A 64,892-nucleotide genomic window follows, 5' to 3' on the forward strand; every position below is an offset into this window, starting at 1 on the left:
TATATGTTTCACTCTAAATTTTGTATATTGTGCGAATTATATTGATTTTTTTAAAAAAAAAAGTTATATTAAATTAATACATAATAAATTACGATTTGAATTTATTATAATTAAACTAAAATTATATAAAACTAACTGAAAACGTTAAACCATGATTAATTTCCATTGGTGATTTTGAAATTGGAAGAGATTAAATTGCTAGTATTTTAGAGGGACCAATTCGTCTAATTTCAAAATTGAATGAGACCGTAGAGGATTTTTACCGGAAGAAACTAATGAATGTCACTGCAAATATGCTCTGAAAATAATCTAAACAGTAATCCTGGACTCCCTTCTTTGTTTCATCTCTCTATCATGAGTGGCCTGGTGATTTTCGCGATTTAGCCGAACGGAGGGAATTTAAGCCAAGAATTTTTATGGTTGTTGATGGGCAGCTAGTGACGAAGATAACGAGGATGATGGCGGTGAAGAATGCAACTCGGAAAGTGCTTGTAGGATGGGCAAAAGTATCTCAAAGATATTTATCCTCAGCCGCCAACTGCAAACACAACCACCGCTCTGAATCACAAATACTATTGTCTCCGCCTCTTGTCTCTCTCGACCTCCCGGAAATTTGGGGTTCCGATTCCACCAACCATGATCCCCATCAGCCTCCAAGCTCCATAACTGTGAGACTTTGCTATTTGCTTTCTGTTTTCCCGGAACTATACATTATTCTTTATGTAAGTTAAGGCTATGGTTAGTGATAATTCACCGTGGTCGATGTGCAGCGCTCGAAAGTAATTGATGGGAAGTCTATTGCTGAGGAAATCAGGTCAAGGGTAGGCGTTGATGTAAAAAGGATGAAGGAGTCCATCGGAAAGGTTCCTGGTTTGGCTGTGATTTTGATCGGACAGAGAAGGGACTCACTGACTTATGTTCGTAACAAGATAAAAGCCTGTGAAGAAGCTGGAATCAAATCTGTGTTGGCTGAACTTCCTGATTGTTGTGCTGAAGAGGATGTTATGACTGCATTGTTGAAGTTTAACGAGGATCCGTCGATTCATGGTATTCTTGTGCAGCTTCCTCTGCCCGAGGTAATTCTGCTTTTCCTAGCTAATGGTAAAGAATGCTAGTACTATAGCATTAGATGTCTAGCCTAATCGCACCCACATAAATTTCTCTGAGTTAGAGATAAAGTACCTTGAGATAATCTATTTTCCAATCAAATGATATCATTTCATCATTAAAATGTAGTGAAAGCTCTTAATATTTCAAACTATAAGAGCAAGTTCTCTAGTAGTTTAAAAAGATGCAATCTGATTCTACTTTGTTTGTAATAGTATGATGGTTTAGTTTTGTTTCAACCATCTATCAGTCACCAGACAATATGAACCTTTTTCCAGCTAGTCATCTTGATTGAGTATTTTTGGAAGTTTTGTGTGTTGTAAATGTGTTTTATTTCGTTCCTTTCAGTCCTTTGTATGTTTTGTAGTTATTACTTTAAGGTTCTGCACCATGGGACTAATCCCAACATGATGAGCAATATCTTTCAGTCGATCACATATTGGGATTTTATTTTGATTGTCATGATATTGATCAAATTAAGGGGGTTTTCTCTTGGCCTGTCCTTGGACACTTCAGTAGCTCCATAGACGGTTTTGACACATGATGTCATCCTACATCTCTTGTCACAGAGCCATCAATGACATTCTGTTTGGTCATCACACATCCATTTTAATTGACTGCTTGAGTGGACCTGCAAGCATAAATAATGCTATAGCTTAATCTTGTTGATGGGGATGTCCTCCTAATGCAGACCAAAGTTTCCCCCTGCCCCTTCGGTATGTGCCTTCTAGTCTACTACTGGTTACTGGTACTGCTCATAGAGATATCTTCTCTTGTAGTATATACGCGTCTTCACTTCTCCTGGAGGATACAATCTAGGTTTGGGCAAATTTTTCCCCATATTTTCTAATCTGCAACATGGCGAGCGTATAAAGAATTATCCAATCCTCCTCTCAATGATCTCACTTATTCTGTTGTAATTCCATCTTGAATTTTACAAGAGAACCCTCTATTTGTGTTCTGCAAATGACTTGTAAAAAATTCCTGGTACAGCATTTGGATGAGGAGAAGATTTTGAATGTGGTGAGTTTGGAAAAAGATGTGGACGGCTTCCATCCCCTAAATATGGGAAATCTTTCCATGAGAGGAAGAGAACCACTGTTTGTTCCCTGCACACCTAAAGGTTGCCTTGAGTTATTGATCCGATCTGGCGTGGAAATAGTGGGAAAGAAGGCAGTAGTGATTGGGAGAAGCAACATTGTAGGATTGCCTATATCGTTGCTACTGCAGGTAAAGATCTACTTTTTGCATACATTTGCATTTTTAAATTATGTTGCATAAATATATGAAGAGGAAAAAAGAAGTTGATATGCATATATTCACATTTTTAAAGTATGAGAGGTAAAAAGAAGTTGACAAGATGTATTGAGCAGTGAATGGCTAAGTAAGCATCTTTCCCACATCGCTTTTCTTATTTGAATGATCAGAGATCGATCTATGTTTTTTATTTAATTAGATATGTGGTATCCACTACAAGGGATAAATAAAAATAATTTTGACCGATCAAAAAGATAAAAATAAATCTCTAAGTTCTATGTCCGCACGTTTTGCCAGTTTCTGTGTTGATGATATGTATAAATCTTCATACTCTAAAACTTTTATGAGAATATTTATATTTTACTTCTTTCAAAGAGGTACTTCCCTATAATTCTAATGGGTTTAAGAACTGGTTCCGTCTAACAGTATCCACGAGATATTTGACTAAATAGGCATATTTCATTTACATTGTTGGACAGAGGCACCATGCAACCGTCACTATAGTACATGCTTGCACAAGGAATCCCGAGCAGATCACATGCAAAGCTGACATAGTAGTCACAGCTGCCGGGGTACCAAATCTGGTTCGTAGCAGTTGGCTGAAACCAGGTGCAGTTGTTATCGATGTTGGGACATGCCCAATTGAGGTAAAATTGCTACTGTTTCATTGATTTGCTTTACTTTAATCCATTTTCACTACAGAAACTGAATGGCAAAACTTTGGGGAAAGTAGTTATGATAAGGAAACCAGCGCAAAAGAGAGAAAACTATCATTGCATTTCGCCCGACTCACAATTCTCTTCCCTTGTCGAGCTTACATTCATTCTATATTCCAACGGTTATGATATCATAAAAATGTGGTATTAAATTGATTGATGGATGAGCACCGCAGGACCCCAGCGCCGAGTATGGATACCGTCTCGTAGGAGACGTTTGCTTCGAAGAAGCATTGAGGATAGCATCCGCAGTTACTCCGGTACCTGGAGGAGTTGGACCTATGACAATTGCCATGCTCCTCTGCAACACTCTTGATTCCGCCAAACGGCTGTACGGCTTTACCTGAACCGTTAGATCCATGCCAAAAAGTTTTGCATTGCGTACCTACACTTTTCTTGTTAACCAGTGGCTCTCTCTGTCCCAATGGTTTTGAATGGATCTCAATTTATTGAATATCTACGAAGCATATATCAATTAAAAGTTAAAACCATAACCTTATGCAACAAAAGATGCTTTAACATCTTCTCTAATTTCATCTCTTTGTAAACTTTGCTTCATCCTTTTAATCACGACTTTATTGTTTAGTTTCGAGGTAAATTATGCGTTTAATATATAAACTATTAGTTTTGGTTCGTTTTAATAACTTTATATAATTATTAATTAGGAGTATAAGTAACTATTAGAGTTGTGTCATATGTGAATATATTTATATAAGTATTGAACTCATTTGGACTGAAGGGAAATAAATTATGCTTATTTATTTTATTTTTATTGGGCATAATATCCTCTAATTTGATATTGCATGTTAAAACAATAAAATGTAAGTAAATATCGTGTCATTGATTATCTAAGTTTAACATAATACAAGACATATTATAAGATTGTATCATTTTGATAAAAAAATACATAAATAAGATTTTATATTTATAATAGTGAGTAAAAGTAACGTGTTATTTGATAAATATTAAGAAAAAATTAGTGGTGAATATTTAAGTTTTGAAATATTAAATATTAAAAAAATAGGTACTGAATTTAAATTATAAACGTTAGTTGATATTTCTCTGAAGATAAAATACTTGATATAGTTAAATTATTTAATAAAATATATATTTTAAATGATAATATATTTAAAAGAAATAAAATATAAAATATATCCCAATAAGTGATAAATAACTTTTTATCTATGCATTTTTTTCAAATAAAGGTTTCTATCTATATTTGGGAGGATATTTTCAACACTTTTTATTTATTTTAAACATCTTATCCTTTAAAATGATCTTATCAAAAAATATATTTGTATATAATTTTTAGTTTATTTATTTTTATATTATATAATTATTAATTTATTATAGTAATGGTTTTATCTTTTTATACTTTACATACTTTTTTTTAAAAAAATTAAAAATTCTTAGACTAGGGATGTATTTTGTAATTAATATATATTTTTAGATAATATGTAATGATTACAAGATAATATCTATTTAAATTTTTTAACTTATTAATAAAATAACATGACGTACAATTACTCAAATCTATTCACTAAAAAGATTATATTTCTTTTTTATCACTAAATTCAATAACTAATATAATTTATATATAAACTTGTTGTTACTTATCCTCTAATTATTATTAGTATATAAAATTTAAAACCCACGAAAGATAAATAAATATTTGTTTATAATTTTTTAGATAAATTTAAAATAAATATAAGTTAATATATAAATAAATAAATATTTTTATTATTAATTTGGGATAAATACAAGATAATATCTATTGAAAGACAACCTTTAATCATATGATATTGAAAGTTCATACTCTTATATTTTTACGTTCAAATCTAAAATTTTAAAAATTAATAATAATTTTTTTTACCACCGAAATGATTCGATTCGTGCATATAGGCTTTTCGTCGTTTAAAATTGATTCCTACCTGTGATCTTTGGAGCTTTATATAATTCTCGTCGGATCGTTATTTTTAGATTATAGTAATGACTATGAGAGTCTTCTCTTTATCTTCGAACGTAAAGGTGACCTTGGTTTTTCCTACGGAAAGATTTTTTTGCTGAAATTTGTGTTTAATATCCTTGTGGGCAGCTTGTGACATGTTTCAGTATAAATCCAAGAATCCATCATAAGATCGGAATCTGATATTTTAGAAATATAATTATAATGAACTCAATTTGTTGCTGACATATTTTTATATGGTTCACAAACTACATTTTCTGGTGTTTTCAAATAATTGATTTTTTGCTTCATAAATGCCGTGTTCTTAGAGCCAATGGTTGTTGAGAATTGTAATATGTGGGACAGTTCTTCCTCTTGATATTCATGTCAGCTCAGTACTTACTCTTCTGCACTCTTTCATATTTGCAGGGTGAAGTAAAATGAATGTTTCCACTTTTGGTAATTGAATGGATAGGTTCATGGCCTGGTTTTTATGAGATATATTGATTACAAGATATTTCCACTATGGGGGTTGCTTGTTCTAGGAAAAGAGACCAACCGGGCGATGTGGATGATTTCCACAGAGGGGTTTCTGGAAGATATTGCAAGAATGGAAGTTCCAAGTGGCTAGCAACAACTTTTACTAGGCCTGTTCTAGAAATTCAAAGGGAAAAAAGGAAATGTCCATCACTTTTGGAATATGCACTTACAGAATACGGGAGGTACTGATTGCTTGTACCTTTTTTTCCGGAATCCTTACTTCCCACACCCAAACTGATCTTCCGAGTTTGGTTCATGAGCAGGACAGATAATTATGGTTCATTTTCTATGCTTCCAAGAGATCTAAGTCAGCAGATCTTTAATGAACTGGTAAATTCCCAAAGTTTGACTGATGTTTCTCTTGAAGCTTTTCGAGATTGTGCTCTTCAGGTAACAAGTTATAAATTGGGCAATCTGGATTTCAAAATCTTGTCAAATATTTACTCAACTGTTGATCAGTCTAGTTGAATCATGATATCTTTTCTTCTTGGCAAAAGGACCTTCACCTGGGAGACTACCCCAGGGTTAATGAAAATTGGATGGACGCCATCTCTACACAAGGATCATCCTTACTTTCGGTGGACCTCTCTGGTTCTGACATCACTGATTCTGGATTGATATATCTCAAAGATTGCATGAACATTCAAGGTTTAAATATAAATTACTGTGACCAGATTTCTGACCGTGGGCTAAAAAACACCAGGTAACTTTTTAATGCTCTAGTATTCTGATATACTAAAATGCCAAAATTCCATAATAGGTAAAATTATTAAATAGCAAGTAGTTGATTGCAACCTGTGATGCAATATGACCAGGCAAGTCTGGATTCTGACCTAAGGTTTTGACAAATTGAATTTTATCTTTCTTAGCCGCTTTTCTGTTTATATTCTGCCTCCCTTCCTGGTTACACTTCTACTATTTTCTTCTCAGTTCAGTTCTTTCTCTTTTCTTCCTTCCAACTTCCTTGTTAAATTAATGTTCAGTAATTTTGCTTATCTTAGTAATTTCCAGCACGTGACAAAATCTTTTAGGTCTCTCAAACTTGAAGAGTCTCACATTTCGGAGAAACAGTGCAATCACTGCACAAGGAATGATTGCCTTATCTGGCCTAGTAAACTTGTTGAAGCTGGATCTGGAAAAGTGTCCTAGGATTCATGGGGGGCTTATTCACATAAAAGGTAACTTTCTACTTGTATGATTGTATGGTATTTTATTTTTTGTTCTTAACATATAAGGTGATGAGTTCATGATGGGTTTGGCCTTTCCCTTGACTAGTTAGCCTATCATCGGATGCAGTTCCTTGGGATGTTATATTTTCATGTTAGTTATGCATGTTATGTCAGTATTATTTTACATTTGGCTGATGGGCCCTGTTAATCAATCTGCAGGCATGACAAAGTTGGAATCCCTTAGTATTAAATGGTGTAATTGCATAACAGATGCTGATATGAAGCCTCTTTCAGGTGAATTTTACATTGCCTTTGTTACTATTTGGTAGTTTTGTTTTTCAAATTATTTATATTCTTCAGTTAAGCCTGTTCTCATTGTCTATCTCCCATAGATGTAATTGTGTAAGCTCTCTGTTTTTACCTTCCTTACGAAGAAACTTGTCTAGTCTTGACCTACAGTTGGCTTATATTCATATACATGCTGCGTGTACCTCTTCACGGTCATCCCTGTTAAACAGAAATTTTATGTTCTCTACCTCCAGTTGGCTATGTTTATTTCCGCGGCCACTTCATCGCATGTAGGTTAAGGACACTTAAAATTGACTATATTCAACCCCACTCCCCCCAAGTTTGCTAATGCTTTAATTTTGTGGATGATATGAATTATTTAATTCATTTCTGTTTCTTAGCTAACTTCTTTTTATCATGTTTTAGGGCTTGCAAACTTGAAGAGCCTACTGATTTCCTGCAGTAAGGTCACAGATTTTGGCATCACTTATTTAAAAGGTACTTCGCCCTATTTCATTTGCTGTGATGCTTTATGCTATGTTTTTTATGACATTAACTGATATCATTAGCGACTCCCAAGAAGGTGAGATGTTGCTGGTTGAGCCCCAAAACTGATTTGAGAGCAGGAGAATAGAGTGGGAAGTTGGAGCCGTTCCCTGCTGATATCTGAACCCATACAGCAGCTACCAACCCAACCCATGGTGGCTTGCTCCCCGCATTCAGCTTCAGTTTTTTCATTCGTGCTGTGTGCTTAGTGGAACTTGTTTTGCTTCTTTGTTGATGTAGCAGGCAGGGACAATTTGCATATACAAACACAGAAGAGGCCTGTTTATCGTATTTATTGGTGCTGCCATCTTTTGTTTTTACTAAATACTAGTACTAGTACTTTTCAAAAGCTTTTTAATTTCCATATGGATATAAAATATACACATGGATTTGGACAGGTCATCATATAAAATAGCTCAATTGTATCTATTAAGATCTTTTTGATTCTTACTAATGATTCTTACTAACGTAAATTGATATTGATTGGTTAGGTGGAATGCATAAATGGTATGGTGAGAAAGATTCATGTGATTAAATTTGTATTCATTTGGCATGTTTCAACCATTATTGGTGATATAAGAATTTTTTATTCATTCGGTACGTTTCAACAGCTATTGGTGATAACAGAGCATTTAAAGCTCCTATAGACGAGCAACAATGAAACTATTGTGAATGATTCTGCATTGTCATTTATTAACATATGAGAAACGAAGGATTTTCCCCATTTAATCATTCAAAGAACTGCTATAGGTAGACACAACAAGTGTAGCCTAGTTGACCCAGATGCGACCATGTTTCGTACCCTACGAGTCTGAGAATAATTACCTTCCGACAGTAATTATTTTAATGTCATTCGGATTCGAGAGAACTCTCTCGAATCAATAGATATCACCTGAGAATGTTGCTTCGAATTACAAATATGTTGATCCAAAAACTGCTTATCAAGTCCTCGTGATAGCAGTTGTGGGGAATTCTTGTCATCAATAATCAAAACAAATTAGATTCAGGCCTTTAACCGAGTTGGCAAATATGGCTATGCAGCAGTCACGCAATTCTCCCAAGCCCCATATTTTGAGCTAAAGCTGCCACCACCACTCAGTTTTGCATGATCGGAAATAACCTCTCGCGCACAAACATCCCAAGTCCTTGCTATCTCACCGAGTGACATAGGCTGCGAAAGGCTACGGAGTGATAAACTAAGCCTAGACTTCGCTTTCACCGAAAGGTCTTCGTCCTCCTCACTGCAAAACAGAATATGACAGAAAAATATCAAATAGAGACATCTAGACTCGAAACATCTTGCCTTTCAGCCGGAACATAAAAACCCATGCCAAATACTAATAGCTGCTTACAAAATTTTCCTTAGGATAATGAAAAACCTAAAATCTATCTCATTCAAACGTTAAAAAAAGATTATCTGAAACAAATATCATCACTTGGCAGTTTTTATTTTTTGAATTGTACTCGAATAAAATAAATACAAGCAACAGTTGAAACAAAACCATGGTGCATAATAATTTCCCAAAAATGAATCGAGCAGTTTCTCAACAGAATACAAACCTATTTAAAGAAGGGGAAGAAGAGAAAGATTGGGATTCAAAGGAAAATGTTTCTCACCTGACTTCAACTGGAAACTTGTCTAATAGGATCGGGGAACAATTTGGATAATTTGTGGGGACCAGCAAATGCAAGGGCTGAATTGGTGACTGCGTAGCAACAAACAGATATAATGCCAAGAAAATCATAATACTTCAGGTTAAGACATCAGTTTCTTTCCATGAGCTAAAAGCTTACCATTTGTGCTGACATGTACTGTGATTTCAAATTTGAACTGAGAGCCACAGCACTGAAAGAGCACTTGACAATGGTTCCTTCACCCATTTCAATGGTTGCAGCTGTAGCACCTGGATCGACATCTTCATCACTGATATCAACCACTGTGTCTATAAGTCTCTGGTTTATTTCCCTTATTTCTTCCAAAAGGGCATGATTAGCCTGCAATAGCTTCCATGTCATCTTTTATATCTAATCATATTAAGTAAATTGTGGCTATCTCAGACAACACTAAGATATCTATAAAATTTATCTTGCCAGCAAAGATAGCCTCTATTGTCGCTAAGAAGTTGAAACGTGAAAAACCAAAATGTCTGAGTTCTCATTGACACCAAGAGATTAAACATCAGAAATTATAATAGCAGTCGGAAAATTTTATCTGCCTGCATTCAGTGCCCCGCTGAACAATACAACAATAGAATTCGAAAAAGAAATAAAAAAGAATAAATTTCCAATCACATCAGACACTATATAAAGCTATAAGGTCAAAATGGACCGTGAAATTTAACCAATGACTTCCAAGTGTCTATAACTAATATTTTCATTACAGGTTTTCTTGACTACATGCTGAAGCTTCTTATCGATGCTTGATAGTCTATGCTTACCAAGGACTATATGCATTCCAAGAAGAAAGAATACCTAAGAACCATATGATTCAGAACAATAATGATGCAAGTGCTGAAAGGGTCCACAAATTTTTCTTCACCAATGTTCATGCCACCTTTAATATTTACCTTAGTCACAAGCTTAAATGTATGTAACTAAGTAGAGACAAGTATGACTTATGCCAAATATTTTTCATAAATGCAAATTGATTTTGCCAAATATTTTTGCTAAAACTTTTATTAAAGCCATTTTATAGCTTCCATGGGAAATCTCCATAAACTTCATCTATGTTCAACTTGAACAAACTCATTCCTTAGATAACAAAATATAGACGAAGTTAGAGGTTTAGGTGTTTAAAAACAAACAAGACCATACATAATCCAAAAGGTTCCAAAATGGATTGATGAACATTAAATTTGGCATTAGAAGCAGTGTGATAAATAGAAATTCAACCATTTACATGAAGTTCTGGAAGAGGCTTCCTAAAAAAACATACTACCTCCATCCCATTAAAAAATGTCCCTTATTGACTTTTTAAAAGTCAAAATTTTTAAACTTTGACCATGATTATTTTAAATATTTTTAAAAAATAAATTTTATTAAATATATTTCAAAATTAATTGATTAAAGGTTTCTAAAATATATTTTTTAAATATTTTTATCAATAATAAATTTTAAATAATAATGAGTCAAAGTTGAAAAAATTTGACCAAAAAAGTCAAAAAAAAGGTATTTTTGAAAACCTGCACCATGAGCAAAGAGTAATACCTCAATTCTTGGCCGCTTGACACTAGATGTTGCAGTTGACTCCAAGTCAGATGCCTCTGAACCAGTTAATTTGAAACTATCATTCAAACTACCTGCAGATGATACAACATTTAGGGGCATGGCACTAGTGTGACGTCTAATTTTCTTTGTCCCGCTCATTCCATCTTGACTGATGAAACTTCTTGCTTGCAGACGACACTTTGTCATAGCAACCAGATCCTCACCCACTGCAGCTCTTGACCCATTACCTGGGGCTGAGCCCACTATCCTGTCAGTCATGCTGACAACTGAGATAATGTCACTTACAGATGCCCGCAATGCTATAGATGAAATGGATTTCACCTGTAATTAAAGCACATTAAAAATCAAATTAATCCAATATCTTTTTGAGAGAAGAGAAGGTCAAAGAACTTCTACTGCTTTAACCACAAAAGGGAAAGAAGTGTCAAGATAGAGCTTCAATAACTGCTTTCGTTAAACGATCAAGTGGTTGCTCGGTAATGTTCGACTTGCTGGAAACAGTTTTCAAAGCATTACGATGAGTTCCATCACCACCAGCGAACTCAGCAAGCAGAGGGGAGGCTGATATCCGTGGAGTGCCAATTGCAAGGGATTGGGAGCCTGCTTGAACACCAGTTCCTTGTTGATTTCCGATAGTAGCAACATTTGGGAGAGAAGTGCCCTGAACAGGTTTTTCAGATTCCCCAGGCATAGGTGATGGAGCCAAAGGTGTTGAAGGTGAAGGAACAACAAAAGGTGAATTTGCAGATTGCAAGGGAGTTCCAGCTTTTAACAGGTTTTGCTGATCAACCTGTGGGGAAGAATGCTGAGGCATCTGAGGAGATGCAGCCTGAAGTAGCTGAGGTGAAGAAACAGGAAATTGCGCTCCTGGTTTCAACTGTTGATGGTTATAAGATTGACGCTGGCTTGCCAGAAGATGTTGGAATACCCCTGGCTTAGCACCCATCCCCTCCCTCATATCATTCACATCATTCATCTGATGCAGCTGGGGCACATGGTGTGTCTGCAATTGAGTGGACAGCTGTTGCTTTGCTTGCTGCTGTGGCTGCTGTTGTTGCAGTACCTGCTGCTTCTGTTGAATATACTGGTGTTGTAGTTGGCGATGTTGAAACTGTTGCTTGTACTTTTGTGACTGCATCATTTGATGTTCTTGATGTTGTTTCATATGCTGGTGCTGAAGCATGTTGGAATTTGACTGAAGAGGATTAATGTTTTGCGACAGGCCACTTACCCCACTTTGTGATGTCGAGCTATTAAAATTTGCCTGCTGGGAGGTACTCACAGGATTCTGTTGTAAGGGTCCTGGAGCAACCGGCTGCATTGAGCCAAGGGCATTACCTTGTCCTGAATCCATATTGGAACCTGGTTGTAATGAATTTAACTTGGTCTGCTGTGCTGTCGAAACCCCAGTCGACAAAGAATTATTCTGAATGCTTGTCATGTTGTTAGGCTGCATTGCCGGCACAGAACCTTGTAAATTTATTGACTGCAACTGAGGGTTCATTTGATTATCATGAGACTGTGTGTGATTAGTTTGTGTTTGTGCCTGTTGCATGGAATGCATTTGAGGTGGAGGAAGCTGTCCTTGCTGCATCATGGAGACAGGTTTCCTTGGCCTAATGGAACTTACAAAATTTATTATATGCTTCTCATAAGAACTCAAATTCTCCTTCAAACGGGGTGTTATATTAGCTTTGGAAACAGATAAGAAAGCTAAAATGCGCTCAAACATTGTCCTGCATTGTTTCAACGTTTCAAGCTGCTCTGACTTTGGCTGCTGTGGATTAGAATCATGCTGGAAATAGAACAAAGAATTGTCTTAAGCAACCCAAGTAAATTTTAAAACCACTAGTCCACCAGATAAGCAAAAGTGAGACCACTAAACACTGTCTAAAGGAAGAGGATTCAAGAATACACACTTTTTTTTTGGGGGGGGGGAGGGGCTGTCAAAAGCTTTAACGTAGAGTAGTGAAGTCATCTCTAATTTGGTTAATACATACAGAAGCAGATTATGGTCCTAAAGGGTTCCACCACTTTTGAGATGGTAAGGAATGAATATATAAGATTATGCGCAGGGGGGAACTACCTGCTGCAACTTAGTAGTAATTTTCTGGTACATCTCATTTAATTCGGGCAGGTATGTCTCCTTCAAGGTCTGGATCTGTAATGTAAACTCACAGAATGGTTAACCAACAATTAAATCACTCAATTTATCCACATTATATGATTCATACAAAAAGTAAAAAGATTTTTCCATTTTCTGACTAGCAGGCACTGATTTTAGTTAAAATAACATAAGAAACAAAGAGTAAGTAAAGACAATTAATTTGAGGTCAAAGATGCTGTATATCATTGGTTTTTATTCTCATTCTCAACAATTTAATAGATCTTTCATAGAGCACTGAAGAAATTGGTTTTATTTTCTTATTAGCAATAAGAAACTAATAAAATGCTTAAATTTCTTTAACAAAACTTATTTTAAGTTGCTAATTCTTTTTTTTTTCCTTTGATAAAAGACACATATCAATATACTGTAATATTCATTTTTATAACCACTTTCCGGCCAACTTGTAAGTATAATATTACATAGAATGAGTCGAGAACTTTTACCTTCTTATATACCTCTTCTTGCCAATCACTGCCGTTTGTGGAATCTAAAGATGCTAAAAAAATAAACCATGCACATATAAGAAAAACAAAAATCTTAGGAGGATGAAAAAGAACATTGAAAGAGATAATTAAAAGAAGAAAGAAATATTTGAGCAAAAAACAACCAACTCTCATAGCAAATTAAGGTACACAAGCATAGAAGGGGAGGTTGCAATCCATAATCAAATTCCAATGTCATAAAATTACATCAGACCCACAATGAAGTACAGCTGAAAGGCATTTTGACCCACAATAAGGTACAAGTGAAAGGCATTTGAAGAAACCATTAAACATTTTGGACGAACAAATGAAAGGCTTTTATTGCTAGTTCCCGCAATTAACCTGCATATCCAAGTTTATTGGGTTACTCATTTAAAAACAAACATCCTACAATCCAATTTCAGTGCCTTTTTCCTTTGGGGTACTCCAAGGCATCCGTCTACTACTCTACAAAAGCAGCCAATTTGTAATTTCTGTCTATCCAACATGACACAAACACGACTTGCAGTTCAAAAACCATTCTACTTTCAAGGCTAATTTTTTGAGTTTCTCGAGTTAAAAGATAAAAGAACAAAAAAATCTCAGTTGGAATAGGTGTAAATAATTGGTAAGCTTACGTAACATGTGAAGGAAGACCTAAAAGAAAGCTATGCTGCCGCTAGCCTATTATTCATTGAAAGAGAAATATGTTAAGCTAATAAGAGTGAGTCAATCTAAATCATTAAAGAACCTTATTGCACAAATTAGACTGAGGAATGCAAGGTTTATATAAAATTTAATCAAATCTACATCACAAATCTCATGTCTCCACAAAAGCTGTGAGACTAGATCCAAGCATCACAAACAATTGAGGCCGCCTTGACACCCTTTTGACCATCAAATGCATGGATGAACCAACTTGCTTTTATAGGCATTCATTGTGCATCCTTCCAGAAAATACAGACACTGGCTGGTACGTGGACCCTCTAGTTTGATGCAAAAACTCATTGAATAAAAGAAACCAGTTATTGTTCAATAGAAAGACAGAGACAGAGAGAGAGAGAACTAATTATTTGTTGAACAGGTGAAAGATTAAAACCCAGCAGGTTCCTGTGGTTTGACAAAACCATAGCAGTATAACTGCAGGAAAGCATTAAGTGTAATATAATAGCGCAATCACTGCATTCAAGACCTTAACAGTGAGTCAGTGACATGGATGACAAAAAATGTTTCTCGTGTCATACAAAACCAGGCAGTGCCAATGATCAGCTTAAGGCAAGGCTGCCAATAATTTTGATAGCATGTATTTTTGTTAGCCTAGGACTAATCATCTAAACAAAAAGTGCTTTGACAAGTTAGCATATCACAAGTTCAAAAGAATTTTCTCTTAATCTCATAAGTTGGAATGGAAATACTTTCTGGGTAAAAATGAAATGCAAAACAATATCATCACAGGAAAAAGCTGCACAGATCAGTTAAATAACAAAAGTTCAGAAAGCAACCAAACAAAAAACAAGAGCAGGCAATGGCACAGATTCAAAAAAACATACTTGATGATGTCTCCGGAACAGCTCTCTGTGATTGATACAACTGCTTTTGCTGTTCTGTCAAATTTTGCGATTGAAGCAAGGAGTTTGATACTTGACCTGATGCTTGAAGCCTTTGCTGTATATTTGGTTGTAATTGATTGGGTTGCTGTTGCAGACCCAATTGTTGCTGCAAACTAGACTGTGATTGCATCTGCAACATCAATTGCTGCTGCTGCTGCTGCTGTGACTGCTGGGATGTCTGCCCTTGGGTTGGTAACAAATTAGGTGCACTCTGCTCCGTTTGTTGGAGTGGAACCTTAGGCTGGGATAGCATGTGTAAAGATTGCTGGTTAGTTTGCATGCTTAAGTTACCCGACTGAGCTCCAATCAATTGTGGCTGATGTTGCTGTAATCCAGAACTATTGCTCTGAGGACCCAACTGTTGCTGATGAATATTTGACAGGTTTTTCTGAGCCATTAACTGCTGCTGTTGCTGCAGGTTTGGAAGATTATTAGCCTGTCCTAGAAACCTCTGCTGTTGCATTTCCACAATGCTGTTTTGTTGTCTAATTAACTGATTTTGCTGCATATTTGCAGCATTTGTCTGTTGTCCCATTATGTGTTGCTGCTGTTGTGTATGTGTAGGCTGATGTTGTTGCTGAGGCATCATTGACTGCTGTGCCATTGGTGGTGGTCGATGAATACCAGCAGTGGCAGCCTGTTGCTGCTGCAGAAGCATGGTCTGAGTAGGCTGTTGTAGAGAAGATTGCTGATTGTGTTGAACACCAGGAACAGGAGTTGCTTGCATGGAAGATTGCTGTATAACGGAAGATGTTTGCATGCCAGATTGCTGGGAAGATTGCAACTGAGTACGTGGTAACAGATTCTGCTGATGCTGCATGTGAGACTGCATAAGTGATGGCTGAATATTTCCCTGTTGAATCTGTTGTTTCATAAGTTGATTTTGTAACTGCTGATGGTATGGATGCTGCTGCTGTTGTTGCGGTTGTGGAAGCACCTGTTGTGTTACTTGCATTTGTCGCTGCTGATTAGCAAAAACATTGGAGGACATCCCTTGCCCCAGTGAGTTCTGTGAAATTCCAGGCATGTTCTGTATGTTGGAATTCTGCCCAACAACATTAGGTACAGGATTTTGGGATACGGTAGGCATTCCAGATGGTAAACCAGCAGAACTTTGAACTCCTGCAGGTGCCATGCTATTCGGAACACTCTGGGATAACAGTTGTGCTTGAGATTGGCTACTTTGTAGTGAGATGGGAACTGATTGCCCCTGACTGTGTACTTGGTTCTGCATGCCCTGAGAACCTATCCAAGATATTTATACTCTTAAGAAGTTGGAGAATAACCCACAAAAACTGAATTCAAAATCATTTAGAACAAAATGAACAACAAAAATACCGAAACACTAATGTATTAAAAAATGCAAGGCAATTGAATCATACAAGGAGAAGTTTATAAAATATACGGGGAAGAAGAAAACAATGAAAAAACTATTCCTAATACATGCAGAGGTGTATGAAGTGCTCAACTCTGCATGGAAAGGAACAGAAAAGACAAGGACATGAAAAGAATTGTACTCACATAAAAGCAAAATGCTGATTCTTGCTATTACCTGGATCAGGTGGTTTGCTGTTATTCCCTGTGGTGGGTATAGCATTCTGAGACTTGTTTTCCATTGTAAGCATCTTCAAGGATATTCTCCTTAGATAATCAGTCTGAATACGGACAATAACGTTACAATAAACAAGTTTACTTTATTATTCAAATACATCTTCACAAGATTTCTTTATCTACTTCCAACATAGTTGACTAGGTAAGGAGTTTGAGTGTGTGCATTTCCATACATATGAATAAAGCAGAGAAAGGAACATAAAGATACACATGCACACAAACAACACTGTGACCAAACACGTTAAGGAATGCCCCTTTCTAAGATTACCTGGCTTGTTGCTGCCGTAAAAATCTTTTCCTCGAACCGTACAGCAATTTTTCTTAGTTCATTTAAACCATCTTGACCAGAAAATGGAAGGTGTGTCTTCAATGTATCCATTCTATGTACACAGGGCATTGCATAAGTTACCAACACACAAATATGATATACTTAAGAATCTTCAAATGCTAAATAAACAAATGCTAAGGACCAGGTTATCAGGTCCATTAAATAACACAAAATCAAACGAACACTAGGCAGGATATTATATGAGCACCAAAAAAAATTCCACTGCAACTTTTCAGGATAGTCACATTTATATATCAAGAAGCCACAACATTGGAATTAACAAAGCCTTCATATATCAGTTACATTCAAATAGACAACAACCATATTTGCCATTGTTCAGACAACGATGTAGAAATGCAATGCTACTTAACAGCAATAAGTTACTTCATGAAAAGTAATAATTCAGTAAGTAATTACAAAAGAAAATCACCAATTCATAGTGCAAATGAATGAGATAACAACTCCCAAGCTTACAAGGAACGAAAGATATAAAACAAAATATATTAATTATCCAATTACGTAAATTCATTAAATAATGAATCACAATACACCACATAAAGTTGGACAATAGAATAACCGCATCACATTCCAGATATGCGGCCTGTGTGTTGTGCCCGGTAAGACTTAAGAGCAAGCTTGGGTTCTCAAGCCATGTATTTACAAAACAAAGAGAGCAATTTGGAGAAGGAAATAAACCGTTTGTTCTTAATGGGAATGTTTTGTTCATAACAATACTAAGACTACAAAACAATCCGCAGAATCTCAGTAAGTTAAAAACATGTGTATTAAACAAAAAATAATACCATAAAATTCACTTACATCTTGTTGACTATTCTTTGTCGTGAATCTGGCTGCAACTGTGTTCTCCAATCATCTGTGTCCATGGGGGCCTCTCCACTTAGAGGAGTAGACCTCCAGTTATTGGTATCCATCAAATTCTGACAACACCAAAAGAGAACAATCAGAACACTTCCATATTTTTTTTGTTATAAATTATAGATCATGAAAAAAGAAAACTAGCAAGTTCGGAAACAAATCCCTCAAGTATGCAAAACATCCGACAAAGCTCTTTCAAAAGAACACTTCGCTTTCACATAGTTATTAATACCTCCTTACATTTCCACATAGATACCAGAAAGAATAAATTTAAAAGTAACAGCCGGAATCTTTCTGGTAATGTTACAACATAAAGCTTTCGCAGCATCTCTTTTAGTTCTTAACAATGACGGACAAGTTCCCAGACACTCACAGACATAGTACAATTGAACATGATATTCCACAATTGCAAACCACAATTTTACAATTTGCTGGATTTTAATTGTCATCTTATTTGGAATTTTATTCCGGAAGCTGTCTTGTGGTCAGTATGGAAGTGTCGAAACCAAGTCGTTTTCGAGAATCCAAGTCGTTTTCGAGAATGGAAGTCTTGATCTTAAACAGTCGTTCTTTATTTCTAGATATAGAGTGGTTGCGTGGTTTTCGGCGAAATTTCCTAATTTTCCAGTTCTCTTAGATTGCCTTGTTGGTGACTGCTGATTCAAGTAATCCGTCCATGAAGATAAATCTCTCAACGGTCCCGTGGTGTCCCCCACCCCCGGGTTTCTTCAAAATTAACGTGGATGGGGCAGTGACAAGTTATTGGAATAGCAGTGGAATTGGTGGTATCCTTAGAAATGAAGAGAGCATGATTTTGGGTTCATTTTCGGCATCTACTGATCCAGGTCCGCCTATCTTAGCTGAGTTGAAGGCCATTCAAGCTGGTTTAGCTTTGTTTGTGGAATCAGAATGGTGTGGTAGGGGTCAGTCAATTATAGAGACTGATTCTGCAATTGCAGTGAAATGGATTAACACTCCGGAAGTGTGTCCTACCGTGTTTTCACAGCTAGTTAATTGAGAGGCTGACAGTTTGGCTAAGTCGGGTATAGGGTAATTGTTTAGTAATTTTTGTTTGGATGATGTGTTTGTATGGTGGGTTGAGGTAAAGTTGGTGGGTGATGTTTGGAACAGTGCTGTTGTATGAGGTGTAATTTCTTTTTGGAATAATATGTGAGGTACTCTTTTCCTCCTTCCAATGTCCGCTGAGGTACTTTTGTACAGCGGCAGGTATGAAAGGGGCTTTTAACGAGGCCTAGTTTCTTATCAAAAAAATTTACAATTTGCTGTCACTTGGTTGATAATACTATTACACTTATAGTCTAACACCAATACCAGTCACCTTTCTTTCCAGGACTGGTAAGGTTCCTTTGTTTTCTCTTTTTCTGTCTAGGCCATAACGAAGACACTAACTCACTAAAACACCACTAAATTAGCACATCAATGGCAATTGGCAAGCATATCTAATGTTCAACTAATTGCTATTCAGTAAAGAACTGATGGTTAGTTAGCTTCAGAGAATGCTACCGAGGCTCAGGTTTATGAAAAGTTTGGCCATCTTAACCAAAACCAACTGGACTTGAAATTCTTCTAGCTAAACATTTTTGACATCTTCCCAATGAAATTATCCCCCTTAGAGCTTGATCGTGTATTCTTATTATACGATAAAAGAATAAGCGAATTACAAGTATCAACAAAACCAATGATTTAAACCACTTCTAATAGAAGTAATTTAATTTTGGGGGGGTTGCTCTGTTACGGGTAATCCAAATATTCTACCAAGTTTTCTTTCTGGTTTTTTTTTCACAGAAATTTTTTTTTTAAAAAAAATAATCAACGTTAATTAACTGCTGAGATTAAAAAAAAACACAAAATATTTAATTTTAACGACTCGGAAAAAACATGTTCAGGTGAAATTATCGAGGAAATTAATGCAAAATAATGATAAAAAAAACCTATGAAAATTGAAACTTTTACCTCAACGAAGAGCTCCCAGTCGCAAAAGAGAGATGGGCCGAGAAATTTCCACAAGGATTTTTCTCAAATAACGAATTCCCGGGTTGAAATGAACTCACACGGCCGGTTCTCTTCGATTATACAGAAAGTCATTCTTAAGCTTCGCGTTTTGCTTTCCAAAAAGATGATCGGTGGCTTTTTTTCCCTTGGCAGAGAATCGGAAGAAGAAGAACAGACTATTAGTAAGTGACAAAAAAATGATGGAAATCACGCGACGCTTATCTGTGTGGTTGAAAAGAGAGCAGAATAAAACAAGGGAAGTAGAAGAGAAAGTATAAGTCTTGAAAATTGAAGCGTAAACTACGCATGTAGTATCTAAATTATTAGTTTTAATCTATTTTAATATTTAAACTTTCATTTATTTTAAAATCATACTTAATGTTTAGTTTTTATTTCATTTTAGTATTCATTGTTAAAAACTTAACGCGTTTAGCACCTAATCAATTTTGATCTGTTTGAGTACTTAAACTTTCAAAAAAAAATAAACTTCACGTTAAATTTTGAACATAGGTACTAAAATAAAATAAAAACTAAACTTTAAGTATGATTTTAAAAAATTAAAAGTTTAAACTAAAACAGATTAAAACTTATAGTATAAATACTAAACACGTAGTTTATCCAAAATTGAATTTCTCTTAAAAGGTCTGATATACAAAACTCCTTCCATTTTGGGTCATTTACTTATTCATGCATTTTTATTTTCATCAATTCATTATTTTTTTTAAATTATATTAAAATTATATTTTAGTCACTCACTATTAAAAGAATTACAATAATATTAATATATCAAGATAAAACAATATTCTCATTCAAATTAATATATATATATATATATATATATCATATAATTATTTATTGTATTTAATGATGAAGAATTAAATTTTTTATTTTACTTAACGACGAATAATTAAAACGAAACTAATTATTATTTCTTTTTTCGCTTCTATTCCTTGTTTTCTAATCTGAATTAATTATTCTCTTCATTTGTTTATTGTCCAAATTCTCTTGAAAAGACACTTTTTCTTCTTCTTCTTCTTAATTTTATCCTTATTTTTGTTACGTTTCTTTTGATTTTTTATCTTTTAATTTCCAAGCCTAATTCCTACGATTCCAAATCCATGTTCCATGTTTAGAACATGGCCATCCAAATCACAGAAGAAGAAGAAGAAAGAAACACAGACCATTAATTTCATTAGGTGAATAATCATGCTTCCATCTACCACCAATTAATAGACTATTAAGTAGTACATTAATCCCATAAATTCCACGGTTTTGTCATGCTTCATGCTGCATGAAATGGTAACCCTCCGAGCCTGATCATCAAGGGTTACCTTAACAGCTTCCACGTTGAATTTCGAGTACCCTTTCTTCGGATGCACGCAACCGGCACCCATCTTCTTTGTCTTCCTCGCCGAACCTATCGAACCTGCAACCTTGTTGTTCCACCGTGAAGCCTCGAATTTACTGGTGTTTCTTATGACAAACTCACAAATAATGGGTGTGTTAAAATTAGGAACTGATATGCAATGAGCTTTCTGCATGTATTAAATATTTGAACCTAAATATTGCAATCACACGCCTTTATGCATAGGTACTCTTGCCCCATTTATCCATATTGCAAAGGAAGTTTACATATAGACAAGTGCAAGTAACTGCGATAGCATTCGTTATGTATGCAACAACACAACTTCTACTGCAGTTGAAATCCCTATTTTTTAGCATCAGGGGATTCATGGGTTGTTTCAGCTTGCACCGTATTGGTCCCTTTGGTATACTTTCGATCTCGCCTTTCTTTACCATAAAATACCCAAGAGACCAAACAGAACATCACCGAGATCGTGGTGACGAGCAACCCGATATAAACCTCTTGACTGTGTTTCCTTAGCCCCAGACAGTAATGCTGATGCATGTAATTGAGAATTTCCCAGATCGTGGAGCAGTCTACTAGGCTAGCAAGGAAAGGAACGTAACGGGACAACACGTAGCTTATGTTAGCAGCAGAACTCATTTGCTTGTACAAGTCAGGGGTCAGGCGCCATTGTGCGCTGCAAATTCCGGACGACGATACGTGGCATACGAATTTGCTCCATTTCTAACATCAAACATGATAAAATCAACCAGAAAGACCGAGAGTCGAAAACCGAAATAGATAAAGAATCGGATTGTACCTGTGTTGCATTGCCCACTGCTACTTGACCCTCACCACAAGCTTGTTTATTGTTTTCTGCCTTGTACGGGTCACAAACGGTGGGCAATGAGGGACCGGATTGATTGTAGTAAAGACCTACTGCGTGTGGAGGTATGTCATTGTTATTGGCTACAAGGGAAACATCAAGGTTCAGCAGATCGTTAATCCCATTGCTAACCGATTTACTCACATCCTTGATGTTTTTTCCGAATTCCCTATCCACACAAGGAAGAAGTTCCTTGATCGCCGAACCGGCCATGGGGTTTTGCACCCATTCGTCCACCATGGTGCACGTATCTGCCATTAAGCTGAAATGTTTTAGTGAAAATATGGTCAGATATGGAACTTGATCTGTTACAAGTTTACCAATGGACATATGATTTGTTTAAACTTACTTGTGGAAAGCAAGAAAAGCACCGCACAAGATAAACGCGAGAGTCGTGATAATCCCACCCGATGATCACGAATCTGCAACCATTGATCATTAGTTTTGATGATGATTATGATGGACAAGAAGATGATAATCATGGTTACTTACATATAAACCCATGTTTGCCAGCCAACAGCCGAAAATACTGCAATCCACTAACAAAAAGAACAATGAAACACTTTGGAACAATAATTGATAATCAACCAGTTTATAGGGGAACCAAAAGGCTTACAGAATCCAAGAAATGCTACTAGAAGCATGGTAGTAGTGATAGAGATCAGAGCTGTGTTCCTGGAATAAACAACAACGCATAGATGAAGTCTGCGTTATGATACATGAATATGATGTGTAGAAAAACATTCATTTGACATATACATGCTTGAGAATTTCGAACAAGGAATCTGCCATGCGTATCATCGTAAGATGAGGGAGGTCTTTACTTTCATCCAATGTAGAGGTGACCTTGTCGATCTGGTTTATGATTTCGGGTGGTAGGAATTTGTTGTTCAAAGAAACGTTCCTGGCCAACTGAAGATAATTGACGACGATTATAAGACCATTCGAGATTGTTTCTCCTTGATGCACTACATATCCTGCGGCCTCGCGTAAGGCTCCCAAGAATCTTTTCTCTCCCAAGAACATTACACCACATCCGGCACTGCAAAATGAATGCATTCAAGTAGTTAACTCTGTAATCGGAAGACAGGTAAGCTTAGAAAACAATACGTATGAGGAAACTTAAACTTACATTGCTGAAATGGTGAAAAGTATGAGAAAGACGAGACAGAGCACGTAAGCAAGCGGCGAATACCGATAGGAGTTGATGTATTTTAGCAGCAACAAGGACATAACATCAACAAGCCGAACAGCACGAACCAGACGGAAGCAGTGACCAAGAAAGGGAAAGAACTAAAAGCAACGGACTGCATACAGAAAACTTGGAGAACAAGTTACCATGTTGATGAACAAACCATAATATAATTTGATTAAACAGCGGAGTTATGGATCCACAGGCACAGGCAAATTGCCAACATTCTGCCAATGAGAAGGCTGACAAAATGTGGAACAAAGCTGCAATAAGAAGAAATGGGTTCGATTTTACACGCATCCCCATCGTTATTCTTGGATTGTTCTTGTCTGGGTTTGATTATCCCTTGGTGGAATCAACCAAGGGATGAATGATTTTTTCATTGACTTGGAATTGCAGATTAGAAGTTCGTTTTCTGGTGCATTTGTTTTCCAAAAACACTTTTTTTCTGCTAATTTTTGGTATTTAAATTGATATTTGTTACGCGTTATACCTCTTCTAACATCTTATCAATAGACTCTATATTGACTAATCCCCTTAGTTTGAGGAGGTTTGCTTTTATTGGGGCTGCCACCTAAGGGATGGTATAGTTTATACACATTTATATTATGTTGTTTGAATTTGAGAAAAAAATTATGTTATGGTCTTAATTGTTGTTATTTTGTTAGGACAACCGCATCAGATTATCCAATTATAATCATAAGACATTCAAGCATTCTATAAAATAGTTTATAAATAATAACAATTGAGAAAGAATAAAAACAAATCAAAAGTTGAAAACTACATATTTTTATGTGATTTAGGTGAAAAACTCCCCATTTCCCACCAAACATTCATCTTCTTCTTCCAGCATTTCTTTTTTTTTTCTCCCATTTTCAAGTTGAAGGATTTAGGACTTCAAGTTTAGTTTGGGTCAAGCAAATGTAAGATTATTAACCCTCACCCTTCAAGCTTCATTTCACTAGTTTTTATCCATAGAGGAAAAATGGGTTTTGAGAGGTTTGTGAGAATCTATGGATTCTGGCTATGTTTTGGATATTAAGGAGTTATTTAGAATGTATCCAACCTCTAAATGGATTGGTAATTCATTTTCTTTCCTTGTTTAGTGAAGGAAGTAGGAGAGAATTCCAATTCAAAAGGCAAAGAAAAGTTGAGCATTGGTTGAGTTGATGAGAGTTCTAGCCACCAAATAAGCAAGGTAACACCTTCACAACTCTTCTATAGTCTTAGTGAGTCATTAGAAGTTCAAACTAGTTTAAATGGTTGAGTTGAGCATAATAAACATTTTCATGGTGAAATTCTTGTTTTAGAATTATAAATGTGTTTAAAGCATCTATTATGACTCTTGTCGATCAAATAAAATTTTAAACATATTTGGTAACCTTACTAAGGTATTTGGGATTGAATTATAGCATTTTAGTAAGTGTTTCATGATTTTTGCAGGTAAAGTATCGATACTATTGGGATAGTATTGATACTTGTTCTTTGTTTGGGGTAATTTAATGAGTTTATGGGCAAGGGTATCAAAACTTTGGGTCATAGTTTTGAAACTATCATAAAGTTTCGAAGATGGGCAGAACAGAATATTTAAAAGTATCGATACTTATATAAAGTATCGAAACTTTTGCATGAGTATGGATACTCTTGGGTGAGTATCGATACTTTCAGTATGTTTTGAGCAAAAATGTCAGTTTTTAAGGGGATTTGGTTCGAGGTACCCCAACATGTCATTATATCATTAAATAAGACTAAAAGTGAGAATATTAATGATATTAATTACACTTAGAAACAAGATCAATTAGAGTGACATAAAAATAGCCTTGGTTGATGCTCGGGAAACGATCAGGACACCCGAATTCCTTTAGAAATGCTAGCATTATAAAAAGTATAAATTCAGTCCAAATAAATCCTTAGGTAGTGCTCAAGACACTTAAAGCTAACTAGCTTGGGCGCAAGGTTATTGTTTACTTTATCAAGGGAGAATGAGGATTTTAGGTTAGAGGAAGCAAATTTTAAAACTTTTAGGAGGGAATAAATATATAAAATTCTAGAGAATGATAATATATTATTAATTGAAAGTACAAATAAAATATGAATAAACTAATAATATACCACCAAACTTTTAAATTTATCAATTTTAATAGTAACGTTTATTTTCAGTGTAATTATGCCACCCCACTGTTAATGATCTAATAATGACATGATAATCGTGCATCGTGACAGACATAGTTTTGTTTGATAAAATTTTATAAAATACTACATTTGGCGAGATTTGAACTCAAAACCTTTGAATACAAAGGCTAAAGCTTAATCACTATGCCAACTTAACTTTTTTATATAATCTTACAAACATGATGTACATATTATGAGTCACGCATCTTAGATATTATTTTCTAAAAAAATCCATAAAATAAAAAAAATTGCTTTTTCAAACCAAAACAAAATTTACGAACACCATCAGCCTTTTTATCCAAATATACTAATTTTATAATCAAATATCAAAAACCATATTTATATCAAATTATTTATCGAAATGCACCCTTTCATTGAAATAAAAAAACATTATTGATACGAACTGAGTGGTTTTGATGGAAAAAAATTGTTGTTATTTTTTGAGGTCCAGAGTTTGAGCACCAGGAAATGTCATAGGCATGAGTGTTAAATGTCAAATAGTTCAGAATTATCTTAAAACATGATGCATTGTACTTATCCCATATTAAAAAAAATATTATTGATTGATTTCATACAAAAATAAGTGCTTAAACCATACCGCTTTTTACGAATAGGTGCATAAAGTATTTTTTTGACTCATCTCAATGCCTAACATTACAAACGTTACCACTTTAAGTGTATGGGCCGTCAACAACATTAATTTCCTCCGTTAAGTGACACATGTCATAATTTAGTAATTTATTTTTTTTAAAAAATATTATTATATTAAAAATATTAAAAAAAAAAAAAAACAATCCCCGTCCCTCTCCTTCCCCTTCTCCCTTAACAAGAAATTCATGGAATATGGGGGATATTCTACAAGCTTACAAGAATGTCAAGAAACGGTGACCTTAAAATCATCTTGAATCTGTCACTTCGAGACTCGTAAAATCATCTTGAATATAAAAAATGAAGGGGACGGGAGCGGGAGAGGAAGAGGGAGAGGGAGGGGGAAGAGGGGGATATGAGGATAGGGAGAGGGAAAGGGATGGGGAAGGAGATGGGTGTAATACCCAAAAAAAAATATGATTAGTGACCAAAATGAATAAAATAAATATTTTATAGTTAAAGTATATATTTGGAAAATTTAGAGACTAAAATGATAATTTTTAAAAGTATATATTTTTGTCCCGTAAATGAATATTTATCTTTTATAATGACTTTTTTTCATTCAGATTTTTAGTACGAAATTTATGTTAAAAACTATAAAGGGTGAAAGTTCGAGAAAAAATCAGACAACCAAATCGAATAAAAAATTCAAGAAATTTTGCTAGATGATAGGGCATGGGCAAAAATGACTTTTCTATGTTTTAAAATGATAAGATTTATTGTGGTCCATTGGATTTAAGTTAATCTCCATGTTAAATCTTAGTCATTGTATTAAGATTATATACATATCACTAGGATGTCATAATTACATGTTTAGTCGATTATGGACATGAATCGGGTTTGTAGTGAGTCAATATTATATACATGCCACTACTATGATGCATATTATTTAGTAAAGCTACTTCTTACTAATGTTAGATAACTGTAACTGTATACATATGTTAGATCATCAGTAATCTTATAGGACAACTGAACATGATACTACTACACAAAGCGAGAATAATAAGGTAAATCAAAATCCGCCTTTTGATCAACATAATGTAAACCACCTGCTCAAGTTCAACATAATATACATGTACAAAATCGAGGTTTTTTTTTCTTCCAAAAATTGGATGCTATCATTAATCATCGAGCACTAATATATATTCCAAAGGAATTAAGGAAAATGAAAACGCCATAATATCAGGGTGATATTGATGCAAATTCAATGATTATTGATTACCGGTTAAATTATGTAAAAAATATGCCGAGCAGGATTCCTTATGATGATCATGGAAAGTTAGAGGGAGTCGTATCTCTACTAATGGAGTAAACTAATGTATGGTGGAATACACTCGGTACACAAGTTCCTTCAAAACAAATTATGTGAGAATTTTTTCTAAAGGAATTCAAAGAAAAATATATTGGGGATGTGTTCATTGATGAAATGAGACAACAGTTCCTGAACCTGAAACAATTTGGCATGCCTGTTTACGAATATGAATGTGAATTTAACAGACTAAGTCGATTTGTAGTAGAATTCATCCTAACCGAAAAATTGAGAGTTGACAGGTTCATTGTAGGGTTGGATGCTCAATATGAAAGGATATTGATTTCTCATAATTTTATTATTTTTCAAGAAGCTATAAATCAAGCAAAGGCCATAGAAAAGATGGACCTCAAAGAAAAAAGAAAAAAAAAGGAGAAAAAGACTCAAAGGTTTGAAAGTTCTTTTACTGCACCATCTTTCAAACTTAGTAAAGGGTTTTCAAATAAAAACCATGCAACATCAACAACTTTAATTAAGGGTCTGTTTGTTTAGCTGTAATTGGTTTTCTAGAAAATGAATTACTGGAATTTGAATTACTGGAATTTGAATTACTGGAAAATGAATTACTGGAATTTGAATTCTGTAAAATGAATTACATTTCTGTAAAATGAATTACATTTCTGGAAAATGAATTACATTTCTGGAAAACATCTGGAAAACGTTTTATGATGTTTGGAAGATGTTATTTAAACATTTTTTCGGTATATTTTAGTGAAATAAAATTTTATAAATTATATTAATTATTTATTAAAGTAATAGTACTATATTATATTTTAAAAATATTAATTAGTATATTTTAATATCTTTACTAAAATATTATTGAAATATATAAATAATATTATTCATTATTAAATATATAAAAAAATTTATTATATATTATTAAAATAAAAATATAATATCTTATATTATAATATAATTGATTATTTTATATATATTAAAAATATAATATTATATTATTATAAATATTAATAAATATATTTTAAATATTTTAATAATTAATATTTTGATGAAAATGATATTAAAATATTTTATTAATATTAAATTCATAAAATAAAATTATTTTGAGTATTTTTGCTTTGAAGTGAAAAGTTCGGAAAATGACTTACGGAAAATGAATCCGTAAGTCATTTTACAGAAAACACAAAGGAAATTCTGTTACTAGGAAAATGAATTACATTCCGGAAAACGAATTACGTGAAACAAACACGGGAAAACGTTTTCCGGAAAACGAATTACGTGAAACAAACACGGGAAAACATTTTCCGGAAAACGAATTACGTGAAACAAACACGGGAATTCGGGGAAAACCAATTCCGTAATTCCAATTACGGGAAACAAACAGACCCTAAGAAAGGATTTTTAGGAGTAAAGCCAAAACAGGCTCAGACAACTACTGCATATTCTCGGGAAAGTCTTAATATACGGTTAAGAAAATGTATTACCGGTTTTGTTATTATTTTTTTTAATAAAATGGTAAAAAATTATCAGAAACATTATTATTTCTACCGATTTTGTTATTATTGTGCGTTTTAACGGTTTTGTTAATATATTCGGTAAAGCGCTCCCGATTTTATTATTATTAGATACTTTACCGGAATGTTAAAAAACATTAATATTTTAAGTATAAATATTTTTTACCGATTTTGTTAAAAAAATAATAACAAAACCGATAATACCATTCCTTAACCGTATATTAAAACTGTCGCACGATAACTCCCCTATATACTCGAGATTTGAGATTTCATCTTATTCCGTAATACGAACACTGTGAAAAAAAATCTTGGTAGGTGCTGGTTCATTAGAGGAACATGCTTCCATTTCGGAATCTGAATATTATGTAAAGGTATAGAATATTAAATTTAAATTTAACTTTTTATCAAAATTAAAGTTTATATTCAGATCGAATATCAAAATATTTGATCTAAAATTTTGGATATTTAAAAATTTAAATATCCAATCTTTTGGATCAAATCCGAATCATAATTTTAAAATATCTAAAATTTCAAATATAATAATGTTCATATCTGAAAATGCACATCCATTATAATTATGAAATGTATTTTTTTTTGTATTTCGCATAAATTAGTGTCAAACTGATATGATTAATGAAAAAAAGGTAAACTACATATTTAGTCATCTAAATATTAAGTTTGTTTTTATCACTAAGTTATTTTTTTTAAATCATACATAAAATGATATTTTGATTATATTTTAGTTACTTGTCATTAAAAATTAACGAAAATGATGATATGTCATCAAAAAATAATGTCACACTATTATAAAAAATAAAAATTATTATGTTACAATTCTATTTATTTTTTAACAGCAGGTGATCAAAATAGAACTAACACGTAAGATTATATATGATTTGAAAAATAATAATTGATTGACCAAAACAAAATTAAGATAACAATTAGATGAGTAAATACAAAATTTATCTTAAAAATTAAACAAATCTTATAAAAAGAGTAAATTACACCAATCATCACTAAACTTTACTTTATCTCCTATTTCACTCAATGTACTTTAAATCTGTTCAATTTTCTCACTGAATTTAGCACAATTAGCATTTTTGATCACTCAACTGTTTTTTCACTAAACAACGTTATAAATGAGCTATTATATAAAAGTAAAAATGATTTTGGTGAAAATTTTATTTTCTAAAATGATATCGTTTTAATGCCATTAAATATTTAACAACTGAGTGGCTAAAAATACTAATTTTATTAAATTTAGTGAGAAAATTAAATAAATTAAAAATAAAGTGAATGAAATAGTAGTGAGTAAAATTAAATGATGATTGATATAATTTACTTATAAAATAATCATAGCATTGCTTGTAAAGGCGTGACCTAACAAGTCACATCTTTGATGCGTCTAGGTTTCTAGGGTTTCACCCGAAGATGCTATTTTGGAAGTAATTCAAGATTGGTGCCATTTAATTTTACATTTAAAAAATAATATATTTTGGTAAGTCGCCCGAAAAAGGTGCATGATTGCCAAATGTGCGTTATTTCCAAAAAAAAAAAATAGGTGTTATCTGTTTAAATAATTTTAAAATTTTAAAAAGGATATTAATCCACTAAAATCGGTGAATTTTCCAAAAAAATCACCTACACCATTTTATTTCATATCAGACATCATTCTAGGTTTATTTCTCGATCCACATCTTATATTGATGTGACGTCATGTGTAAAAGACACGGTACCGTTATAAATATATTTAAGATATTGTCAAATATATAATTAATTTTTATTAGTGTAATATTTATGTAAAAACGTCAATTTTATTTATTTATTTTTTTGTGTGAAAAAAAATTTTCTACATTAAAATCTTTAAATATTCTTTTACAAATTATTTTATAACTCGACAAATTTTTATTTTTTCATGAAATTACACAATACGTATAATCTAGTATATGAAAACTTCGAGGGTAAATAATTTAAAATATGAATAATTTTATAAAACTTTTATAACGAGTATTTCTTTTACAAAATGATGATGATGATAAGAAATATTTTATAATTTTAAAAATTATAAATTTCATATATTTTTAAAAAATTTATTAACTTTTAAAATTAATTGTTTAAAAATATAAAAAATAATAATAAAATAAACTTTTAATTAGGGATCAAATGAATTATTATTCATTAATTATTATTTTTAACAATAGTTAGTAATGTTTATTCATTTTTAATAAAATTAAAATTTAATATTTATTTTATATTTTTTAAAATTAATATTAGAAATAATATTTTAAATATATAGGTGATATTTTTAGCTTTACATTCTTTTTATTGAATTTTATTCACTTTTAATATTTTTATTGCATTTTTATTGATTTTTAAATATATGAGTTATAATTCAAATTAACCATTTATTATGCTATTATTTAAATTAATTAAGAAAAATTATGGTAAAATGTTTCTAAAAGAAAAATATAAATACATACATAAAAATTTAAAGATTTTCATTTCTTTTGTGTTATTCTCTAAATTTGTAACAAAATTCAATAAAAAAAGAATGTAAAGCTAAAAAATATAACCTATATTTTTAAAATATTCTTTCTAATATTAATTTTAAAAAATATAAAATGAATTTTAAATTATAATTTTATTAAAAATTAATAAACATTATTAAATGTTGTTAAAAATAATAATTAATGAATAATAATTCATTTGATCCTCAATTGTAATTAAAAGTTTATTTTAATATATTTTTTATATTTTTAAACAATTAATTTTAAAAGTCAATTTTTTTTTTCAAAAATATATTAAATTTATAATTTTTTAAATTATAAAATATTTCTTATCATCATCATCATTTTTAAAATAAATACTAGTTATAAAACTTTTATAAAATTATTCATATTTTAAATTGCTTATACTCAAAGTTTTCATACACTAGATTATATGTATTGTGTAATTTAATGCAAAAATCAAAATTTATCGTGTTATAAAATAATTTGTAAAATAATATTTAAAGATTTTAATGCATAAAGTTTTTTATGCACACATAAAAAATAAATAAATAAAATCAAAGTTTTTATACAAATATCACCATAATAAAAGTTAATTACATATTTATCATTATTTTAAAAATATTTACAAAAAGTTTTTTACAAAAAAAAAAAAAGGTGTTACGTCGAAAATTAAACTTGAAAAGATGTCTAATAGGGAAATAAATTTGTGTAGGGTGATTTTTTTTTTTGGGAAAATCGCGGCTAAAATTGCCTTCTAAACTAACAAATAACGAAGGAAAAACCCACCCTATGCTCAGTACTCATCTAGCCCTTCCATTTCTCCTCCAAAATGGCCGCTTCTCTTCACCTGAATGTCGGCTCCCTCAATTCCCCTCTTAATCTGAAATCAGTTGCCAAACAGTCCCCCAGACCGACCCGGATCAGGTGCGCCTCCCCCGCCGTCGCCGCACCCCCCAAACGCTACAGCATCACTCTCCTTCCCGGAGATGGTATCGGCCCTGAAGTCATCTCCGTCGCCAAAATCGTCCTCAAACTCGCAGGCTCTCTCGAAGGTTTGATTTCCTTTCCCCGTTTTTTATATTTTCAGTGACCCATTGCATTCTGTTTGGTACCTGAAGTGAATTAGATTAAGAAAAGTGAAGGGCATGGTTTTGGTATTCTACTAATATTGCGTCTTCTGAAAGTTAGAACGTTAGTGACCTATGTTGCACTGATTAGGGGACGGATCCGGCAATTTCTAAAATTACAGGTACAGGTGCTTCGTAGAAATTTAGAAAATAACAAAAATTCATTCAAGTTCAATCGAATGGACAGGGTGTTGTTTGTCTTGTCTGGTACAATGTGAATAAAGAGCTCTGGTTGAGCATCAAGTTTGCTCTTGTCTGTCAAGCTCTCAAATCTAATATTGTCCAAAGCCTAAAGACATTTTTCAATAATAATTCAATATTGGTAAACATTAAAACCCAGAAAAAATAAACAGGTTTATGCTATCGAATAGCAGGTTTAGTTAAGCTTCAAGAAAACGAGTTTCAAAGCCTCATACCTTTAATTAACTATTAATAAAATATATCAAACGATAAAAGGGAAACTTTTATTAACAAATGCAATATGCCATCAAAGTGAGCAACCAAAGAACAGAGCATTCAGCATTGCATAACTTGAAAACAAACAGAAAACCCACAAAGTTCGTTATCATGCAATTAAGAAAACCAAACCCATAAACCTCAAAGCAAAAGAGATCAGATCCAATAAACAATGCGTTAAATCTAAGAATTAATCAGACCGGAATAGCGAGAGAAGGTGAACCGAGCAAATTACAAAACCATTTGGTAATGGAAGTGAGAGACACGAGAAAGAGGGAAATGAGAAGCTGTCAAAGACTCAAAATTAGGTTTTAGGTTTTGTAGACTGTGCGTTAATATTTTTTTAATTTTTTTAATAGAAAATATCAAAATTTCCCCTGGGGACGCTTGTGATAGTCACATGCTGTCCCTGAAACGTTTCCATATCTAGGCCAAACGTTCTCGACTTTGTTAAGTTGTACCCCGCCACCGTGGCTTGTCCCCATGTATCGGGTACTTGAAATGGTACTACTTTGCCATTCCAGTGCCTCCCAGTTAGTGACAACGTTAGTTCTCAAAGTTAGTGACAATTTAGTGACCAAAGTTAGTGACAATGCTAGTAACAACTTTGGTGACAACATTAGTGACAAATTTCGTGTGATGTTGTTTGGGAACTTTGGAACAAGATAGCAAGCTATTGGGATATAGCCTTAGTCCTTCCAAAGGATCCACCTTCTTTGCTATGTTCTTGGGGTGAGCTGAGGGGGAAATCGTTGATTTGGAAATTTATCCCGGGAGTAGTATTTTGGTCGATATGGAAAGCTAGGAATGCAATGGTGTTCGAAGGTTCCCCCTTGGATAGGATGTCTCTGTTTTTTATTGCTAGATTCAGGTTATCTAAATGGTTTCTAGCCAAGTATCCTCAGTGTCCTATTCAGGAGGATGTGCTGATTGGTGATCCATCTCTTGCAGATGGTATTAAAGCTCTCAACATTTACAATTTTCAGGTTTCTCGCTGGATTCCACCCCCTATGGATTTTTTGAAGATGAATGTCGATGGAGCTGTTAGACTTGATGGCTCAAATGGAGGTATTTTGAGAGATTGGAATAACAACTCCCTTATGACTTTTTCAGAAAATGTAGGTCAGGGTCCCCCGCCGGTTGTTGAGTTAAAGGCTATTAAGAGAGGCATTGAAATCTATATGTCTTCTTGTTGGGTTAAGGTTGGAAGGTTGATTGTGGAAAGTGACTGTAAGTCGGCTGTGGAATGGGTCCATACCCCAGCTTTGGCCCCTGTTTTTATCCTCCCATTAGTTAAAGAGATTTTATCTTTTATCTCGGACAGGGTGCACTCAATTAGACTGATTCCAAGGGTGTGTAATGGGGAGGCTGACAGTTTAGCAAAGATGGGAATTGGTTGATGTTTAGTCGTTTCCAGTGCGTTTTATCGTTTGAGTTTAGGTTTTTGGTTCTGTTGAGTAGCTTAGTCTGTTGTGTTTTTTCAGTATGGTGTTTATGTTAAATCTTATGTAATTTCGGAGGAGTAATAAAGTTTCTAAGGCACTCTTTTCCTCCTTCTTTGATCAAGAAGGAGGTTTTTAAGGAGGTCTGTCATTCTTATAAAAAAAAAGTGACAAATTTAGTGAGAACTTTAATTCTCAAAGTTAGTGGAAAATTTTGTTATCAAAGTTAGTGACCACGCTAATAACAATGCTAGTTCTCAAAGTTAGTGACAACTTTAGTGACATCTTTAGTTTTCAAATTTAGTGACAAATTTAAGGACAAATTTGTGACCACGCTAGTGACAACTTTAGTGACCACACTAGTGACAACGCTAATTTTCAAAGTTAGTGACAACTTTAGTAACACTTTAGTTCTTAAATTTAGTGACAACTTTAGTTCTCAGAGTTTGTGTCAAATTTAGTGACAACTCTAGTTCTCAAAGTTAGTGACAAATTTAGTGATAACTTTAGTTCTTAAAGTTAATGACAAAGTTAGTGACAAATTTAGTGATAATGCTAGTGACAACTTTAGTTCCCAAAGCTAGTAACAAATTTAGTGACAACATTAGTTTCCAGAGTTAGTAACAAATTTAGTGACAACTTTAGTTCTCAAAGTTAGTGACAAATTTTGTTCTCAAAGTTAGTGGAAAATTTAGTGACAACTTTAGACCTAAAAGTTAGTGACAAATTTGGCGATAACTTTAGTTCTCAAAGTTAGTCACAAATTTGATGATAACTTTAGTTCTCAACTTAATGTTCTCAAAGTTGTTGATAAAATTAGTAACAAGTTCTCAAAGTTAGGGACAAATTTAGTGACAACTTTAGTTCTCAAAGTTAGTGACATATTTAGTGACAATGTTGTGACAACTTTAGTGACGTTAGTTCTAAAAATTAGTGACAACTTTAGTGACGTTAGTTTTAAAAATTAGTGACAACTTTAGTGACAAATTTAGCGACCATGCTAGTGATCAAAGTTAGTGACAACTTTAGTTCTCAAATTTACTGATGACTTTGACCTCGCTAGTGACAACTCTAGTTCTCAAAGTTAGTGACATCGCTAGTTCTCAAAGTTAGTGACAATTTTAGTTCTCAAATTTAGTGACAACTTTAGTTCTCAAATTTAGTGACAACTTTAATTCTCAAAGTTAGTTACAAATTTAGTGACAACTTTAGTTCTCAAAGTTAGTGACAACTATTGTGATAACGCTAGTGACAAATTGAATGACAACGCGAGTGACAAATTTAGTGACAACTTTTGTTCCCGAAGTTAGTGACAACTTTAGTTCTCAAAGTTAGTGACAAATTTTGTTCTCTAAGTTGGTGACAACTTTAGTGACAATGCTAGTGACAACTTTAGTTCTCGAAGTTAGTGACAACTTTAGTGACAATGTTACTTCTCAAAGTTAGTGACAAATTTAGTGGCAACTTTACTTCTCAAAGTTATTGAAAACTTTAGTTCTAAACGTTAGTGACAAATTTGGTGACAACTTTAGTTCTCAAAGTTAGTGACAACGCTAGTGACAACTTTAGCTTTTAAAGTTGGTGACAAAATTTGATCTCAAAGTTAGTGACAAAATTTGATCTCAAAGTTAGTGACAACGTTAGTTCTCAAAGTTAGTGACAACTTTAGTCTACTCTGTTAATTCGTGTGTTAAGTCGTGCTCTTCGGGTTCAGAGGCTCTTCCTTTTTGGAAGAACATCATGTGGAGGGGATTGGTGCCTCCAAGAGTGGTGTCTTTTATGTGGCAAGTTGTTCTTCAGAAATTGGCAGTAAAGACAGAATTGATTAAGAGAGGGGTTTCAAGAATTATGGACGTTTTATGCCCATTTTGTAAGTTGGCGGAGGAATCTTCCTCTCATTTATTCTTTTCCTGCTCTGTCACGTGGACATTATGGAATAAATTCCTTAAGTTTTGGAGACTCAATTCGGTTTTTCATGAAAATGCACAAAGCTTTCTTCTAGCTTGGGAAGACCTGAAGTCCAATTCTTTTATTTGCCCTTTATTCCAGGCGTCGTTCTATGGACCATTTGGAAATTCAGGAATGCCTTTGTGTTTGAAGGGGGTAAGTTAGACCATACTGATTTATTTTCCATAGTAAAATTTAGGCTTGCTTCTTGGTTCTTAGCTAAGTTCAAAGAGGTTTCTATTTCGAATGACTCTCTTATCAGTGATCCTTCCGTAGGAGATTTATGTTCGTCCATCAACAAATCGATTGTCACTCAGTTTCCTTGGTCCCCTCCTCCTAAGGGCTTCATTAAATTGAATGTAGATGCAATAACCAGTGGTGACTGGAAAAGAAGTGGAATAGATGGCATTTTAAGAGACGATGCAGGTTCGATTATAGGTTATTTTCATGAGGCTTCTGGCCCGGGTCCACCTGCTTTGATGGAGCTAAAGGATGTTCAGAATGTCTTATCTTTCTTTGATTCTTTTCGAGGGTGTATTAAGGGACGGTTGATAATTGAAAATGATAGTAAGGTGGTAGTGGAATGGGTTAAGAATTTTGATAGATGTCCAAATGCGTATTTTACAATTGTCAAGGATATTGCAGATAGGTTAAAAGATTTGGAGGGTGTAATTCGATAGGTTGCTAGGACAACTAATATTGAAGCAGATGGCTTAGCTAAGGTTGGAATTGTCTAATTAGAGTGTTGATGTTAGGGATGCTTGTTTTCTGTTTTCGGGTTGTTTTGTAAGGGGGGTGATTTCGGATGTTTTTAAACTTTATGTATCCATTTTGTTATTAATGAATTATAAGACACTCTTTTCCTCCTTCCGCTGATTAAGGAGAACCTCTAGGAGCTCCATTAATCATGAAGGGGTTTTTTAACGAGGCCTTCCCTTCTTATAAAAAAAGTTAGTGATAAATTTAGTTCTCAAAGTTAGTGATAACTTTAGTGACAACTTTAGTTCTCAAAGTTAGTGACAACTTTTGTGACAACTTTAGTTCTCAAAGTTAGTGAGATCTTTAGTCACGACGTTGGTGACAACGCTAGTTCTCAAAGTTGGTGACATTTTAGTAACAACTTTGGTTCTCAAAGTTGGTGACAACTTTAGTTTTAAAAGTTAGTGACAAATTTGTTGACAACTTTAGTTCTCAAAGTTGGTGACAAATTTAGTGACAACTTTAGTTCTCAAAGTTAGTACGCTAGTCCTCAAAATTAGTGACAAATTTAGTAACAACTTTAATTCTTAAATCTAGTGACACATTTATTGACAACTTTAGTTCTAAAAGTTAGTGAAAAATCTGGTCACAACTTTAGTTCTCAAAGTTAATGACAACGTTAGTGATAACATTAGTTCTCAAAGTTTGTGATAACTTAGTTCTCAAAGTTAGTGACAATTTTAGTTCGCAAAATTAGTGACAACTTTAGTTCTAAAAGTTAGTGATAAATTTAGTGACAACTTTAGTTCTCAAAGAGTAACAATTATAGTGACAACGTTAGTTCTCAAAGTTAGTGACAATGCTAGTGACAACTTTAGTTCCAAAAGTTAGTGACAAATTTTGTGGCCACTTTAGTTCTCAATGTCAGTGACAACGCTAGTGACAATGATAGTTTTTAAAGTTAGTGATAACTTTAGTTCTCAATGTCAGTGACAACTCTAGTGACAATGTTAGTTTTTAAAGTTAGTGACCACTTTAGTGACAACACTAGCGACAACTTTAGTGACAACGTTTGTTTTCAAAGTGAAAACTTTAGTTCTCAAAGTTAGTGACAACTTTAGGGTTTAGTAACGGCTTTAGTTCTCAAAGTTTGTGACAACTTTAGTTCTCAAAGTTAGTGACAACTTTAGTTGTGACTAATTTGGTTACAACTTTAGTGACAGTTATTTCTCAAAGTTAGTGACAAATTTGGTGACAACTTTAGTTCTCAAAGTTGGTGATAATTTTTGTTCCCAAAGTTAGTGACAACGCTAGTGACAATTTTAGTGACAACGTTCGTTCTTAAAGTTAGTGACAAATTTATTGACAACTTTAGTTCTTAAAGTTAATGACAACTTTACTTCTCAAAATTGGTGACAAATTTTGTTATCAAAGTTAGTGGTAACTTTAGTGACAACGCTAGTGACAACTTTAGTTCTCAAAGTCAGTGACAAATTTTGTTCTCAAAGTTAGTGACAACGCTACTGACAACGCTGCCTCCTTCCACCGGCTAAAACCCAAAGTCTCTTGAATTTTTTTTCAGGTTCTTTATCTATACCCATAGAAAGAAACACTTTCGGTTTAAAGATCCCTCTTTTACCATGTACATATGTTCACTGTCATGATCAGATAAAAGAGGTGGTGCCTTGTCCTCACAACTTCCCACCAATTCATCTGATCCGTGTAGGCTTTGTTGAACTGGTTTGAGCACCCACTGAATTACCCTGCAATTCTACTACTTGAGGGGCTGATCGAGATCCTTCTAGTACTTTCTCTGTACCGAGAACTACTTACAACTTCCAAGGGTCATGTTTACCTTGCTCTGAACACGAGCTTGAACCTTGTGAAGTCTTTATTTGTAAAGCAAACTCTTTTTCATCAAAAACTACATAGCGTGAAATATATTCCTTCCCATCCGAGGCCGCAGGTAAGGGTTAGTTTCAGTTAAGACTAACCACAAAAAACCAGCCACAAAAAGGAGAAAAATGTTTGGTAGGAGACGGGGCAAAACCGAAAACCAGCTCATCATTTTTTTATTATCAGCACATCTTATGCATCCCACTATACAACTTAACTTATAACGGCCGAACTGCCTAAACAGCAGAATTAGGTAGCATATAGTTGAACAACCTCTAACGGTTCTAATAACTACCTTTAAAAGGGATTGAATTTAGCTTCCAAGAGATGCCCATGGGTGGAGCTGCTTTGGATTTGACTGGAATTCCATTACCTGAGGAAACCATTTCTGCAGCACAAAAAGCTGATGCTGTTCTCCTTGGAGCAATTGGAGGGTATTCTCCTATATAACACTTTGTTGATTATTTTCTTATGTTTCTTGGGTCTTCTCTTCTTATGCGTTTTTCTTTTTTTCTTTTATTATTTGATTTGTCTTCAAGGTATAAGTGGGATAAAAATGAAAAACATTTGAAGCCTGAGACTGGTCTACTTCAGCTTAGAGAAGGACTTAAAGTCTTTGCAAATTTGAGGCCAGCTACTGTTTTACCACAGGTAATGATGTTTTAGTTGATCGATATGATTTCTTTTTTATATTTAAAATATATAAAAACTTCCTTTGCACGCTTAACAGGAATAATGAATTTTTGGAATTAGGTAAAAACTTGCATTATTGAGAAATATATTACATGTGTCATGCAGAGTGGAGTTTTTGGTTGAAATTCTATATGTTTGCCTACTATTTTTTGCCATTCTTCTTTTGCTGAAGCTTTTACAATTGTTCACTCTGCACTTTTAGACAGTTTCAGAGTGCTTATTTCTAAGAAATAAAATTCTCTCTACATTATGGTGCATGCATGCAATATGGAACTGTGGAAGCAGGTGTAGCTTGTGTTTCATTTAATAGAAATATGAGGTTCATGTCAATCTGTTATATTTGTTTTCTATTTCAGTTAGTGGACTCCTCAACTTTGAAGAAAGATATTGCTGAAGGTGTTGACCTTATGGTTGTGAGGGAGCTTACTGGAGGTAAGTACCACCGAAAGATAATAATAATAAAATTCCGTTATTTTTTCTGATTCCTCTGTTTCCCTACCAAATTTCTATGTTAATACTCGGTTCTGATCTTATACTGGAATCAGGTATATATTTTGGAAAACCAAGGGGATTTGGTACCAATGAAAAGGGTGAGGAGATTGGCTTCAACACTGAGGTGTATGCTACTTATGAGGTATTCTTTGACTTCACAGGTAGAATTCTCCAATGTGGCTCCTTTTTATTTCCTTTTTCTATATTTTTTTCCCTCGATATTTTTGTTGGATTCAAATATCTGCTTTATCAAAGGATTTATTGAAACATGTATATATACATTTTTCTGTAAAAAAAAAAATCCAAAAATTGTAACCAGGCTTGCTTTTATTTGAAAATATCCACAATTTGTATGGTTGACAGCTAACAAAACAGGCAAAAATATATTTTCCTTTCCTGACCAGTATGGATGCTTTCCTTATGATTCCAGACTCAAACTCGGTTACCCATCTCCCAAAACCCGGCTTTCCCTGACCCAAACTCAAATTTTAAAGGAAAAACTTGACCCTATAGGGTCGGGTGGAGTCAGAATCTGTCTAGTCTGGGTCTCGTGCCCTTCCCTAGTTTTACCCCTCCTATGCATGTATCAGGATCTCTCTTTTAGTTCAAATATATTTTTATGGTTTTCTTTTTCATTTATGTACTTTTTAATGATTGAAAATTAAACAAATGGATGCCAGATTGATCGTATTGCTCGTGTTGCATTTGAGATTGCTCGGAAGCGGCGTGGTCAACTCTGTTCTGTTGACAAAGCTAATGTTTTGGAGGTTTGTCGTAATGTTCTCAATCTTGTTTGTTGCATCTTGTAAAAAATTGGGTATTATGTGTTGGTTATTACATCATAATGTACTGTTTATCTATATCATCATCCTTATTATCAGATTGAACTGTAAGTTTTACTGTTTTTAACCAATAAATTGATTTGAGAGATTGAAATTGTGATAATCCTATAATTAATAGCCTTCTATTTGTCTGCAACGAACTTTTTTTATAAAATGCGTTGCGACCTATCTTGGTTTAATGCATGTAAAATCTCTCTTCTGTCTGTATTTGCTGGAACTTTTGTGGGTTCTGCAGTTCCCCATAGGCTCCGATAGTATTTTGGAAGGAACTGCCTGCCAAAGCATGTATCTAAAAGATTATTACTGCACTTTTATGATGGAAAAGGAGTGCTGCTCCTAAATTACATTGGTATGTGATCATATCTCAACTAACTTGAGGGCAATGATGACAACTTCTATGATATTATGAACTTGCTATAGTTTTGTATCTGGCTTATGCAGCGATGAGGCATAAGATTCTGACCTTGTGGTGTAAAACAACATGCAGAATATCAAGTTTATCTGTCAAGTATTAGACCTGACAGAATCCATGCATGTGTCTGTTGTGTGTAATGTTTTTTCCCACGTCAAAACATAAACACAGCATGGATAATGTTTGAACACATACAGAATGTGTATTGCACGGATCATGTTAATTGGGTTTAAACCTGTTTTGTCATGTTTATCAAATTTGTGTTTGTGTTTATTAAACGTGTCAGTGTTTGTCGTCTTTTTGCATTGCATCCAAAATTTCAAGGTCCGGAATTATTAATTAGAGTTGCATTAGCCTTTCCACATGTAATATGCTTGGTACTTTTATGTTCCATTTTCTAGGCATCAATGCTTTGGAGGAAAAGAGTTACGACAATTGCTGCTGATTATCCTGATGTTGAGCTGTCGCACATGTATGTTGACAATGCTGCGATGCAGCTTGTTCGCTACCCAAAACAGGTTTGTTTTGAAAAGAGAAAGACATTATCTTCCTTCTCAATCTGCTTAGTCCCAATAAAGGAGCACCGTTCTTTTTACTAGAAAAGCTGAACAATAATAAGTGAATGAAATTGTGCAGTTTGATACAATTGTGACCAACAACATATTTGGTGATATTTTGTCTGATGAAGCTTCAATGATCACTGGAAGCATAGGGATGCTTCCATCTGCTAGTCTTGGCGAATCAGTATGACAACTCATTAATCTCTTTGCAAATTGGTTTGAGAGCATTGTTGTTTTTATATCCTTTCTCTGACTATATTTGCATTTTCATTTGCACAGGGACCTGGACTTTTTGAGCCTATTCATGGTTCTGCCCCCGATATCGCTGGACAGGTTAGATTAACCTTTTTTGTTAAGTGTTTAGAGCTATAGTTTAATTATCATTTCCCATCAAACCTAAGATGTTGAATCTCAATTATAATGTGAAATATGTTTTGGCAGGATAAGGCAAACCCACTTGCAACAATTCTCAGTGCTGCAATGCTTTTGAAGTATGGCCTAGGGGAATCAAATGCTGCAAAGAGAATTGAGAATGCTGTTCTGGATACTCTTAATAAGGGTTTCCGAACAGGCGATATATATTCCGCTGGAGATGTATAGTCTTCTTATCCCAAAATACCTTTCTTTTCTTTGTCATTTTTTCATTGTTTTTTTAAAACGGCAAAAGAATATAGTTCTATTTTGACCAAAAGAAATTAGTTATCTCAATTCTCTAGTGAATATTTGTGGCAGTGAAAGAACTTTGATGACAATGGTACATTAAAATGTCTGAGATAGTTATAATAGCCTCTGGTTCCATGGTTTCTTTTCCCATAGGCATTGCTAAGATTTTTAGAAACCAACTTATCTTGGTTATTTCGGGTTGTCGTAAAGTCACACATGTTAATAGAGATTATCAACATGATATGGCTAACCTTTTTTCTCTTTGCACTGTCAATCTTGCCCTTTGTTTACCCCATAAATCATAGTTCTAAATGTTTGTTACTTCATTCCCTATGCAGAAACTAGTCGGCTGCAAGGAGATGGGTGAGGAAGTACTGAAATCAGTTGACTCCCCAGTTGGAGCTGCCATCTGAATGAAAAACCAGAGCACGGATACGGGAGGGCTCCCTCTGGGTTAGCCATTCTCTTGTCTGTGATTTTTTCAAAGTTTTTGCAGACTTTTCATAGTTAAATAAGGGCTTAGTTTGTAGTATTGGGAGCCAAATGCTCATCATTTGAGTATTACTGTTTTTGGAGGCTTTTTTCCTGTTTTTAGCTATGTTGACTTTTTTTTCGAAAGATAAATTAAATTTCAAATGATAATATTAAAATTTTGCCTGAACTTTACATAGTACTAATTTAAAATAGAAATAACAAAATAAGAGCAAAAAGGATTCGAGTACATTTGCCAATAATTGAACAATATTAGGCCAAATACCTATATGTATTGGGGTTCTCCTCTCTCTCCAGGTAGTCTCGTATGATCAGAGAGTCGATTTGTTTCTTTATAGCTTTAATATCCGGCTTGAACATGCGACTCAGTTGCTCGACACACTCCGAAACCAATTGTTGGAGGCCCAGCACCTTTCTACTCTTCATCGATAGCAAAGCACTGATCTTTACTGACATCTTCAAAAACCTTCTTCCTTTCATCCACCGGAGGAAGAGGAATCTTAATTGTCCTCATCTTGTCGGTAAACTTTGAGTTGAACTCAAAGTAATTGCTCTGGGAGATTGTTTTCGTGTTCGGTTGTTTACTTAGAATCTTGTACTTGGCACATGACAGTGAATGTAGTAATCTGACCAAGTCTTCATGAGTCAAGTTCAACTGAGCCATGATCTCTGAATAACTCAGTTGATCAGAAGTGTTGAAGAGCAGGAGGACAGCAGCCTGATAAGTCAATTTAACCAGTTCGATTGTTTTCTGATCAAACCTACCATTAACATGGCAAATTCCCAGCGAGTATAGCCATGTAAGCTTTCTGTGTTTTGTTTTAGTTTTGTAGAACCCTTTGAAAACTTCCATACACTTAACCATTTCAGCAGTGAGATTGAGATCAGACGATTTGTAGCTCGGCCAGAATCCCATCGTGAGAACAGTAACCAATAAATCGATCCCGGGATGTGAAGCTAAGTTATTCATAAGATAGTCCTCAAAGCTAGCCTGGTTTTCCCTTGCCAACGTTAGATCCATGACCATGCCCTCCATTTTCAAGGTGAACTGCCCACTGCATTGCTGCTTCAGCTTAGTAAGAATACTCTTTTCGTGACCGCCATTAGCACTGCGGTCGAATAGCAGTCGACGAGCAAGCTTCTTCTGGTAAAATTCAACAAAGAGGTCTTTGTCATTGATATAGGCAAGAAGATTAACCACCTTCTCAAATGTGTCTTCAATTGCTTCATCGCTTAATTTTTCACTTCCACCCTTCTTGAGGATATTATCGCAGAAAGTTGCCAAAAGCTCTGCACTTGAACTACCTGCAGAAGATTTGTTGCAGATTACCTCGAAAGCCACCTTCAAAGCCTTGTGGAACAGATGATGGTTTTGAAAACAGCCGGTCACATACGCCATATACTTATCGTGCAGCTCGAGTATTTTCCTTATAAGGACCTGTTCTTGCACACTGGGAGCATTCGCGGCAGCACCTTCTGCCTGTTGAACCAATGCTGTACCTTCAGCTGTAACATGCTGCTTGAATATCTCGGCAACAGGATCCAAACGTCGAGGTAGTTTACAATAAAGCCTGTACATCCTAGAAAGATCCTACACCTTGTCATCTCTGAGCAATGCCCGGCATCCCGAATGCTCCTTTTCAAGTAGCCGATCGACATATGTAACCAACAGCTCATGCTGCACTTTCTCTATCAGTTTCACCTCGCTGCTCGAATGCAGGTAATGAGACACTCTGTCCCTTTCCCTCTTCAAGCATTCTTCACACTTCAACATGTACTCAGGAAAATCATCTTCCTCGATCCACCTCGACGCCTTCAATGAATAGTAAGCACCACTACTTTGAAGCATGCCTGCTTCAAAATCTTCATAACAATCCATACATCCCATGTCAATCGCAACAAACACACATTCTTCAACAATGCATGGGTCGATCCGACAGCCCTCCCGTTCTTTATCGATAAGACCAACCACAACATCTTTGACACTGGAATGCACTTCCCGATACACCAGATCACGGAAACAGGTCCGACCAACTTCATTAAGCACAGGGCGTGATTACCAAGTACCAAAGTAACGATCAAGGTAATTGAAGAACCGTGAGAGCCACCTGACCATTACTTTATGGTTACCCCATCTTTGAACAAATTCCCTTAGCAAGAACTCGTCGCGCTTCTCTCATAATGAAGGCAATACCGTCGACGTAATATACTCTTCGAGCGTCTCTCAGTACTTGTCGTAGATCTGCTCAGGGCAACCTTGAGGCGGCTTTCGGGTACACGTGTTGTATACAGTGGTGTAAATCATCATATATTCTTTGGTGGTGAACGGAGGCTCCGGTAGACCTTCCAGTATCCTCTTTAGCTTGTCGATCCCGTTGTGCATATGAGCCCATCCTTGATGAAATTCAACAGTCTTGCTCTCCATTGGGGGTAAAAGAAGGTGCAGTGATACGTTTGTGGGTTGTGAAAGTAGTGATGGTATGGGTTTAAATAGATGGGACCTTTTTTTTAAGTATTTTACAACGAAAAGAAGTATGGTTAGAGGAGGATTTGTCCTAAGTATGGATTTCTTTTCTAATTAGATGTGAATTCTCCTCTCCTTTTTGGATTTCTTGTTAATAAAAATTTTCATCAATGAAGTTTGTGTTTATTACCTAAATTATTAGTTTTGATGTATTTTAGTATTTAAACTTTTATATTTTTCAAAATCATTTTAGTATCATTCCTTTAAAAAAACTTTTATTTTTGTTTCATTTTAGTACCGTCGTTCTAAATTTAACGTTAAATTTTGAAAAAAAATTAAAAGTTTAGGTACTAAAACAGATCAAAACTGATAGTTTATGTACTAAATGCGTTAAGTTTTTAACTATATGTATTAAAATGAAATGAAAATTAAACGTTAATTATGGTTTTAAAAAAACTTAAAAATTTAGGTACTAAATATATATAATTTATTCTAGAGTCAAAGACGCCGATTTTTCAAATTTGGCAATTTGACATTTGATAGGGGTTGAACTTAGGACTTTGACATTTAAATCCAATTCCTAACTATTACACTAAGGTAAAAATTTGTTATGATTTTGATAAAATATAATATTTAGGTTAAATTATAATTAAATTAATTTTCTTTTATTATTATAAAAATATATTAATTATAATAAAAGTTATAAAATAATATGAAAACATACTTTTAACATCGAATGAAATATATTTATTTTACAAACATAATTTCCTGTTACCCAAATTGCCCGTCTTCTTCCAAACTTGGCCGATTGTCTAGTTTCTTCTTCCCTTTTCAGATCTGACTGTGTCCCTCTGTTACCCCCTTCTCCAATTGAGGCTCAAAGCATCAATTCACGACCAGAACGACGGCGTTTTGACACACCCAGGTCACCCTTACATCTCTCTCTCCCTCTCTCTCACTCATTGGTTTGGCATAGCATATTCAATTGTCATCTGTACCTGTCGTTAAACGATAAATGATATGCACAAGTTACCTACTGAACAAAGCTTTAATCTGGGTTTATTTTATTTTCTCCGCTTTCCCTTTGTTCCCTTTTGCGCACTGTTTTTGGAGCCTACTTAAATACACAATGTTTGAAGTTTGGTGTGTTTTTTTTTTCTTTTTTTAGATGGAAGTTGATGAAGAAAAAGAAGCTCATCCTAGTAATATTTGTTTGGCCGAGGAAAAATGTGATGGGCAGAGTCTAAAAGAAACAGATTGTGAACCAACTGAATTGTTTGATGTTCAAAATGGTTTACCCGATGGAAAGAAAGAGTTTCTTGCTCCAGCTGTTGGAATGGAATTTGAAACCTATGATGATGCCTATAATTATTATAATTGCTATGCCAAGGAAGCCGGGTTTCGTGTTAGGGTTAAGAATTCGTGGTTTAAGCGGAATAGTAGAGAGAAGTATGGGGTTGTGCTTTGTTGTAGTAGCCAGGGCTTTAAAAGAATCAAAGATGTTAACCGCCTTCGGAAAGAAACTAGAACCGGTTGCCCTGCTATGATAAGGATGAGAGTTGTTGAATCGAAACGATGGCGAGTGCTTGAGGTTACACACGAGCATAATCACTTATTAGGTGCCAAGATTTGTAAATCTGTTAAGAAGATGGGCTCTGGAATGAAAAGTAACGTGCAATCAAGTTCTGATGCTGAAGTGCGAACCATCAAGTTGTATCGAGCATTAGTGATAGATGCGGAGGGTAATGGGAATCCGAATAGCAATGAAGTGGTTGTTAGGAAGTTCTCTGATCAACCAAATCAGCTCAATCTTAGAAAGGGTGACTCGCAAGCCATTTATAACTACCTATGCCGTTTGCAGCTGACAAACCCAAACTTCTTTTACTTGATGGATTTCAATGATGAAGGGCATTTGAGGAATTTTTTCTGGGTTGATTCACGATGTAGGGCATCTTGTGGCTATTTCGGGGATGTCATTTATATTGACAACACTTGCTTGTCAAATAGATATGAGACTCCCCTTGTGGCACTTGTTGGAGTTAATCATCATGGACAAACTGTGTTACTCGGTTGTGGCCTGCTTGCTGGTGAGACGTCCGAGTCTTATTCTTGGTTATTTAAATCATGGCTTACTTGTGTGTCAGGACGGTGTCCTCAAACCATTATTACAGACAGTTGCAAGGCTTTGCAGAATGCAATTGCGGAGGTGTTTCCCAAATCTAATCATCGCTTAAGTTTGTCACTCATAATGAAAAGAGTTCCAGAAAAATTGGGAGGATTGCGTAATTACGATGCAATCAGAAAGACATTTGTTAAGGCAGTTTTTGAAACGCTCAAAGTAATTGAATTTGAAGCAGCATGGGGTTTTATGGTCCAGCATTTTGGTGTCGCAGACCATGAATGGCTTCGATCATTATATGAAGATCGAATTCGGTGGGCTCCAGTTTACTTAAAGGACACATTTTTTGCTGGACTATATGCCTCGAGACCTGGTGAAAATTTAAGTCCCTTCTTTGATAAATATGTGCACAAACAAACTCCTTTGAAAGAGTTTCTTGATAAGTATGAATTAGCATTACAAAAGAAGCACAAAGAAGAAAGTCTTGCAGATATCGAGTCAAGAAACACCAGCCCTGGTTTGAAAACAAGATGCTCCTTTGAGTTGCAACTCTCCAAGTTGTTCACAAGAGAAATTTTCAAAAGGTTCCAATTAGAGGTAGAGGAGATGTATTCCTGTTTTAGCACGACACAGCTACATGTTGATGGGCCTATAATAATCTTCTTGGTCAAGGAACGAGTCTTGGCTGAAGGAAATAAGAGAGAAATTAGGGATTTTGAAGTACTGTATAACCGAACAGCTAGTGAAGTTAGATGCATTTGTAGTTGCTTTAGTTTCTACGGATATCTATGTCGGCATGCATTGTGTGTGCTTAACTTCAATGGTGTGGAGGAAGTCCCTTCCAAGTACATTCTCTCACGATGGAAAAAGGATTACAAGCGCTTCTATGATCCGGATCAAGGTTCCAATAACGTTGATGCCATTGGTGGCGTGCAATGGTTTAATCAGTTGTGTAGAAGTGCCTTGCAAGTTGTGGAAGAGGGAGCAATTTCTTTAGATCATTACAAAGTTGCATTGCAAGCGTTTGAAGAGTCACTGAATAGAGTTCACGAGGTAGAAGAAGAGCAAGATTAATAGTATACATTGTGAAGGTAAATGGTTCTTATAAATAATACCGGTCTCCGTTTTCCTTTTTTATCCACCTGGTAATGTCAATTGAGATTCGGTTCAATTGCTCCTTTGTGGCTTTGTGCAAAGCATTAGACTAACTAGTTTAGCATGTAATGTATATAATTTCTAGTATGATTGCATTAGAACCATATTCTAACGGGCTTCCTATGCTCGTTTTCTCCTTTTTATAGATAAAACTATACATAAGATTGTTTTAAGCTTTCTTTTCTTGGAAAAGAAAGGGTACAACACAAAGGTTTAAATAAGATGTCTATGTTCCTTTTAAGTACTGGAAAATTGTAGAGCTTTCAATTGTCATCATGAAATATTTCCTTGCAGATTTTTAAGCCTGTGAAAGCATGTTTGAGTAAATGCAAAATTGCCCCACCCCAGGTTTGTTACATTTTCCATTTGGTTTTGCGTATATCATCAATCCTTGCAAGCTAAGATTCAACATTCGTGTTGAACTGCATGTGAGAAGTCATGCATGGAACATACATGCAATGGTGGAAGTTTTTTGAGGGGTTCAATGTATGTTGAGAGAGTTAATGTTCGTATGGAGTCCCCATTAACAGATTCTTTGAATACATACGACGGTCGTTTATATTTATGAGTGTTTTTCTATACGATGCAAGGCTGCTTCGGTTTTGTCGGTTTTTGAAGTTATGGGAAAGGCAGGCAGAGTGACATCTATTTTGATTTTGCGTAGATACATAAGCAAAAAAAGCAACAAAGCCATATTGTCCATATGGAGCAATATGGCATCAGAAGATGCACAACTTTTTAAAGTCTTTCTATTTTAAATCATGTCTCAACTTTTTATGTTCTTTTGTTTTTCCTCTACCTCTCTCTGAATAAATTTCAGAATCAGACAGTAAGTTGTTGTCGATTTTCGTATCTAACATCAGTGATTGTTATGTTGGCTGTCGTCATTGGTGGCCGATGAGACCGAAAAGTCATCAGCAGTTGCGTCTCGGCCTCCCGAGTCCAAACCCAATGGCCATTTACCAAAAAAAAATACAGGGAAGTTTTTGAATCTAGATCAAAATCATTCGGCTTTCCTTTCTTCAATCTTTGATGTTCTCTGTCCGATCTAGCTGTGTTTCGGATGTGTTGCTCACATGGTTACGTCTCGACTTCTCACTGTTCTGATTCTCAAAATAAAACTCCTAAAGGATGAGCCCTCGAATTTTCTCATTTGGTTTGTGAATTGTAATTACTAGGATTTAGAATACAAGACAATATTTAAACACTACTTGTGAAATTAAAATATTTTATTGACAATATATCAAAAACTAAATCGAAAATATAAGGGGATTGTCTCAGGAAAGGCGGACTAATATACGGTGTTACCGGATACATTAAAAGATATTTGACAAATTCGGTTTAGCGTTACCGGAAATATCGAGTAATAATAATGTAATAGGTAGAAATCACGAAGAAATATTAAAAAATTTGACAACCGGAAAACTTAGTTTGTCGGTTTGTGTCGATACTTTATAAAAATATATTGATCCATAACAATATAATAGGTAAAAAATGACAAAACTGATCTATAAATGACAAAACAGGTAAAGCGCTACTGGATATGTTGATAGTGTTGATACTTTATTATAAGTATCAACACTTTTGGAATTTAAAAGAGAATAAGTTATAGCGCTAATAAAGTGTCGATACTTTATAAAATTGTATTGATCCATAACAATATAACAGGTAAAAAAATGATAAAATCGGTCTATAAATGACAAAACAGGTAAAACGCTACCGGATATATTGAAAGTGTCGATACTTTATAAAAATATATCGATCCATAACAATATAACATGTAAAAAAATGACAAAACCGGTCTATAAATGACAAAATAGGAAAAGCGCTACCGGATATATTGAAAGTGTCGATACTTTATAAAAATGTATCGATCCATAACAATATAACAGGTAAAAAAATGAAAAACCGGTCTATAAATGACAAAACAGGTAAAGCGCTACCGGATATGTTGATAGTGTCGATACTTTATTATAAGTATCGACACTTTTGGAATTTAAAAGAGAAGAAGTTATAGCGCTAATAAAGTGTCGATACATTATAAAAATGTATCGATCCATAACAATATAACAGGTAAAAATATGACAAAACCGGTCTCGAAATGACAAAACCGGTAAAGAGTTACCGGATATGTTGAAAGTGTCGATACTTTATTATAAGTATCAACACTTTTAGAATTTAAAAGAAAAGAAGTTATAGCGCTAATAAAATGTCGATACTTTATAAAAATGTATCGATCCATAACAATATAACATGTAAAAATATGATAAAATCGGTCTCGAAATGACAAAATCGATAGTAAAAAAGTGTGCTTGTGTGGTCATTTTTATTTCAGAATTTTCATTTTTTAATACAAAAAGTTGGATATTTTAAACAAAACCTAGTAAGAAAAGAACAAAAACTTTGCAGTAACAAAAGAATAACATTGGGAAACTCACCATGTTATCAGTTTCTCAAAGAACAAAAACCCAGAAACAAACATCTCTCAACGCAAACTTATGATATACTCTTATTATCTCCATAGGATAAAGTTATGTCAGTTTTAGTTTTATTTTTTTGGTTAGGATTTTGTATCATTGAAACTGTTGATTGAAGAACTCAAACTGGTGCACGCATAAGTGTCGATAAAAAAAATATCGAAATCGATAATTATTATGTAACAGGTAAATTTACAATGTAACCGGTAAAAATATACTGGTTAATTAGCAAATAGATTTACATTATGTATCGACACTCTTTATATATATGTCGATATTTTTTTCTCAAAATGAAAGCACAACGAGGTGCACGTATAAAATGTCGATACATTTAAAATTGTATCAATCCCAAAAAATCAAAACGATAATTATAATGTAATAGGTAAATTTGCAATGTTATCGGTTTAAATATACATGTTTAGTTAGAAAATAGGTCAATATAAGCGATACCTATTACATTATATAAGCGTTACCTAATATATTATTGTACTTGATAATATTTTCGGTTAAATGATATAATATAACCGATTTAAATTTTAATCAGTCACGTCGTTTTTTAACCTTTTTCTAGACGCTGTACAGCAGAATTTACCAAATATAAGTTACATTTTTTTTCTACAATCCAACAAAAAGAACAAGAAAAAAAAAAGAGGAGCTCAGAAACGCCTAGTAAGCGAAGGACCCAACCTTCAAGCAAAGCGGATATCTACACGGCTCCAGAGATTGCACAAGCCAAGAATCGAACCCGGGTCTATTCCGTTCCGCAGGGTATTATTCTACCACTGGTTCTAGGTCTCAAATGAAACAATAATTACGTATTAAATTTATGTTTTATTTGAAATGCCATCTATTTCGATGATTACGACAGGTGGCGTTATAGTTTTATTGAGAAGAGGACGAGGAAGCGCCGGTTAAATTTATAACCTAATGTGGGTTGAATTAATGATGAAAAGATATTGGATTTTTATTTTGATTTTTTTCTCATATATCTGAAGTACTGATAATAAAGTAATGCAGAACTTACAGAATAGTAAGATAAAATAATGAGGCAAGCCAGCTGACAGCTGTGACAACTAGAACTACAAATGTGCATGGTGATTAGCTCATTGTCACCACCACAAGTCCCTATGAACAAGCAGCATTTGGATCCAAGACGGATTGGCGTGTTAGAGCGATATCAGCTACTAATCTTTATCTTCGAGTCGATCATATATATGTGAACTCAGAGGACATAAAGGTGTGTATCCTCACTTATGTGAGAGATCAATTATCCAACAAAAATAAGACTAATTTTAGGTGTATTGATTGATCTAGATTCTGGTGCTTATCGATCTGCAGACATGATTAAACATTAACTATGCAGGAAACTGGGTACACTTATATCATGCCGGAAAACATTTTAAAGTTCATCTGTATAGCAGATCTCCGGACTCAGATTGCTGGATACCTGTATGGAATAAGCCCTCCTGATAATCCCCAGGTTAAGGAAATTCGATGCATTGCCATGCCGCCACAATGGGGGGTACTCATCAGCAAGTTAATCTACCATCAGCTCTTCCAGAGCATGATTTCTTGAATGATCTGGAGCCTTTGGGATGGCTACACACACAGCCAAATGAGCTTCCTCAGTTATCGCCACAGGTTTGTGTTTAGTTTCTTTTTACTCGATGTTGTAGTTCATCTCTGCAAATCGAATGTTATAAACAAAGTGTTCTCTTATGCGTTCAGGATGTCACATCCCATGCGGGTTTTAGAGAACAACAAGCAGTGGCATGGAGAGCAGTGCATAATCTTGACATGCAGTTTCACTCCAGGTTCATGCTCATTAACGGCATACAAGCTTACCCCGAGTGGTTATGAGTGGGGACGAGTTAACAAAGATACAGGAAGCAATCCTCACGGTTACCTCCCAACTCATTATGAAAAGGTGCAGATGCTCCCGAGTGATCGGTTCCTTGGATTTTATATGGTAAGCGTTTAGTCCCATCTGTTGCGGAAGACGGCTATCGGACAGAGCAAAATCGTAACTGATAATTTGAGAAAATAAAAATAAAGATAAAAGAGACACAAAATTTACGTGGAAAACCCTTAAATAATATAAGATAAAAACCACGGGCAACGGTAGAAGAATTTCACTATGAGAAAATAGGAATTACAACATCTCTCGATCTACCAAGGAGAAAACAATGATAATTCTCTCTTGATAAAAAGGAGAAAACAACTCTCAAGAAACTCTCTAAATTCTCTAGTATTGGAAGAAAGCTAGAATGCTTTGGGATGATTTTGAAGCTAAATAAGCTAGGGTATTTATAGTTGAAATTTAAGGATTAATTTGTAAATACTCTAAATTACAATGACTAAAAATGATTTTACTATTTTCAAAAAAAATTCAACAAATGCCATGTGACATTAATTGTGCCCACTTTTGGTGTCCCATTTCCTTTTTTTTAATTGATTTGGTTCCTTGCACTTTCGGTGCAAGATCAATATTCAACACCATCTAGTAGTACCTAACGTCTTTTAGATTATTATTCTATCAATTAAAAATAGTTGATTGTACGAGCAGGGTCACTTTTATTTTTATAATAAATCTAATTTATCATTTTCATTCATATTGTATTTTTACATCAATTTAACTTTTGAAGTTGTTCAATTATATCATTTTATACTTTATTCTTAACTTAAAAGTTTAAATTATAAACCTTAGATCACAACCTTATATTCTTTTTTAAAAGATAAACCTTGAATCCTAACTTATACTTTACAATTTGGGATTGTAAGTTAAGGTAAGATATATAACGATGCAATTAAACAATTTCGAGGACTAAATTGATACAAAAATAAAATAGGAGCGAAAGCGATAAATTGAATCTACTACAAGGGGTAGAAGTGACCCTTAAGCTAATTAAAAACATATAAATACATTTTCCAAATTTAAAATTAAAAACATGAGAAAAGAAATAAAATAAAAACTATATATTTATATAGGTTATAACCAAAGTTAGAGATTTACGGTTTTAAAGTATTGAAAAAAATAATAGCTTTATATAATAAAAGGTATTTTAGAATACCTCATTTGATTATTAAGTAAATTGCATAGTTCAGTTTCCTCACCGTCCCTCGAACCATGTCGGATCTTTTAGGCGCAAGCACCACTGACCAACAAGGTCCTAAAGAGACCACTGTCCCTTTGCAATGTTTTTAACCATTATGTATTCTCTACTCACATTTATATGGATTTGAACCATAGTTAGTTAAAAGGGTAAACTATGTAGATAATCCCTTATATTTTTGGTCTGATCGACTTTGATCATCAATTTAAAAATAAAATTATTCACCAAATAAAAATTAATTTTCTTTAAAAAAAAAAAGGTATTTTAGAATACCTCTTATGTTTTCAAGAACAAGTTGTGGTCCAAGATCCCAGGCTTTTTCCTTGCCAGCTCTCAAACCCAGATAAGGATGAAGTGACAAGCACTTAACCACCGAGGTCAAGAAGAGAGCCAGTAATGCAGTTTGCATACTTTTCGTTTTAACTCAAATAAGTTCGACACATTTTTTTTATCCTCGTCTTGATTAATTCAGATTAATTCGGGTTACATACCTGACTGTGGTAGGTGATTATACCAACATGGATTTTCTGTATATACAAGAACTCAAACTCAAGATCTACTTAAGCGATATCAAATTAATCACTACTATAATCAAAATTTAGTGAGATCTAAAGTCATAATAATATGATTACGATACTACGGTGAAAGTCATTTATGATTTCTTTAATAAAATCTCAAGCCATGTAAAATTTTTATAAGACTTAATTTATCATATTTTAGTATAATTAGATATTTATTTCAAAATTCATGTTTTAAAGAAAATTATTTTTTTTCTTACGTGTGAAATGAAAAAAAAAGACAAAAAATATGAAAAAGGTACTTTGGAATATCTCTAATTATTTATGAGCACTTACTTTATTTGTATTTTGTACTGTGTCTCGAACCCTGCCCAGGTTAAAATGACAAGCACCTAACCATTGAGGACAAAAAGGAGATCAGTGCAACATGTTGCATTCTTTTTCTATTTAATCTAAGTAATACATTTTCTTCCATTTTCAAAAGGTCTCACGAGCTTATAAAATTCAAAATCAGCACATTTTCCACCACCATAGTATTATTTTTGACTTTTTTTTTATTAAACTGAGCAAGTAAAAAATAATAGAGAAAATCGCCTCAGTGACCAAAAAAAAGTTATAATATACGATTTTAACCAACTTTTTTTGGATTTGCGAAAATGACCAACATATAGTTTTAAAGCTTATACATTTCAATTCAAACTTATACATATAGTTTTAGATATCTACATTTCAATTCAAACTTATACATATAGTTTTAATATGATAAAATGTTTTAATATTTTTAAATATGGATTAAGCGGGAAACATGCTACAAAAATTGCTATATTTTCTTTGAAGTGTTGAGTAATGCTCAATCCCACATAGTATTGGAAACACTATTGGGAAGAGTATTTAAGGCTTGGATTTCCCATTTCCTTGTTGAGTGAAAGAGAACAAGGGGGACTCTCGCGCGCCGCCGCCGCCGTCTCGTCTCGTCTCGGGTCGGGTCGTGGTCGTGGTCGTGGTCGTGGTCGTGGTCGTGGTCGTGGTCGTGGTCGTGGTCGTGGTCGTGGTCGTGGTCGTGGTCGTGGTCGTGGTCGTGGTCGTGGTCGTGGTCGTGGTAATACGTGTCTTCGACACGTCCGCGCGGATACTATCTTTTTAGAGAAAATTCTTAAGAAAGAAACAAATACAATAGCTTTTGAAAGAATTTACCCATTTTCTGAATCGCGTTGCGATTTTCTTAATCGCGTTGCGATTTTCTTTCTGAATCGCGTTGCGATTTTCTGAATCGCGTTGCGATTCTTGGAATCGCGTTGCGATTTTCTTAATCGCGTTGCGATTCTTGGAATCGCGTTGCGATTTTCTCAAAATAATATTTGTTTAAATCTCAACTATTTAACACTTAACGCTCACACATGAGATATTCCTGGTGCTCCGACCAGAGACATCAAGAAATAACAACAATTTCTTCATCACCAAGGTCTCTTGGTTCATGCATGATAAAGAAATTATTGTTCCTTAAGGTCTCGAGTTCGAGCAACATAAATATTAGAGGTGTGAGCATTTAATGTCAAATTGTTGTGAGTTATCTTTGAATAAATAATATCTTATACTTACCCTATATTAATAAAAATAATATTTTGTTAAAAAAATTCTAAATTTAATTTTAATCTTATATAAAGAGAATGAGAAAAAGATACCATAAGGGAAGGAAGAGAAATGATCCTATTGAGCCTAAAACTCATAATATAAAAAATATAAAGAAATAAAGATGAACAACAGACTAAATATAATTAGTCACACATGACAACAATTATATATGAAAAAAAAGTGTATTTTATTTATTAAACTAAAATGATTGTAAAGTAGTATTTATTCTAGGTATCAATCATTTAATAATGAACGTTTAATCACTCTTGCAGTAATTGATGCTCGAATATGTAATCCTTAAGAATAACAACGATTCCTTTAATTACCGAGATAAGTCCATTAGTGTAAAAGAGTCACTTTTGCAGTATTTGATGCTCGAATTTATAATCTTTAAAAATAACAAAAAAATACTTTAATCGCCGAAACAAGTCAATTAACGTAAAAGAAAGATATTTTAGAATACCTCGTTTAACATATATGATTTCCATTTCATTGAATTCATTTGGTTACCAACTCTCGAACCTTGTCAAGGTCAGTAGTGCAGCGCACCTAACCATTGAGGACAAGAGAAGAGCCAGTAACACATTTTGCCAAATTTACATCTTTATCGTTTCCCAACGCATTTAGATTCCACTAACATACATGTGACATTTTCTATAGTTAGGTGTTTTTTTTTGGCCGCGTCGATCCCGACCTGAAAATGTATTACTTATATTTGATTTTGTCCCGTCTCGATAATTGTTAGTTTTTCTCTCGTTCTGAATTCATCTCGTTTTTTAGACTAAAATCTTGATTTCGACTTGATCTGAATATATAAAAAAATTCAAACAAAAAAACCCAATAATTGTTGTCGAGTCGGGTAGGTGATTTTTCACTTTAAATTCGATCCCGTCCTGTCCCGAACCTACCTATTATATAACTCACTTCGTTCCAACCCTAAAAATTCAAACAGAAAACCCGACCGAAATAAAACCCGTCGGGTTCGAGTATTTTGACAATCCCTACTTAGCCCAAAATCACGATATTAAAAATATTTTTATTATTATTATTATTTTGTAATTAAATTTTATTAAAAAACAATGTCAATTAAAATCCAATATCAAAAATCTTTGTATGCGACGATACAGGGAGATTGGTCCATGTTATTTCATTATAAAGGATAAATTACGTATTTAGTACATAAACTATCAATCATTAGAATGAAACAAAAACTAAATTTTATGTATAATTTTTCATTAATTTTTTTTTTGATAAATCTGAGGTAAATACATGAGTGTATCTGTTAAAAAACAACTCTCAACCTCTTGACATTTAACGCTCACACCTCTAGAATTAATGGTGCTCGAACATGAGTCCTCAAAGAACAACTACAATTTATTTGCCTCGAAAGTCACTTGGTTCGTATCTCTATTATAATTTATTAAATATATATCAACGCATCGAATTAACCCCAACACTAACACATTTTCACATCTAAAAATGATTTTTTTTCGAAAACAATGTTCACTATTTAAATTTTAACATTATAAGTTAAATACTATTAATTGAAAATGTCACTCTTATAATAGACTTTTACAATAATTCATTTAATCTATTAATTAATAAATAAAGTATCGATAAGTATAAAAAACATATATGATTAAAGTCTCGTAAATAAAATTGTTTTTCAAAAAGGTATTTTAAAATACCTTAATTCATTTGAAGGCTTAATTTTTTTTCTTTAATTTCTTTTGGTACCGGCCTCGAACCTTGTCGTAGGCAGAGTGAAGGATCACTTAACCATCGAAGACAAAGGGAAGGGGCGGTGGCCAATTCTACTCTTAGCATTATTTAGGGTGCGTTTGGTTCACGGAATGTAAGATTACCAGTAGGAATAAAAGATTATCAGGGAATGGGATTACTGAAAATGTTCTATTTTGTGTTTGGTTGGTTTAGCAGGAATGTAAGATTACCGTGTTTGGTTAAAGGAATAAAAGATTATTAGAATGTATATTTGACCAAATTGTCCTTATTATATATTTGTATAATATTACAAATTGTAAAATATTTATATATTTTCTTTAAAAAATTAAATTCATAATATTTATATAATTTTTTTACAAAATTAAAAACATAAAAAATGTTTAATGAAAGGGTAAATTTTTTTAACCCTTAAACTTCATATAAAATTTTATTTATAGATTTTTTTTTTTGTAAATCTAAAATAATTTAAGATAAATTTGTAATTTAACATTCGTATAATTTTTATTATTCAATGACAGAAGAAGGACATTTTTGAAAAAAATAAAAATTTAAGGGCATTTTAGTTCAAAACGCCGGTAATATTAAAATACCTAAGAGAAGGGAGGTAATGACATTCCCGGTAATATACCCCAAAAAATCTACTATTGGTAATAAAACATTACCGGGAATGAGATTCCCGACCAATCAAACATGAGTATGGGATTCTCATCATGAGAATCCCACAATCCTTGAACCAAACACCTCCTAAAAGCATATTGAGATTCCTCATCCAAAAACCTTTAATATTTTATTGTATTAAATTTCATGGAAATAAAAAAAAAAAGGTATTTTAGAATACCTCAATTTAAATTTTAGGGTAAACTACATCATCATCTCAGCCATCATCATTGCTGCCAACCAGAATAGAACCATCGACCTGCTGGTTTAAGCGCAACGCGCGCAACCACAAAGGACTATGGAGGTTGGCGACAACTGGCTTGCATAACTCAATACTTAACTTTGAAAACATGAGTACTCGTACCTGTGTCAACTTTTAGGGTAAACTACACGTTTAGTATCTCAACTATCACTTTCATTTTTTTTGGGTCACTTAACTATAATTTTTTCTCTCATAATCATGGCTAACGATTTTATTTTTATTTTAATCACGCGTCGTTGAAAAATTAACAGAACTATTGACATTATATTTTTTAAAAACAATGATGATGTGGATGATCAGAATTACCTAGTTAAGCATAATTTTGAAACAAAAAATAGTTAGATAACTAAAACAAAATAAAAATAATAGTTGAATACTAAATATGTAGAAGACTAGACAAATTCGGAGGTGGATCAGAAAAATAGATAGACAGTCATTACACATTTGGTCATTGTTTCTTACATACTCAATTAATTTGGTCCTAATTTTAATAAATTAAGATAAATTTGATATTCGAATCAGATCGTGTCACGTGCCATCATCCAACCAGTAGTTAATTTTTAAATGTAATATCATAACTACAAGTATTATATTAACGATATGTAGTGTTCAAGTTTTTCAAAAAAGAAAATAATTTACTAAATGATTTTTATTATTTAAACTCGATCCTATCAATGAATTCTCTATGTACAAAGAATTCAAAGTTAATTAATGTTTTTTTTCCAGTATTTACAACCCCAAACATTGTAATAAAACAACAACTGAAGCCGTAGAAACAAACAAGTAAGACGATCTTAACCAACCCTGAGCTGCAATATCCTGCAAGAAGAGCAATGTAAGAAAATTAATATATTATAGCATTAAAAAACGGATCAAGTTGAATTGGACTTAAACCTTGATTCTTAAAGTTTAAACTGATATTTTTTAAATGAGTTTAATATTTGGCGCAAAAATGTTTTAAATAAAATTTAATTTATAAAATAAGACTCGTCGATTTAATTAATTTAAATTTTTTTGACTCGATTCAATTAGATCGAATTGCCACCCATATTAATAAGGAATATTATGAGATATGCAGCGAAGAAAAGCAGAGCATACCTTAAAAGAGAGAAGGGAGGCTGCTGCTGCAGAAGGCTCGAGTCCAGTGAATCCAATGTCATACGCAATGCTTCCATCGGGCTTGAACAATCCGAAGTTCCTCTCCGACGTCGGCCCCGGCTTCGAATTTTCATTGAACAACGCAAAAACATAAGCCCTGACCACCATATGCGGCCTAAACGGCGTCCCCTTCTTCTTAGCCAAACGTTTCCTCAGGTTCTTATTATAAGTCTTGGCATTCTTCACCGTCGCACCGGCTTCATCCGGATCGCCACGAGACGCCCACCCTGTTTCGGAAACAATGACTTCCATCTTGCTGAAACCGGCTTTATCCAACGCGGCATAGGCTGCATCGACCTGAGCTTCGAACATGTTGTCATAGTGCAGCTTTGTCTTTGCATCATATATCCCACGGTTATCTTTAAATAATGCATAGTTGATGTCAATATGTTGAGGATCATTCTTGTAGGCTAGAAATGGATAGGCATTTATGTAAAACGGTGAGCCGATCTGTGAGAAGAACTCGAGAAGCGGCTTCATAAACGGCGCGACATCGGGTCGGAAGATGCAGGCCGATGGTGGGAAAGAATTGGCAAACACAGCCTCTGAATGTGGACTTGAAACCTCAATTGTACGATGTAGTCCCAATCTGTACAGAGCAATATAAATATTCTTTGCTGCTGGCAATAAGGCCTCCCAAAGTTGCATAGTTGTCCCTCCTAATATCTCGTTGCCGATGGCTATTCCTCGGATTCGGGTTCCGGGAAGGAATGCCTGCACGTTTTCTTTCACCCAATTCATGGCACGGTCCTCTCCCATACTCATTTCTGTCAAGAGCTCATTGGGGAGACAGATTATGATTTCTATACCGGACCCTTTGAAGGCCTGGAGAACTCCGTGATCGGCGTCGTAGATTCGAATGTGGTTTATCTTCGCGGCTTTTAGAAGCGTCACCACACTCTCCGGTGCCGGTAGATTGTTCGCTATCCTGCCGTAGTTTACTCCATAGGTCCACGTCACTGAATGTGAAGCTGAAACTGCAGCACATACAGAACATGAATTAGTACAAGAATTTAGTAAAGATATTTCAGCAAACTATACAAGATTACAAACAATGGCCAATGGCCAATATACAACCAGTGAAAGCCATAGAAATTCATCAAATCAGCATGCAGCCTACCATAGAATGAAAAAGAAAGCACATATGGCCAATTACATGCGGAGCATTTTGGCTCATTTTAAGAAAAACTATAGATGAAAATAGTTAGTCAACAAATAATTAAGGCTCCAAAATAAGTATTTTTACCCTAAAATAAAGATGTTAAGGGCCAAAATGCTTCAAGAAAAAAAGAAAAGAAACTAAAGTGATTATGGGAAGAATACTCCAAAAAATAATATGAACCAAAATGATCATTTTAATAAATATTAGGGGCTAATTTTGAGGTTATGCCAAGATATAAATGGAAAGGTGTATACCAGGAGAGCATATGACAGATACGATGAGCAAGAGGCATAAAAAGAAAGAAGAGCTCATATGTGATGAGGGAAGATAAGCAAAGAATGTACATTCCATTTGTAGAAAATTGGTGAGGATTTTCCAGTTTCTTGGAGACTTGAAAAGGTCGTGCAAAACCAAGGCAAGACTTGTTAAGCAGGCATGTCATAAACCCGCCCATTGAAATTATTCTTGACCTTATTTTAAAGATAATGTGCTTCTTAACTTTAACCCAAAGACGAAAAAGAAAATAGATTCTAATTTAAAAGTATGCCTTTCTTTTGCAACTTTCTATTCTAAGCAATAGACACTAGTGCAGGTAAAAGTACATGAACCCCATGTGTGCAGATCAATGGTTAAATATAGGCGTGAACCGAGATACAGGAAGTCGTTTTTTCTAAAAATTTAAAATTATTATATATTTAAAAAATTATATATTTTTATTAAAAATTTGTTTTCGTCCTTTTTGAATTTTATAAGTTCGAATTCGTCCTCTTATTTAAAATCTGTGTCAATCCCTAATTAAATATACCTTTCTTCGGATAAGAAGTGAATCATTGGTTAATGATGGAAATAAGTTTGGCTTTTGCTTGTCGCTTTTGCATTATGGGGAGGTGGCACAATTAATAAGCTGCTTAATTAAGGTTGGAGATGAAATAGTTATGGCTTTTCCAACCAAAAACTACTTTGAATATTCCAGCGATCATTCTTTTGATCGGTTTCTAGAAATCATTGGCAAAACACCCCCACTTATTGGCTTTTTTACCGAAATATCATCGCCCATTAATTATATGTCAGATACACACTCTTTTAATATTATCAGTCTAACATCTTTTCTGACAAAGCACAGATCATCATCCGTACCTTCGCGAGATTTTGTCCGAACTGGCGCCATATAAGAGAAGGCGAGGATCGTCATTCGCGCCTTGGCTGAACCTCTGACATATACGAAAGATGCGGATCATAAAGCGTACCATCCATAAGTCCACATCATCCCTCAAAGCATTTAAAAAAAATAAAACTATAGAGACTAACATCGTAATTTAATATATATTAGTTTCATGAGTTGAAGAACTTAATGAGGTTAGTTTATATAGGCATATTGGAGTGTTTAATTTATATTTTTTTGACAATGTAGGATAAAAGTTAAAATGTGTATTTCTTAAATTTTTTATCTTTATATCTAATGGATCTACTTATACAATATTGTTAAATTATATTATGTTAATATTTATTATTAAGATTTATATTAATTAAACTTAGATATTTTTTATATGTTAATATATTTTAATATTATATTAAGTTTGTTGAAAATATTTTGATATTTCGATATAACAAATTAAGTTAAATGAATTTTAAGATTTTTCAAAATGATTTTCTAAGTATATTCGATATAATTATTCGAATATCAAAACATTACTCAAAATATTTCAAAAATCATTTTTAATCCTTACTTAAGTGTAAAATTAAGTTTTAATCTTAAAATAATTTCAAAATAATCTTTCAAAGTATTTCGAACCATTTCAAAGCCAAAAATTCCAGATTGCTCAGAGGGAACCGATTCCCCCCTAGGGGTACCGATTCCCCCCTGAATGGTTTGGCTCCGAGATTTCCAGAATGCTCGGAGGGAACCGATTCCCCCATAGGGGGTACCGATTCCCCCTGTTCAACGGTCGAAATATTTGAATTTTACACTTAGGGAACCGATTCCCCATAGGGGGTACCGATTCCCCCCACGCTCCAAACTGTTTTATTAATTGTTTTCACACTAAAACGGCTATATGATCTTCACTAATCATCCCCAACGTTCAGAAGAGATTCAAGGTGTATTTAAACAAGTTCTGGAGCCCTTGACCAACAAGAAATTATAGAGAAACAAGAGAGAAAGCATCAAACACCAAGTTTGTGCAAATCAAGCCAATTTTCCTTTCAATATTCATTTTGCTTTCAAGAACACCATTTGTGCTCATTTGTAATTATCTTTGAGTGTTCTTTTCTTGTTCTAGAATTGTGCAAACATCTTACCTTGTGAGATTTTCTTGTAAGTTTGCAAATTTGTAATATTCTCTTTGGGAAAAAGAGTGTTCTCAAGAGTTGGGGTATACTCTTGAGGGATTTGTAAGGTTATCTCTTTGGCCTCAAAAGAAAGAACAAATTAGTGAATTTGTTGGAAAATCCTTAGTGTGGATAGCTAAGGTAGTGGACGTAGACTTTATTTGAGAAAGTCGAACCACTGTAAATCGCTGTGCAATTACTTTCAATTTTTCTGCAAAAGCTTCCACAAAATTTTTAATTGCCAATTCACCCCCCTCTTGGCCGATTCCGTCGATCGATTAACTCAACAATTGGTATCAGAGCCTAACTCATTTGAAGGTTTAATCGCCTCTTGAGTCGATTCGGGAAGAGTTATATCGATTATTAAAGTCATCAATGGCCTCCGCTTCAAACTTCGACTCCGGTCTCGATTCGATGCCCGTCAACAAGCCTCCTTTCTTCAATAGAGCTAACTATGCCTATTGGAAGAATAGAATGATGTACTTCATTCAAGCAAGTGACATGGGAGCATGGAATGCTGTAGAAGAAGGATACATCAAACCTCTCACTCATCCAAGGTTGTGGAGTGAAGGAGAGACAAGAATGTTCCAGCTCAACTCCAAAGCCATCCATATTATTTTTTGTGCTCTTGGACCAGATGAATACGGAAGAGTTTCATCGTGTACAACCGCCAAAGAAATATGAGACAAGCTTCAAGTCACACATGAAGGTACAAATGAGGTAAAGAAATCAAAAATTAGTATTCTAACGCATAGCTATGAAAATTTCAGGATGAAACCAAATGAAGACATCAAAGCTATGACGGATAGATTTTCAACGATTGTCAATGGTCTCAAATCATATGGAGAGATCATCTCAAATGAAAAGCTTGTGAGGAAGTTAGTCTACTCCCTCCCAAAATCATGGCAATCAAAGAAGACGGCAATCATCGAGTCTAAGGACCTATCGTCCTTAACTCTTGAAGAACTTATCGGTTCACTCCTC

At 34.1% G+C, this 64,892-nt stretch overlaps 8 protein-coding genes and 1 pseudogene across 10 annotated transcripts; 5 read left to right on the plus strand and 4 right to left on the minus strand.

Annotated features, from left to right (window-relative positions):
- The first annotated feature begins 259 nt into the window (after positions 1-259).
- Positions 260-3,536, plus strand: LOC120169581 (bifunctional protein FolD 1, mitochondrial-like). Of its 3 annotated transcripts, none has more exons than XM_039177697.1 (5): positions 260-668; positions 771-1,076; positions 2,101-2,337; positions 2,817-3,011; positions 3,257-3,536. In XM_039177697.1, the coding sequence occupies exons 1-5, from the start codon at positions 417-419 to the stop codon at positions 3,425-3,427; spliced, it is 1,161 nt and encodes a 386-aa protein (XP_039033628.1). In that variant the 5' UTR covers positions 260-416; the 3' UTR covers positions 3,428-3,536. The 3 variants fall into 3 exon arrangements, with proteins under 3 accessions (XP_039033628.1, XP_039033630.1, XP_039033629.1); XM_039177699.1 differs by having other exon boundaries at positions 3,291-3,536; XM_039177698.1 differs by having other exon boundaries at positions 2,844-3,011.
- A 2,014-nt stretch (positions 3,537-5,550) lies between these two features.
- On the plus strand, positions 5,551-6,287 carry LOC120169853. Its single transcript, XM_039177937.1, has 3 exons — positions 5,551-5,747; positions 5,829-5,955; positions 6,063-6,287. The coding sequence occupies exons 1-3, from the start codon at positions 5,551-5,553 to the stop codon at positions 6,270-6,272; spliced, it is 534 nt and encodes a 177-aa protein (XP_039033868.1). The 3' UTR covers positions 6,273-6,287.
- Positions 6,288-8,232: 1,945 nt separating this feature from the next.
- LOC120169580 (mediator of RNA polymerase II transcription subunit 15a-like) lies at positions 8,233-20,086 on the minus strand. The gene is made up of 13 exons (XM_039177696.1): positions 19,824-20,086; positions 17,793-17,911; positions 16,914-17,025; positions 16,587-16,689; positions 14,975-16,279; positions 13,407-13,459; positions 12,883-12,957; positions 11,242-12,591; positions 10,776-11,117; positions 9,363-9,563; positions 9,186-9,274; positions 8,600-8,809; positions 8,233-8,550 (listed from the first exon to the last, which is right to left on the minus strand). The coding sequence occupies exons 2-12, from the start codon at positions 17,903-17,905 to the stop codon at positions 8,602-8,604; spliced, it is 3,951 nt and encodes a 1,316-aa protein (XP_039033627.1). The 5' UTR covers positions 17,906-17,911; positions 19,824-20,086; the 3' UTR covers positions 8,233-8,550; positions 8,600-8,601.
- Positions 20,087-21,088: 1,002 nt separating this feature from the next.
- On the minus strand, positions 21,089-23,594 carry LOC120169855. Its single transcript, XM_039177938.1, has 9 exons — positions 23,348-23,594; positions 23,229-23,232; positions 22,856-23,138; positions 22,713-22,771; positions 22,589-22,625; positions 22,446-22,518; positions 22,031-22,347; positions 21,670-21,954; positions 21,089-21,397 (listed from the first exon to the last, which is right to left on the minus strand). The coding sequence occupies exons 1-9, from the start codon at positions 23,592-23,594 to the stop codon at positions 21,089-21,091; spliced, it is 1,614 nt and encodes a 537-aa protein (XP_039033869.1).
- Positions 23,595-32,228: 8,634 nt separating this feature from the next.
- LOC120169481 (3-isopropylmalate dehydrogenase, chloroplastic-like) lies at positions 32,229-43,043 on the plus strand. The gene is made up of 11 exons (XM_039177613.1): positions 32,229-32,451; positions 39,271-39,400; positions 39,506-39,617; positions 40,016-40,091; positions 40,205-40,293; positions 40,832-40,918; positions 41,807-41,923; positions 42,042-42,149; positions 42,245-42,298; positions 42,407-42,559; positions 42,967-43,043. Exons 1-11 carry the CDS (start codon positions 32,229-32,231, stop codon positions 43,039-43,041), a joined length of 1,224 nt encoding a protein of 407 aa, XP_039033544.1. The 3' UTR covers positions 43,042-43,043.
- A 329-nt stretch (positions 43,044-43,372) lies between these two features.
- On the minus strand, positions 43,373-45,545 carry LOC120169442 (annotated as a pseudogene).
- Positions 45,546-46,366: 821 nt separating this feature from the next.
- LOC120169552 (protein FAR1-RELATED SEQUENCE 6-like) lies at positions 46,367-48,940 on the plus strand. Its single transcript, XM_039177671.1, has 2 exons — positions 46,367-46,509; positions 46,753-48,940. Exon 2 carries the CDS (start codon positions 46,753-46,755, stop codon positions 48,775-48,777), a length of 2,025 nt encoding a protein of 674 aa, XP_039033602.1. The 5' UTR covers positions 46,367-46,509; the 3' UTR covers positions 48,778-48,940.
- A 3,803-nt stretch (positions 48,941-52,743) lies between these two features.
- On the plus strand, positions 52,744-53,298 carry LOC120169674 (pre-mRNA-processing-splicing factor 8A-like). Its single transcript, XM_039177786.1, has 2 exons — positions 52,744-52,976; positions 53,064-53,298. Exons 1-2 carry the CDS (start codon positions 52,830-52,832, stop codon positions 53,193-53,195), a joined length of 279 nt encoding a protein of 92 aa, XP_039033717.1. The 5' UTR covers positions 52,744-52,829; the 3' UTR covers positions 53,196-53,298.
- A 6,691-nt stretch (positions 53,299-59,989) lies between these two features.
- LOC120169856 (glucan endo-1,3-beta-glucosidase 14-like) lies at positions 59,990-61,982 on the minus strand. The gene is made up of 3 exons (XM_039177939.1): positions 61,835-61,982; positions 60,359-61,395; positions 59,990-60,079 (listed from the first exon to the last, which is right to left on the minus strand). The coding sequence occupies exons 1-3, from the start codon at positions 61,929-61,931 to the stop codon at positions 59,990-59,992; spliced, it is 1,224 nt and encodes a 407-aa protein (XP_039033870.1). The 5' UTR covers positions 61,932-61,982.
- Between the last annotated feature and the right edge of the window lie 2,910 nt (positions 61,983-64,892).

Source organism: Hibiscus syriacus, unplaced genomic scaffold, assembly GCF_006381635.1.
Source record: "Hibiscus syriacus cultivar Baekdansim isolate YM2019G1 unplaced genomic scaffold, ASM638163v2 tig00111769_pilon, whole genome shotgun sequence".
NCBI lineage: Eukaryota > Viridiplantae > Streptophyta > Magnoliopsida > Malvales > Malvaceae > Hibiscus > Hibiscus syriacus.

Coding starts and splice junctions, on each gene's coding strand:
- LOC120169853 (XM_039177937.1), top strand. CDS start 5,551: ATGGGGGTTGCTTGTTCTAGGAAAAGAGACCAACCGGGCGATGTGGAT. Junction 5,748..5,828: donor GCACTTACAGAATACGGGAG/GTACTGATTGCT, acceptor GTTCATGAGCAG/GACAGATAATTATGGTTCAT. Junction 5,956..6,062: donor TTCGAGATTGTGCTCTTCAG/GTAACAAGTTAT, acceptor TCTTGGCAAAAG/GACCTTCACCTGGGAGACTA.
- LOC120169552 (XM_039177671.1), top strand. CDS start 46,753: ATGGAAGTTGATGAAGAAAAAGAAGCTCATCCTAGTAATATTTGTTTG.
- LOC120169580 (XM_039177696.1), bottom strand. CDS start 17,905: ATGGATACCAATAACTGGAGGTCTACTCCTCTAAGTGGAGAGGCCCCC. Junction 12,592..12,882: donor TTACTACTAAGTTGCAGCAG/GTAGTTCCCCCC, acceptor TTCTATTTCCAG/CATGATTCTAATCCACAGCA. Junction 9,275..9,362: donor AGTACATGTCAGCACAAATG/GTAAGCTTTTAG, acceptor GTTGCTACGCAG/TCACCAATTCAGCCCTTGCA.
- LOC120169674 (XM_039177786.1), top strand. CDS start 52,830: ATGCATTGCCATGCCGCCACAATGGGGGGTACTCATCAGCAAGTTAAT. Junction 52,977..53,063: donor TTCCTCAGTTATCGCCACAG/GTTTGTGTTTAG, acceptor TTATGCGTTCAG/GATGTCACATCCCATGCGGG.
- LOC120169581 (XM_039177697.1), top strand. CDS start 417: ATGGTTGTTGATGGGCAGCTAGTGACGAAGATAACGAGGATGATGGCG. Junction 669..770: donor AGCCTCCAAGCTCCATAACT/GTGAGACTTTGC, acceptor GTCGATGTGCAG/CGCTCGAAAGTAATTGATGG. Junction 2,338..2,816: donor CTATATCGTTGCTACTGCAG/GTAAAGATCTAC, acceptor TTGACTAAATAG/GCATATTTCATTTACATTGT.
- LOC120169855 (XM_039177938.1), bottom strand. CDS start 23,594: ATGGGGATGCGTGTAAAATCGAACCCATTTCTTCTTATTGCAGCTTTG. Junction 22,772..22,855: donor TGTTCGAAATTCTCAAGCAT/GTATATGTCAAA, acceptor TGTTTATTCCAG/GAACACAGCTCTGATCTCTA. Junction 22,626..22,712: donor AGTAGCATTTCTTGGATTCT/GTAAGCCTTTTG, acceptor AGTGGATTGCAG/TATTTTCGGCTGTTGGCTGG.
- LOC120169481 (XM_039177613.1), top strand. CDS start 32,229: ATGGCCGCTTCTCTTCACCTGAATGTCGGCTCCCTCAATTCCCCTCTT. Junction 40,092..40,204: donor TGTGAGGGAGCTTACTGGAG/GTAAGTACCACC, acceptor TACTGGAATCAG/GTATATATTTTGGAAAACCA. Junction 42,150..42,244: donor CTGCTAGTCTTGGCGAATCA/GTATGACAACTC, acceptor TCATTTGCACAG/GGACCTGGACTTTTTGAGCC.
- LOC120169856 (XM_039177939.1), bottom strand. CDS start 61,931: ATGGAATGTACATTCTTTGCTTATCTTCCCTCATCACATATGAGCTCT. Junction 61,396..61,834: donor ATCTGTCATATGCTCTCCTG/GTATACACCTTT, acceptor TATGTGCTGCAG/TTTCAGCTTCACATTCAGTG. Junction 60,080..60,358: donor CCTCCCTTCTCTCTTTTAAG/GTATGCTCTGCT, acceptor CTCTTCTTGCAG/GATATTGCAGCTCAGGGTTG.